The 72,089-nt window shown below is 44.5% G+C and overlaps 2 protein-coding genes across 2 annotated transcripts in view; one reads left to right on the top strand and one right to left on the bottom strand.

Annotated features, from left to right (window-relative positions):
* The first annotated feature begins 23,724 nt into the window (after positions 1-23,724).
* Positions 23,725-52,978, top strand: LOC137531662 (WAP four-disulfide core domain protein 18-like). The gene is made up of 4 exons (XM_068251606.1): positions 23,725-23,915; positions 41,044-41,184; positions 45,640-45,782; positions 51,920-52,978. The coding sequence occupies exons 1-4, from the start codon at positions 23,816-23,818 to the stop codon at positions 51,923-51,925; spliced, it is 390 nt and encodes a 129-aa protein (XP_068107707.1). The 5' UTR covers positions 23,725-23,815; the 3' UTR covers positions 51,926-52,978.
* Positions 52,979-66,611: 13,633 nt separating this feature from the next.
* JOSD2 (Josephin domain containing 2) overlaps positions 66,612-72,089 on the bottom strand; it is a 16,128-nt gene continuing 10,650 nt past the window's right edge. Inside the window, exon 4 of the mRNA XM_068251604.1 lies at positions 66,612-67,060. Within this exon, the coding sequence (XP_068107705.1) occupies positions 66,952-67,060 (109 nt within the window). The 3' untranslated portion in view covers positions 66,612-66,951. The remainder of the gene's footprint in view (positions 67,061-72,089) is intronic.

The following is a 72,089-nucleotide window of genomic DNA, read 5'->3' as shown; positions in this document are numbered from 1 at the left end:
GTAATCTCCTTGGCAGATTGATGGCCGGGCAGCCATTGGGTGCTGCTGTACATTATGTACACACACTAGATTAAAATTGGCTGAGGCAGCTAATGTTGTTATTAGCCGCCTCAGCCAATTTTAATCTAGTGTGTGTACAGGCCTTTATTCTTGTATTAATGTCTTATACCTGCCTGTTGCTTTGAAGTCAAATCAGCAGGAAAAGTCACCCCAGAACCGATCCATGGAATCCATTCTGTGCACTATGTAATAATTCTTCCAAACATTTGCAACCTCTATTTCCTTCCCTTGTATCATTTTAAATACAGATTATGTAGTATTGAAATTAGATTTACCGTAAATATATATAAAACTGTATTTGTGGCCCAAGATTGCTTTCATGTTACGCTGGGAAAACTTACCTGGGTTCCTACATTACCTTCCCATTAATTGTTGCCTTTTTTTGATCTGTCCAATCCATTAGTTAGGGCCGGCTTCCACTAGGGTCAGATCTGCAGCTTTTTCCCGCAGGCGATTCACACAGGGAAACTACCCAATCCCACAATGGCCTGCAGTCCAGATTGCAATTCTGGACGGGATGTTACAGTTTCTCGCAGTGTGCACCCGAATCCTTATAGCCGTGCATGGCATGGCTAAGCGATTCTGATGCATGCTTGCATTGCTAAGTATTGGCATGCATCCTGCAGGACGAACGCTGGCTCAGTGGAAACCGGCCCTTAACATTCAAACAAACTCAGAGACGATAACACACTTACAGGATATAACACTCTTGAAAGTGAGCTGCTCCTCATACTTGTTCCATTAAAGGAACATTATCAATACCCAAGTGTTCTAAAATGACAGTGTACAATTAATGTCTAAGAAGTAGTGTAAACATTTTCCTACTTTTCATGTTGAATATCAGAGGCAAAAGCTTTAATTTATTGAGTGTAAGTTTTAGCTATATTGGGACAAATCAATTGCAGAAGGGGTGTCTGCTTCAATGCACAGCCAGTGTTGCATATCACTACAGAGTATTTTTCCCTGAAAGCAAAAAAAAAGTATGAAAAGCTGTGGTGTCACAGACAATTACAAATGTTTATAACAAGTTACATTTCTTCTGCTCTCTTCAGACACTTCAGTCAGAGGACACAGCAGCTGCAGTTGTTGAGAGCTTTCTCTGACACACAGAGTTACACACAGGGTTAACAGATGAAGAGTGGGGGGAATTTCCCCTCCCCTTATGGTTCATTCAGCCATCAGTTTTGGCGTCAGTTAAGTGTGAAAGTATTTTGATAACAGTAACCAAAGAGGTTGCCAGTGAAATGTATACACCAGTACTTAGCAGCACTTCCCAAACAATTCCTATCAATTGAATTCAATGGTAATCGATAGTGTTCCTTTAAGAAGCAAGAATTAAAAAAAGAGGGCTGATGCAAATTTGTGGATTTAAATTTCAGAATGAAATAAAATGAAAAAAAAATATTGTACAAAAGGCTTTTGAAGTTCAGAATGGCTACAATATAGCCAAGACCAGATTTCCCCTTCCATGTGCAGCAGCACCCCTCTCATTGCTCTCCCATGTATAACACCCATGTACTGCAGCCCCTTTCTTTCATGTACAGCTCCCTTGGGCATCACTATCCATTTTCATGTGTTGCTCCCCATTTGCAGCCTACTCTTATGTAACAAACGCCATTTCAGGTAGCCCCTTAGGCTGCAGCCACCCAAGGCATGGGCCTTTGGGGCCTTTCCAAAAATCTGGCCCTGATTATTGCCAATAATGTCTCCTTTTTATAACTGGAGTTACACTTTAGAGAAAACTCACTACATGTTTGATACTGACTGAGGCATTGGTTAGTATAGAGCCTTTCCCGTACCTCCTTCCAGTCTGTCCTTCCAGCGTTCTGAAGGCTATTCCACTTGCTTGGTTGGACAGCTCTTTGAAACTAGTCACTCCCCTGAGTAGTTCCAAGGATGAGTGCAATTCAACTGCGCATGCGTGGGTCCGGTATTCCTGCACATGCAGTAGCGCAATGCACTCCTCCTCAGAACTACTCGGGACGCAGGTAGTTGCAAAGAGCTCTTTGGTTAAATAGCTATACCAGTGGACAGTGTTGGAACGACAGGGTGGGCGGAGGAATGGGAGAGCTCTACGTGTACCCAGAACCTTCCCTCTCCTCCGGTAAATATTCAACCTGAAGTGAACTTCAGGTTTGCTTTAAAGGGAACCTTAAAGTGAGAGGGTTATGGAGGCTGCCATATTTATGTCCATTTAAGCAATGCCGGTGCCTGGCTATCCTGTCTATCCTCTGCCTCTAATATTTTTAGCCATAGACCCTGAACAAGCATGCAGCAGATCGGGTGTTTCTGACAGTGCTGTCAGATCTGACAAGATTAGCTGCATGCTTGTTTCTGGTGTGATTCGTACACTGCAGCCAAATAGACAGCAGGTCTGCCAGGCAACTGGTATTGTTTAAAAGGAAATAAATATGGCAGCCTCCATGTTCTTTTCACTTCAGGTTCCCTTTAAAGCAGCGGTGTCAAACCCAAATACAAAGTGGGTCGAAATTGAGTTCTGGTACCAAGTCATGAGCCGACCTCAATGTCTATTGGCCACCTCTCTCCCTTATAAAGTTCCCTGGTGTCTAATAGCCCCCCTCTATCCCCTTTACAGTTCCCTGGTGTTTAGTGATCCTCCCTTCCCTATACAGTTTTCTGGTGTTTTAGTGGCACCCTCCTTCCCCTATAAAGTTCCCTGGTGCCCAGTGGTCCCCTTCCCTCTTTATACAGTAAATATCTAGTGCTGTCCCCCTCCCCATGTGGCTTCCCTGGTGATCTAGGGCTTACCCTCCAATATAGCTTCTCTGGTGGTCTAAAGTGAGCCAAACATAATGCAAAGTGGGGAAACCACCTGAGGACCAAATCTGATGGCTCACGGGCCGGAGTTTGACATGTATGCTTTAAAGTTAAATGCCCATTGTTTTAAAGTGTACCAGAGATCTTGTAAAGTAAAGATTTGATACATTCCTGGAGCTTCCTCCTGACCCATAAACATGCCTGAGTCCCTCTCCATCCTCCCGCGGCCTTCCGTTCAGCCGCAGTCAGCCCCAGTAACTGGCTCAGTTGGGTCCAGTCTGGGTCTTCTGTGCATGTCCGGACCTCCCGCACATCGCGGGAGGACAGCGAGGGACTCAGACGTGTTTATGGGGCAGGAGGAAGCTCCGGGTCAGAATTTACATACTTTACAAGATTTCTGATTTACTTTAAGCAGCTGGTTGTTGTGCTGTACAGAAAGGATCAGCATTTGAAAAATAACAGTATTTCCAAATATAAGGCTTCACATGAACTTAAAGTTATTCCTATAATGTATCATTTCTGCTTAGTGCATGCATCCAGGACTGTTTATTGTGTGTCTATAGCCTATTAATTTTACATAGTAATATAATCCATGTTGCAATTAGATTATATTGCTTGTAAATTTGACACACTATATATGCATGCCATAAACCAGCAGGTTTGGATGTATAGCTTGCTTTTTAGGGGCACAAAGCAATGATTTGCCTATTTATGGGAGCAAGGGAGTAACTACAGGGGAGGAGCATCTGTAACCGCAAGGGGGCCCTGAGGCGAACATTACGGAAAGTCGTGCGCAATCGCCAACGATTTTCGTATGGTCCTGCACAATTACTGTAAGTCCTGTGTAGAATAACACAAATACCTTTCCCTTTTTTCTCTCTTCCACTGAAAGCCAAAAGTCCCCTCACCCCATATCCAGTGTCCTGATAACATGGAAAGGAATTTCACGCCTGGCTGACCTCCTACAGGACCATTTCCTGCTTCAGCCCTCTCCCAAAAGAAAGCCAGCTTGAACCAGTAAGATAAGAGATTCCCTCCAAACTCATAGACTCAAACAAAGGAAACTATAATTTATCAATAATTCAAAATAGGTTTGGCACAGCAAGACAAAAATTACATTTTCTGATACCTAGAAATCAGTTCTATCATTCACCTGAATTATAATTTTCTAGCTATCAGGAATCAGTAGAGAAACGGCTTTATCCGGCCTGCGTAGAGCGAATTCAATAGAATAGGCATGTGTAGCCTCGTTTCATACAGGGTCGCAGGCCGCTTATGAATATAGTCTCGGATTTGTGATGCGCCAATCTGGGGAGGAGTCACAGAGATTATAAATAATTGGTACATTTCTTGCTCTGAGTCTGGGGGTGGCAACCTTGCTGCCTGGAGATAACCCTGCCTTAAACACACCTACTTTCCAGGTAGTGACAGCCCAAAACTCAGGTCCTATAAAAGTGGGGCGGGACCAATCCCGCCCAGTTCTCCAAATTCCATCGACCAGGAACGTCCATGCAGGCGTTTAAGGAGAGCCGACGCCTGCTGTGTTCAAGGACTATTAACATTAATGCCTACTTTTAAACTGGACTCTTTTTCTTCATTCTTCAAATGGACTGCAGCCATAACTAAGCAAGAATTTTCTGATTTTATTCCTTTTTATTTTTAAGCTCTGTGTGTATATGTTAATTGGTGTATATAACTGTATGTAATGCAATTTTGTTATTAAACGTTTTAAAAATCGTTTAGCAGTTATGACCTGTTGCTGAACATACGCAATCGTACCTATTCTCCTGAAATAGCTACCCTGTGTTTAGGTGTGCCCTTATAACCCGTATGCGAGAACCCGGCCCAGATATAACGATCTGACCCAGGTTCCTGCATACTGCTAAGGGTTAATAGAGCATTCTCGAAGTCCTAGCATAATTACAGTAGCGGGCTGTGTAACTCGCTTGGTGGCAGATCTTTGAATTGTATGTGTGAGGTGAATCCGTTGGCATCGGAACGCTCCCTCCGCGAGTCAGTTCATCAAATTGCGAAGTCGGGTTACCCTTCGTGATGAACAAAATGACCGTGTGAGAGGATTTCTGACGCTGATCGATAGTATGATAGTGGATAGGAAGTATATGTATGCAGTTACAGTCACTTACCATCTAACACTTGATTCCATCTACGTGTGTGTCGCCCACACGCTGGAGTTGTTTACACCTTGTGGCAGCTCCTCCCCCTCAGTGTTTGATTGGTCGTGATGTTCCTATGGGTGGATGACTCATGCTAGTGCTGGTTTGGATGGCTGCGCATGAGTATATAGACAGGGCAGGAACAGGATGTGCTACCACGCCTCCCTTTGAGAAAGCCGGAAGTCCCGGCGAAACATGTCAGGGCGTCTGACGTGCGTTGCAGACCGCACATGGTGCTAGCCGGACCCGCTCTCCGCAGCTCTCCGCCCTCCGCAGCTCTCTGCCTTACCCTCCGCTGTTCGCTGGGGTCCGTTGACTGCCTTGGACACCACTGGGTCTGCTATAGACGCTGACTTGAGGATGAACTGACCTCACTTTGTAGCAGCTGGATTGTCCTGGACTGCACTGTCTCTCTCCTGGCTGTGAGCTCCGCCAGTGGATCGAGGGACTAGAAGTACCAAGCGTGCTTTGTGGATACTGCCGCCCGGAGTGGGTAGAGTATATGGCCTTCATTTTGTATACATCATTGCATGAACTGTCTATGTGCATGCTGCCAACTGCTGCTATATAGTCTCTGTATGCTATGCAACATTTTGCTACTGGACCACACTTTCCCCTTTACTGCTGCAGCTTGCTTTACTGCTTGAATCCAGCTGGATATTCCATCTTTGCTACATATATTTAGCACATGCAAATAAATTAACTGTCTATCTCACCCTTCTGCTTCAAATTCCCACACTATCACATTCGATAGGGGTGGTCACAATAACGTTAATGACTTGTATCAATTTTAATAATTTGTGTCCACCCTGGGGATACTGATTTATAAATAAGCCTTTATTCAGCACAAATACAAAAGATATGCAATTCCGCCCTAAAAACAATTAAAACGAGGGACCTGTGGAGCGCTCCTCACTCATACAACCTAGCACGCCACACTCATCCCATCCACACTGGTACCGGTACCAATCCGACGTAACTCAGAGCGGGGAGACAGAGGCAGCCAGGCTGTAGCAGAAGCCCATCCGTCCAGCTTTACAAAGGTTCTCGGGCACAAGTACAGTCACTTTCACCTTGCTGTATCAATCCGGCCAGTATCTCACCAGTCCTGAACGATTCCGGTCCCGTTTCCCGGATTACCGTACTAGCAGGGTATTCACCTGTCCACCTCTCTACCCAGCCGCGCGTCCGCAGCGGGGAGTGGTGGCGTGCTGGTCCACTAGAGAGAGTCCTTCCAGCTGGGAGCTTCAAACTTCGGAGCGCACAGATCACATCACGGGTTATGCCCCGCCCACTGACGCGTTGCGTCCGCCCACCGCGGACTTCATCAGAGTGTATGACGTACATATATTTAGCAACAACAATCGTGGGATCCCTGACCACATTAGGTGGTCTTAGTTAGGAGTGGTTGGATGTGTAGCTGTGAGCTGTGGTTGTTGCTGGGTGTCTGGCTGCATTATATATGTGTGTTCTAATTAATAAAGATTTTTTTGTACTTTTATTATAATAGGATTTTTGCTGTACTTATTGCACATACCTCCCAACCCCCCCTTCCCTTGACTTTTACATTGCTGATCGATTGACCCCATCCGCAGACTGGCCTTGCGGTCTGTGACAGGCCCCAACTACTATTTCACTCCCTCTGATAAAGGGGTCCCCCCCCTTTAGATCAGGTGTTTTTGTGTCTTCACTTGAAACGTGTGAAGATTACAAGGTCCAGACTTGTTTTATGACCCTTGCAAGATGCCATCCCCCCAGACTGTGAGGGTCACCAGGAGTAGGCGAGGGAATGGGTGTGAACGTTGGGGGCCCCATCAAAGTTTTGCTGGGGGGCCCTATGATTTATAGATAGATACAATTCATGGGCGTCCCTACGTCGGGCAAAATGGGACATCTGCCCTCCCCTGGCAAGCTGCTGCCCTGGAAGTCGCCCTGGGGTGGCAGCGGAGAGAGAAGAGGGAGTGGCGGGCACAGCGTTGGGGAAAGGGGGACGTCTCCCCCCCTTACCTCACCTTGGGGCTCCCCCTCTATCTCGCGCTCCCACACCAGAATTCAGTGGTGCGGGCGGCAGCGGGCGGCAGCGGCAGCGAATGTTACTCTATTCTACCGGCGTAAGTGAGCTCTCTCTTTCTCTGTGTGCCGCTGCTCTGGTCTGGACTAGACCAGCGTAGCAGCGCACAGAGAGAGAGAGAGAGAGCGCCAGAGAATAGATGAGTGTCCCACCGCTGCCCACATTACTGAATTCTGGAGGGGGGAGCGAGAGAGAGGGGGAGTCGTGAGGGAAGGGGGGGACGTCCCCCCTTCCCCAATGCTGTGCCCTGCCGCTCCCTCTTCTCTCTATTCTGCCACCCGAGGGCGACTTACGGGTTCAGGTGGCTAGGTGAGGGGCAGCAGCTGGCCAGGGCAGGGCAGATGTCCCATTTTGCCCGACGTAGGGACGCCCATGAATTGGATCTCTCTTACTTCTCCTAAAAGTGACTGTTTTAGATATCCCACTGTCTTATTTGATATTGAAATCTAGTTTTTAGGTCTTTATTGTTTCATTGTCTCTGCTCAATTGCACATTCATTGATGTATGCCAGAGCTAAAATCTATGAATTATTGACCCTCTTTATCTCTTTTTTGCTCTGAGGAGCAATTTACTAACAGGAAAGTGTTTTATGGTTGTAATTACTGGTCACTGAGAGTAATGCTATAGTCTGACCCAGTCCGACCCGGACAGAAACTATCACTTGCACAGCTGAAGTTTAACTCTTTCAGGCAGAGAAAGAAAAAAAGGAACACAGCCTAGTTATTTGTGTGCTTGGCACTGTACATACACATGTCTATCTCATTATGTCACATGTCACCTCAGGTATCCTTTAACCACCTTAGCGGTATGGACGAGCTCAGCTCGTCCATTACCGCCAGAGGGTGCCGCTCAGGCCCTGCTGGGCCGATTCTCTCCAAATAAAAAGCAGCACACGCAGCCGGCACTTTGCCAGCCGCGTGTGCTACCTGATCGCCGCTGCAGCGCGGCGATCTGCCGTGTGCAGTGGCGAAAGAGGGTCCCCCCAGCCGCCCGAGCCCTGCGCAGCCGGAACAAATAGTTCCGGCCAGCGCTAAGGGCTGGATCGGAGGCGGCAGACGTCAGGACGTCGGCTGACGTCCATGACGTCACTCCGCTCGTCGCCATGGCGACGAGGAAAGCCAAACAAGGAAGGCTGCTCATTGCAGCCTTCCTTGTTAATTCTGATCGCCGGAGGTGATCGGAATTATGCTTCAGGAGCGCCCTCTCTGAAATTGTTTTTTTCTAATTTAAAAAAAAGCCTCCGGCAGCCGCCCTGGCGATCTCAATAGAACGCCAGGGTGGTTAAGAGTAACTACCTTACTTGCTCCGGTGAAGCTGAATACTGTACTTTCTAGTACCTTCAGGCTAGGTTCACATGCGTTATAATTAGCGTGAACTGCAATGGAGACTGGACATAGACTTTAATACAAAGCCTGCATGCAGCGAGTTTGAATAATGCAACCAGTTACAACGCAGTACTGTGAACAGGCCCATAGAATTGTATAGGCAGTGAGTTGACACGCAGAATTATTCTGCAACGCAAATGAGCATTGTTAACAGGGCCTCAGTTTTATGAAGGAAAAGTTAGCTTTTTCAACTGCTTTTGTTTTTTTCTTAAGTCACTTGTGATATTTTTATGCACTTAGCCGCATACCCTGTAACACTGGTGACTTAAAAAGTACCTTCAGGCTTAGTTCATTCTGCAAAAGGCAATGCGATTTCCAGAGTGTAACACTGCTGTGAGAATACCTTCATAGGCTGACACTGCACTTGTGCTTTGCCGATCACTGGCGAATCTTGGCAAGCACAGCACAATTGCCCCCAGTGTGAACCAACCCTTACCACTTTCCCCATGTTACCAGATAACACAGCAGTCATGTAGATTGACCGGGCCGCTTTTAGCACTAGGCACCTTAGGTCAAGTTTATGACACCAGAACTCTTCTGCCTAAAGGCTGTCAAGATGTAAATCCAGCCCTGCAGATTGGGGTTCCTGGAAGTTGGGTATAAAAAATGGCCTTGCAACACAAATGAATAAGCCAGAACACAGAAAAGTAATGGAAATCTACCGAGATACAGGGAAGGGTTCTGAGGTTGAGGTAAACAAACCGTGACTCTGGTATAAAAGGCATTTTCAGAGATTGATTGTCCTACAAAAAGTCATAGTAGGAATGACGCGTGAACCAATATGATCTCAGCACTATTCCTGGCCACCCCTGGGAACGCCATCTTATAAATGCCAGAGGATTGTCATAGAACCAGTTCTGTCAGGTTTTAACAGGTCTGTCTCCCGTACAGTAGATAAACAGCACAGCCTGTAGGAATGCTTAATCACAAAGAGGTTTGTGGGTGCTACCAACTCTTAACCTGACCTTAGAAACCAAATTTCCTGTCAGCCCGGCTCAGATAGGCAAACAACGGTATCCCCTTTCAGCAGTTCTCAATAATGGGGTGACCAATAGATTCCCCTTGGGATGGGTCCTATTGTCCACATGAAGATCAACAAGCACTGTAGTGATTTCAGATGTGCCAGGCACCGTTACGTGAAACATGAGACTCTTTGTGGAGCCCTCAGAGTACAGACTTAATTAAATATTATTTGTTCCAGGAAACTCTGCCACGCTTCGCTGGACCTTTTTGTGTTTTTGGTTACCTGTGTTACAAGTGAAAGAGATCCAGCCGATAACTTCTTAACCCTTTAATGGGTCACAAAAGCCTCAGAGGCAGTAAAACTTTCCAACATAGGGATGGGCGGAAAAAAGATGCAAGGGCTTAAAAACTAGCAGGTTTTTTTTGGTGAGCGTGTTGAATAAATGTTGTTTAAAATTAATAACTATACAATATGAATTATAGTGCACGTTTCTCTAGGGGGGGGGGGGGGGGGAAGGGTCAAATAAGACGTAAGACTGAAAATACGCAAAGAATGGCATTAGTCGAGGTCCTTTTCAGCAGTAAATAGCTTATCAGGATTCATGACCACTTCCTGTTTAAACTGACCAATGACTCTCTACAGTTTATACTGGCAATTATAAACAATAGTGAACATAATTGGTGTTTGTACTTATTTGACATAGATAAAAGTATTGGAGGCTGTGCAACGGCACAGGTGTAAGGCAAATGGCATTGTGTGAGAAAACGCGGAAAAGCCGCCGCGTGTGTCAAGAGCAAGGTGGCTGACTCCGCGTCCAACGCGGCGGTTTGCATGCAGCAGCGTGCGCTTGGTGTGGCTGGGTCTGTTAGTGCACATAGGCAGATGGAGAGCTATGCGCGCGCGGGCCTGAACTCAGGACCTTTATACCAGCAGGGGAAGTGTCAGCTGATCAGGAAGATCAGCTGATTCCTGCAGGACTCATGATTGGCTGAGTGGCTCGGGCGGGGCGGCAGAGTCCAGCTACTATATATTCTGCTGCTTGTCAGTTGCTGGTTGTCTGTCATTGCTAACACTTTGTGGAAGCATTCAGACCATAGTCAGATCCTTACAGTGTGTTTGAACCAAGAGGACTTGGGAATTCACACTGAGCTAGATTACCTTGTACTGTTTATTTGTTAGACCAGTTCCAGGGTGTTGAGATCAAGGCCCTCACACCCCAGACTGGGAATGCTGTGCATCTTCTGTGTATTCTCTAGCATAGTCCCAGGGTGTTGAGATCAAGGCCCTCACACCCAAGACTAGGGAACTGTATTATCATTTATGTTATATTCCAGACTAGTTCCAGGGTGTTGACGATCACGGACCTCACACCCAAGACTAGGGAATTATATTACCATTTATGTTATGCTCCAGACTAGTTCCAGGGTGTTGTGACTACGGACCTCACACCCAGACTAAGATTGTGCTATTTCCGTACTACGTTAGCCCAGTCCAGGGCAATACCTTTCTTATTAGCTGCAGGGCTTCCTGCAACCCAGCCTCGGTCCCTCGCCCAGGGGTCCACAGGCTACAGAAATATCACCCACAGTCAGGGGTGAATTCCTCAGGAGTCTTAGGCCGCCAGCTCCTCTGGTGGTCTCCACTCAGAGTTGTTACTGTTGCACCAATCACTTACACTCTCTCAGGTGTCTAGAGGTTAGACATATCTGATTATTGACGATTCCGCAGATCCTCAATAATCGGGTATATCTGTTTTCTTGGGGATACTGCGGATCGCCAAGGATCAGATTCTCTCTCTGGTTGCTGACACCGATCGTTACACATTGTTTAATAGAGAATGAAGATGGCAGCCTCTGTATTCCTCTCACAGTTTCCCTTTAAAGAAGGTCTGAGGTAAAACAAAAATCCCCTCCAGGGTCCTATTGTCAGTTTCAGAAGGCTGACAATCCAGGCCCGGGGCATGAGCTCCTGCGCATGTGCAGAATAAACTACTGCGCAAGCACAGAGCAGAGGCGGCCTTTGGGGGTGGCAAGTGGGGCGATCGCCCCAGGCCCCGCACATGAAGAGGGCCCCGCATTTCATGCCTGCCATGCTCATTTTGGTGGTGGTGAAGGAAAGGTCTACAGAAGTCTAGCTGTTTGTGTTCTGAGCAGTGTGCCATTTACAAATACTCAGATTTTCCTATTTAGTTTTACACACCTTGTATTTTGCACCGCAACCCCCCCCCCCCCCCCCCCCTTTTATTGCTTAGGTTTTCGTCTTCAGCATGCTTTACTGTACTATGCCGTTTGCATTTTTGTAATGAATTTCTGCACTGACATGAAGCTTGGCAAATGTCATATTAAGGTAATGTGCAAGAGCCTCAGCCTGAGGGCCCCAGGGGCATTTAGGTCAGTCAAGCATGGACTGGAGCTAGAGGGGGCTCAGGCTGGAGTTTCCAGACTGGCTGGGAATTGGTGCTAGGTTTCATGGGGAGCTAGGGATAGGTAGAGGCTGGCTGGGGAGCTAGGGATAGGTACAGTTTGATTACATTACGTATTGTAATTGTTCCTGTATTGGTTGGCTTAGGGGCCTTTAACAAGTTTTTAAACCATAATAAGGCATACTGCTTTAGAGGTGGACAAGCCCATGACTGTGGTGGTACGGTACATGGCCTTCACTTATGCCTCTAGGCCCCACACATGACACTCGCCCCAGGCCCCGCATACTCTAAGGCCGGCTCTGCACAGAGCGATGGTGTGAGACTATTACACGTGCACAGAAGCTCATGACTCGGGCCTGGATCAGCGGCCTTTTGAAAGTGACAGTGGGACCCTGGAGGGGATCAAGAGGACAGTGAGGAACCGCACAGGCTTCTATTGGCTAGAAGAAGCCCCAGGTGAGTAAAGATTTTTTTTTTTACCTTGGGACTCCCAAAAGCCAGATCTCTATATGTGGAAATTCTAGGTGTTGTGGAACTAGTATAGTTGTTAAAAAAGCTAATAAGATAACTGTAGGACGTTGGATATTACAGGCTCTTGTAAACACAGAGGTGGTGGATCTTTGAAGTCAAAGGTTGCCAGAAGATCCTATTCCACAAAGGTGCATATAGATATCTGACAAGACCTCAGCGCTGTCTTTTTTATTGTATGGTGTGTGGCCATCTTAAAAGCATGAAGGCATGTATAACGATTTACATGCAAGTTCAAGGGGGAGGATTACAATGGGGTATATGTGTAATTGCTACCATGTCCAATCATATCCCCAGATTAGTCCATAATTAATCAAAGGTTAAATGGGGGTGTCCATTAGTCATAGCAGAATGGCAGGCAGCCCGAGTCTGTAACCTCCTTCCAACCAGTTTGACCGCATAGCTGATGCAAGATGTTTTGTTGTTTTTCCTGTTGACCATCACTTCTTCTTTTATGTCTGCCAGTAATTCAGGGTCATGGCTTTGTTGGCTGCCTTTAAAACAGCATCTTTAGCATTCATGAGTAATGGAAAATAGCTGCCCTCTCCATGCCTAGCTCTAACCCCCTCACTTAAAGCTAATGTAACCCCGTTTTTTTTTTTTTTAAAGGCAGATACTCACCTAAGGAGAGGGAAGGCTCGGTCCTAATGAGCCATCCCTCTCATCTCCCACTGCGCTGGCTCCTCCGTTCGTAGCCCCCACCGAGGGGACTTCGGAAGTCTTCAGGAGCCGAGTCCTCCCGAAGACAGGCGGCGCACATGCGAGTGCGTCATAGAGGGCGCGTGCACGTGCGCAGTGTAGAGCGGCCCGTTTTCGGGAGCACTCGGGCTCTCGGCCGAAGCATTTCCGAAGCCTCCCTTCGGCTGGGAGACAGCGGTATTTGACCAAAACGGTTGAATACTGCTACGGGGGTGGGGGGGGGGGGGGGGCAGGACAGCAGCGGGCACCGGGAGAGGAGAGGGAATGCTCTATGGGACCCAGAGCCTCCCTCTCCTTAGGTGAGTATCTGACTTTAAAAAAAAAAAACGGTTCCCATTAGCTTTAACCACTTGATGACCCACCCTTTACCCCCCCTTAAGGACCAGCGTGGTTTTTAGTGATCTGTGCTGGGTGGGCTCTGCAGCCCCCAGCACAGATCAGGGTGCAGGCAGAGAGATCAGATTGCCCCCCTTTTTTCCCCCCTATGGGGATGATGTGCAGGGGGGGTCTGATCTCTTCTGCCTGCGTGTGGCTGGCAGGGGGGCACCTCAAAGCCCCCCCTCCGCGGCGAAATTCCCCCCTCCCTCTCCTACCTGTTCCCCCCCCGGTGATCGAGGCTGCACAGGACGCTATCCGTCCTGTGCAGCCAGTGACAGGACGTCCCCTGTCACATGGCGGCGATCCCCGGCCGCTGATTGGCCGGGGATTGCCGATCTGCCTTACGGCGCTGCTGCGCAGCAGCGCCGTACAAATGTAAACAAAGCGGATTATTTCCGCTTGTGTTTACATTTAGCCTGCGAGCCGCCATCGGCGGCCCGCAGGCTATTCACGGAGCCCCCCGCCATGATTTGACAGGAAGCAGCCGCTCGCGCGAGCGGCTGCTTCCTGATTAATCAGCCTGCAGCTGGCGACGCAGTACTGCGTCGCTGGTCCTGCAGCTGACACTTTGCCGACGCACGGTATAAGCGTGCGGTCGGCAAGTGGTTAAAGAGGAACTTCAGCGAAAAGGGTAAAAAATAAATCAATACATTGCAAGTCAGAAGTTATAAAGTAGAAAAGAAATCAAGAAATGATTAATTTTTCCCATGTAATTTGTTCATGTTGTTTGATCCACAATCAGCCTGCACGTCATCATCTTTACTGCTGGCAGACAAGAAAAAAACTAGACAGCACCAACTGTCATTATCTATAACCACACCCACTAACATTGCAATAGGTTAAAGGGTTGTTTTTTATTGATATACAAATGCACAGAGGGAGATACTGGTTGATTGGCAGTTGAAAACATCTGTTATTTCCCACAATGCAAGAAGGTTCATAGTCAGGAAACTGTCAGAACCTAGGTCCTGACATCACACTGTGGGAGGGGGGGTGGGGGGGTTCACCACAGTATCAATCATACAGACCCTCCTGATGATCTATTCGAGAAAAGGTAAAGATTTATCATGGGGGAGGGGGTATCAGCTACTGACTGGAATGAAGTTCAATCCTTGGTTACAGTTCCTTTTTAACATTAACTTCTTCCTGACACCTAATCTCCCCCCTTATAATGTATCACTTCCTGAAACCTAAGCTCCTCCATAATGAGAGTGTTCTTATATTCCTGACACCTAATCTTTCCCTTTATGTTAACTCCTTCATCATGTCTAACCTTCCCCCTAAAGTTAATCCTGTCCTGGTGCCTAACCCGAACATTATAGCCCTAAAAGGTAAAGTTAACCTACCCAAACCCAGCTAATCTGTGCATATACCTAACTACTACTCACTTTTTGTCATCTACACTTTTGGGCATTTCAGGTGAGTAAGTACATTTGATTTGAACATTGCCAAAATGACTCCACCTCCCCAAAGTGTGCAGGAGGATTGGATTATTAGATAGTCAGATGCATGGCAACAAAATAACCCTGTCAGGATTGAATATAGCATTTATGTAGAAGCTGAACGTGGCTTGTGTGCTAATATGCCAGCACCAAAGCACCAAGACCAGCCTGTTTACTATCGGCTGCTTATAATCAAAAGGAAATAATTGGAGGTGACTGGGGAACTAAGGTGAAATCTTTTGGCAATTGCATTTTTTTATATTATCTGAAATAAAAAAAGTGATTTTCTGAAGAGGATCATTTTACCATTCCCAGAAATGTACTTTAGTAATTAGCTGGCGTGCAGAAAGTGTGGCTCCTGTTTGTTTATTTTCAGGATACATACATTTGCATCCTCCTGCATGAATAATTTGCATCTAATTGACCATCCCTACTCATAGGCCCAAATTTACCTCACAGACGCCTATGGGCACAGATGTCCTGGCACCCAAGACTTCGCCCTCCATGAGCCTACAAACCCCCACCGAACCGCACCACAAGTGTGTTGGCTGGCCTGGTCACCTCTCCCCCTTACTTCCCTTGCCCGTCATAGTGAGCTACAGGTCCCCCTTATTATTAGGTAGCCAGACGTACCCTCAGTATTAAGTAGCTATAGGCGCCTCCGACTGAAGGGAGATCTCAACAGTGGAATGTCGAGACCCCGATGTATAAACTCTCATTTACACTCTGCTCAGGACTCTGCATAGGGAAGGAGGGAGGTACTCGGGAGGGAGTGAGCTGCCTTTCCCTTATCAGGCACCTGTAGGCGCGTGCCTACAGTGCCTTATGGTAAATCTGGCCCTTCTCATCACGTGTAATTCTGAGTGGTCCAGAGGAAAGTGTTTCCTTCATCTTTTTCTCTACAGGTACCGAAGTTATGAAATCATTCCCTTCACCTTGTATGATCTACAGTTTTCATTCTATGATCAAAGGTGACGTGATGTAAAGATAATCAACAAGAAGATGAGTCAGCCAAAGAATAATAATATAAAGTTAATTGGGTTGACATTTAGTTAGTTTAGTCACCAGGCTGTGGTTTGTTAGTGATGGACAGGAGGTCTATGTAACCCGCAATACGAATGTTACATTAGCATACAACAGAGTGACTCACTCTGAAAACGTTTCCTATTCGCATCATCAGGTCTGGTGAGTAGTGAAGGCACCAAAATCAATGCTAAGGGCCCATTCACACTTGCAAAGGCAAAACGTTTTGAGAGGCTGAGAAATAATGTGTAGTGTTCTGCTGCACTTCCCAGACAAACTCACTCTGACCTTCGATCTGCTGACCTTACATACTGCACATTAGTATGTGAACTAGACTCTGAGGCAGAGATACAGTGACCCCACAGAAAATTTTACATAGGGTTTTCCCCAGCGCTGTATGCACAATAATCAAATATGATGATTTTGGACCACCAAAACCTGCTTTCCAATGACATCCGTATTTTGAATGAGGGGTAACAGTCCATTAATGATCACCACTAACAGAAGCGCATATACAATACAATACAATAACATTTCTATAGCGCTTTTCTCCCATAGGACTCAAATCGCTTTATACGGTGCTGCCCATAATTATTCATACCCCTGGCAAATTTTGACTTTGTTATTTTTTTTCAACCAGCAAGTCATTTTTTGACGGGAAATGACATAATGTCTCCCAAAAGATAATAAGATGATGTACAAGAGGTATTATTGTGGGTATAATACATTTCTCAGCTTTTATTTACATTTGAGCAAAAAGTGTCCAGTTGAAATTTATTCATACTCTTCACAAACTGTAACAGTGTGTGAGAAAATCCAAATTTCTATACCATTCCAAATAATCCAAGCTGTTCTAAAGCATCCTAAGTACCCGGAGTAATTGGGAACAGAAGTTTTATTCAACTCAACAGGTGAAAAACAGCAGCTCTCTGCACTTGGTTTGTGGATAGTCATTGCTAAGACAAAGGAGCTCAGTGAGGACTTGTGGCTGCGCATTGTGGCTGCTCACAAGTCAGGAAAGGGCTACAAGGCCATTTCTAAATGTTTTCAAGTTCCAGTGGCTACAATGCAAAGTATTATTAAAAAATACAAGATGTTCCGCACTGTGGAAAATCTCAGAGGACGTGGTCGGAAGCCAAAACCGATACCTGTGCTGGCCATGAGGATAGTGAGAGAGGTGAAAAAGAATCCGAGGATCACCACCAAGGCCATCCTGGTGAATCTGAGCTCTCATATATAAAAGTAGCACAGAATTGGCCATAGACACCTAATACATCTCAGTACATAAATATTCCTTTATTAAACAAAACACCACTGCGGGTATACACCTTTACCGACACAAGTCACAGACAAAAGTTAAAACCTATTTCTGCGCAGAAACTGGAACAATTAAAACCGAGGAACCAACCCACACTTTCCCTAGATCAATACTCTAGGCTTGTGTGCATGGAGTCTGTCAATGACTATATGCTCCATGCGCCCAAGCCCAGTCCGCCCGCACATACATACCACCTCACACCATGCATCCGGCAGCTGCCTCCCCCTATTAGGGATGAGTCCTATGAATTTTGGCAACAGTTAATAAGCAAGCGTTAGTGAAGCGACAGGGGTGCAAGCAATAGTGCTATTTGATGGAGTAGTGTCATCCAGACATCATTCTCCCAGTAATTTATCTTATACATGCATTGTAATTCTATACTTGCAATGAATCCAGAATGTAGTACATCTCAGGTCGGCTTTGCTGTATTGTCTCCCCTCCTCAGTTGTCTGCAATCACATCAGCTTCGGCAGCGCTTTTAAACTCATGTCTTCCCTTAGGAGGATTTTACTCCAGCTTGTCATAGCGTCCATGGAGTGCATGGGGGGATAGAGTGCCATTTGTACCCATCCACACGCTCAGGCAGGTTAGATAGGCAGGGCATACACTTCCACCAACCTTGGTATAGAGTGGTTACTGAGCGCTGACTCTCTGTATCGATATTCATGCCAGTAAGTCCATTTCCGCATGCTGTGCGCTTGGACCTGCCATGTAGTAACCTTGCCTGGCCAGATTAGGATGCGGCTAGTACACGCCGTCTATCTTGTAGCAGTGCGGGTGGTGCGGGCAGCGGGGACGCGGATTCCGCGTGGTGCGGCGATAGGCTCCTCCCACCGACGTTTCGCGTCACATGACGCTTCCTCAGGGCGTGAATCTGAGCTCTGCTGGTTGCAATGTCTCAAGGCAGGCAAACCACACTGCTGTGTTCCACAGATGCAGACCAAGGAAGACGCAACTTCTCCAGATAAGGCACACAAAGGTTTGCTTGGCCTTTGCAAATGCTCATCTGGACAAAGAAGAAGACTTCTGGTCTTCTGTGTTATGGTCAGATGAAACAAAAATTCAATTGTTTGGTCACAATGATGTTTCCATCATTTGGAATTTAGTTTCTACCCCCTAGCAATTTGCCCCCCCCCCCTCCTCATCTGAGCACAGAGGGGCTCAGAGCTGTAAGGAGGCCCCAACTTCTACTTCACTCCCTCCAATAAAGAGGTCCATCCTCCAGATCAGATATTTTTGTGGCTACACGTTATGGGTGTGGAGACCTGTTTTATGACCCCTGCAAGGTGGCCCCCAGGCTGTGAGGGTCATCAGGGGTATGCAAGGGAATGGGTGTGAGCATCGAGGGGCCCCAAAGTTATTAAAATAGGTAGAACAACATCTTACAAAACCCTGTTGGTTGTTTATCAAGGGAAGGATACTATTCATTTTCACAGTTAACTATCTGTTAGTGGCTTTTTTACAAGAAATGCTGGAACCCTTTCAAGTTTACAAATCTACACCTTGGTAGCTATCACGTTGTAAGGTAAAGTAAGTGACTTTGGGGCAGGGAAAAAAGGGCACACAGCTCTAGTGGACTAAAAGGGCGCCGCCATAGACTGCAATACAAAATATCGGCTATTGGGCGCCCGACAGGAAAAAAGGGCACCCGAGAAATAGCGGTTACAAAGAACGTTTTATCAAAAGTTTTCATTTATACAAAAAGGGTTATAACAAACATCGTTTACAAGATCGTTTTGACTGTGTGTTATACTTCTTTTTTTCATTTTTAAATCTCGCTTATAGGAGCTATAACTTATTTTTCCGTTTTAAATTTCGCTTACAGGACTGTTACTAGTAAATGTTCGTTTACAGTACTATTAACAGATTACGGTTTATAAGAAATATAGTTTACAAATTTGTTTACAAGTTTGTTTTGATGTTGTGTTATACTTATTTTTTCGTTTTTAAATTTCGTTTATAGGAGCGCTTACAGGACTGTAACAAGTAAATGTTCGTTTACACTACTTTTAACATTTAAAAGTCGTTTACATACGTATAATGCTTAAATACCAATGTATAAATACCGTTTTGAACCTTATTGTATTAGAAATACATCATACTTGGTATTAACTTTGTTTCTTACACTTATAATGCCTTGATTATAGCTAGTAAAATATCGTTTTTAATATTACTGTTATTTTAAGATTTTTTTTTATGCTTACGTGATATATAATTTTATGTATTTATAATATTAATTTTGTATACGTCATTTTAAGACTATTTAATGTATTACAAATATACAAATTATTGGTTAGGGTTAGGTACTACCAGGGGGGTCTAGGGGTTAGGGATAGGTATAGGGAGGGTTATGTAAAGTTACAGTGCAATATACAGCACTATGGGGAGATTAGGGTTAGGCGCCACCAGGGGGAGTCTTAGGTTTAGGCACCACCAGGGGGGTCTTAGGTTTAGGCACCAGCAGGGGGGTCTTAGGTTTAGGCACCACCAAGGGGGTCTTAGGTTTAGGCACCAGCAGGGGGGTCTTAGGCTTAGGCACCACCAGGGGGGTCTTAGGTTTAGGCACCACCAGAGGGGTCTTAAGTTTAGGCACCACCAGGAGGTTAGTTGGTTTAGGCACTAGCAGGGGGGGGTTAGGTTTAGGCACCACCAGGGGGTTGGTTAGGGTTAGGCACCACCAGGGGGGTGGTTAGAGTTAGGCACCACCTGGGGGGTCTAGGGGTTAGGGATAGGTACAGGGAGGGCTGTGTATGAGAGTAAGGTTAGATATAGTTACAGCACAATATGTGTAATATATACAATTTATTACATTGTGTATTAATACAAAGGGGGGGGGGGGTCTAGGTGTTAGGGATAGGGAGAAGGAGAGATCTGTGTGAGCTTAAAGTTAGGTATAATTGCTGTGAAATACCTTTAAAATCTACTATTCTATTACTATGCTTAATAGCAGTGCAAATATCGTTTTTATTACAGACGCTATTTGACGTTTTAATACACTATCCGTTTGTTGTTACACACGCCATTTCACGTTTCATTCAACAATACCTTTATTTTATACACGCGATTTGACGTTTTACTACAGAATACAGTTGTTGTTATAGATGGTATTTTGCCATTTAATATACGTTCATTACAGCGATACAGCACTATATTTTCGTTTACAACGCAACTAAGGGAAAACATTGTTTTACATGATAACTTATAAATTCGGCTACATCCCACGCCCTTTTTTCCATGCGCCCTTTTTCAATATACGCAAGTGACTTTAGTCAATATAGGCATCCATTAGCCATCACCAGAGCACCTGAACATTCAAGGCTTACACTACATTAGCAACGGTTCATCTATAAACACCTAGCAGGCTCCATCTGGGCCTTGGGCGAGCTCTCTGCAGTTACAGTGGTTGGGGCATCTTTCCCTTCTGGCCAGGTCCCTCAGCTCCCTATTTTTGTTATGAATAGCCTCTGTCTTACCTCCGGTTGTAAAGAGTTGCCAAGATAATTCTTTTGAGAGAGGGCAATATGAAACCATAAATCTTGTTTCAAGAATCTCCCACCAAAACAAGTGCAGTTAGTTTAGATGTAGGGTCTGCTTGGCTTTGGAGCCAGCACTCGCCAATACAAAGCTGAAGGCAGCATCCACTGAAGATGATGGAGGGTAAGTATTGGATAGAGGTAGATATGAGTTGAAAGTGCTAGGGTGTAGAAACCGGTTAGATGTAGTTGTTAAGGGTTATGAGGTTAGGGCTAGGTATCAAGAACAAGGCAGTGTTGGAGAGGGTTAGGCCTCAGGAGGCAGTTTAGGTTAGTGAAGGAGTTTAGAGATAGGCATCAGGAAGACGTTTTTGTTGGTGGCGTTAAAGGGACACTTAAGTCAAACAAAAAAAAATGAGTTTTACTCACCTGGGGCTTCCAATAGCCCCCTGCAGCTGTCCGGTGCCCTCGCCGTCTCCCTCCGATCCTCCTGGCCCCGCCGGCAGCCACTTCCTGTTTCGGTGACAGGAGCTGACAGGCTGGGGACGCGAGTGATTCTTCGCGTTCCTGGCCACAATAGCGCCATCTATGCTGCTATAGCATATATCATATACCATATAGCAGCATAGAGGGTGCTAATGTGTCTGGGAACGCGAAGAATCACTCGCGTCCCCAGCCTGTCAGCTCCTGTCACCGAAACAGGAAGTAGCTGCCGGCGGGGCCAGGAGGATCGGAGGGAGACAGTGAGGGTACCGGACAGCTGCAGGGGGCTATTGGAAGCCCTAGGTGAGTAAAACTTATTTTTTTTGTTTGACTTAAGTGTCCCTTTAAGTCAGGGTTCAGTGAACGATGACCTAATGTATTGTATTGCTAAAACTGCATAGTATGTGGAATGTTACAACTGATACTCTGCATCCATTCAACCAACCAACCAACTAACCACTGCCAAATGTACCGCCAAATGGGTGGTGTTTACAAAAATGTTTGGGGTGGAGCACAGTAGGGGTATCTTGTAGCCAAGTTTGTAATTGCAGTCTGCAATTTTAGCAAAAGTTTCCCCTTTGTGGGACTAGATCAGACAAGTCGGTATTTGCTTCTTGCATGCATCAATCAGCCATGGGCGCCTCGTTGCCATCTCACCACCTGTCTTTCCTTGGACCACTTTTGGAAGGTACCAATCACTGTATGCTGGGAACAACCCGCTAGGTCCACTGTTTGAAGATCCAGCTGTCTAGGAATCATGAATTTGCCTTTGCCAAAGTCAATTAGATCGTGATGATCTAAGTGACTTTGGCAACGGCAAAATCATGTTCTTGAAGGTGATTTGTTGGCAGCAGGAAAAATAGTCCAGTGTGATACTGGGCTATTTTTCCTGCTGCCAACAAATCACCTTCAAGAACTGACTGATCATTCGCTGTCTAATGCTGGGCATACACGGTGAGTTTCTGCGCCGGATTCGAGCCGCTGGCTCGATTTCCGGCACATCCCCGTGGGCACCCGGATCGATTCCCGGGGATCGAGCGCGGAACCGATCCGGCGCGGTGATCGGACACGTCTGAAATTATCAATCGAGCCATCAGCGGCTCGATTGATAAGAAAAAACTCACTGTGTATGCTCAGAATAATGCTGGGAATACACGGCACAATTCTGAGCCATTTAGATTGCTCGATAGATAATTTCCGACACGTCCAATCTCCCGCCCGATTGTTTAGCTGCTCGATTCTGCATTGAGGATAATGCAAAAAGATAAGAAAAACGAGCGGAAGATAAGAGAATTGCCTGCGGAATCGAGCGGGAATCAATCGAGCGGGAGAATCGAGCAGCAAAATCGAGCCATGTATACCCAGCATAATACAGGTGGCATTTCAACAAGATAAACAATGTAACAATATAATAATGATGTTTGCTTCACCTGTAAGGGGTTTAATGTTGTGGCTTGTGTGTGTTTGTGTTTGTGTGTGTATATCTGGTCAATTTGGGGGTGACCAATTAATTTTTCAGTATGTTTTGATATGTGGGGGACACCTACACAAATATGGAAATAGCATACAAAGTCCAAGCAGATAGTGCATTAGTCCAGAACTGAACCTGGAATTCCGACACTGTTAGGCCTCATTCACACTATATGCATTTCTGTGCGTATTTCACCAACACGTGTAGTGTGAGACATGCAGGAACATCAGAAGTGCATAGACTGCTCTGTCTAAAACATGCGCTGTGTCATGCGCTATTGCACTGCTGCATGCATTTTTTTGGTCAAAGTGCAGCACTGACCCATTCACTGTAGTGAATGGGATCAGCAGGTCAATGTACAACAGCGCAGGTGGCGCGTGATCGCGGGTGTTGTGTTCCGACTGCATGGCCATCTGCGTTTCCTATTGTGAAAAAGGCCTAAGGCCACCTTCAAAGTGGTGTGTTGCGATGAGGCATAATGGTCACTCTGTAATGCAGCTCATACTGCAATGCATCACCTATAACGACGTTCACAGTGCAGAAGTTGCGTTGCACTTCTCCAGGTTGCAAGCAGTGCGTTACTGCTAAACCTGTACAATACCGGTGAGAGTAAAGCATATTGACTGTATGCTGCACTGTACCCGACGCAATGCGCGATTAACATGTGGCGCTGCGGTTCTGAACTGGTCTGTTCCAGCTGTTGCAGGGAACACAACGTCCTGCTGTGAACCTAGCCTTAGGCAACAGCGCTATCCACAACATCACTATGCCACTCATAATTTTGTTATTGAATATGATAGCACAAGTGACACAATATTTCTCCAGGAAAGTGTGAGAAATACCTGAGGCTTTGCAATGTTGTTGTAATATGTGATTTCTTTATACGCTTACTCAAGGAAGAAAACAAGATGATGTTACAACATCCCTCATTCTAAGGAACTTGTTCTTCCTTCACTAGGTTTCCTGTGGCAGTAGTGGTGGTGACAGGTTCTCAGTCACCTGACCCCTGGGCATGGTGGCATTCCTGAGCTGGGGGTTCAGGTGACAAGGGAGGGGGCGGAGAGATGGCTCTCCTGGGGCTGCTCCTCCCATCCCTGCTCTTACTTTTAAGTGCAATTTGGATGACTAGCAGGGACTGACGGCAACATGAAGTCTCTGCTGAGCCTCCTGGTGCTTCTCTCCCCTGCTGTCACCTTCATCTGCCAAGCAAATGTCACCCAGAGGATTACACCTGTAGAAGACACAAGTAAGTAAGCCACTCAAAGTCTTTTTTTTTAATGAAAACGTTTAAACTTCTTTTATTTTTACAGTTAGTAATATCAATACAATTTAACATTGCAGGAGCCTGAAAGATCATTAGTGAGCTTCTCCCTTTTTAAAATATATTTTGCGGCAGTTGTATTATTTCTTCTCATATTTCCCTTATGCAAAAAAAGTCATTACAAATAGTTTTCCTTCCAGTGGTAAAACCTGCTTCTGTAAGATTGTATGGTATTTGGAAAGATCTGCTGGTAAAACACTAACTGCTCAGATCTGGTGGAAGTTCTGCAATGACTCCAAAAAGAGATGTTTTTATGAATATTTTGAAGTTAAGCCTGGTACACACTTTCAATTATGATTGACCAATCACTGACCAATTTTACCACCTCCATGTAGTATAAGGGGCTACAGATATTGAATACTATGAGCAGATTGTGTTGGCAAGTGCTCATACTACATACTACTATGGTAAAATTGGTCAGTGATTGATCTTAATTGAACGTGTGTAGCAGGCTTTACTCTGCAAGTTTGTCTGAACACATTTATTTTTTAATCTGTCAACATTCGCTTTGGTTTCATAAAGGTCAAAGTTGGGATGTGGATCTACTACAGGGTCTTTATTGGTATAAACGTAATCCCCAAAAGTGTTTTATTGCATTACTTTGAGATTTAAAACTGTGTATTTATTATTATTCTTATGTTGCTGGAGATCTGTGAAGGAATAGTGTCTGTCAATGTTGTTCAGTGAATATTAAATCAGTAGATAAATAATATCTGTAAGTATTTCCACTTCCCAATGTACCAAGCCAGCCACCATTAATGTGTCACTCTGTCCTTAAAGAGTACCTTAAAGGACATCTGTCGCAAAAATCTTAAAATTTTAAATACATGTAAACATATACAAATAAGAAGTACGTTTCTTCCAGAGTAAAATGAGCCATAAATTACTTTTCTCCTATGTTGCTGTCACTTTGCAGTAAGTAGAAGAAATCTGACATTACCGACAGATTTTGGACTAGCCCATCTTCTCATGGGGTGTTCTCAGGGTTTTCTTTATTTTTAAAAGAACTTAGTGAATGACAGTTGCTCCGTCCAACTGCCAAAAAAGTGTGCAGCAAGCAGGGAGGCTGTCCAGCATCTTTGTTTACATTTTTTTCAGGGAATGTCTTTATAAAGAATAAAAGCCAAGCTGAGAATCCCCTATGAAGAGATGGACTAGCCCAAAACCTGTCGGTAATGTCAGATTTCTACTACCGACTGTAAGTGATAGCAACATAGGAGAAAAGTAATTTATGGTTCATTTTACTCTGGAAGAAATATACTTCTTATTTGTATGCGTTTTAAATTTTAAGATTTTCGTGACAGTTCCTCTTTAAGTGTTGTTATCTATGGAAATTAGCTTGTATGAGCTTGACCACTTGTGGAATGCAATCTGGTTTAAATAGAAGTTAACCGGCTGATATCTGTCAGGGGGAGGGGAGATAATAAGGTTTTGCTGCAGAAAAGTTCAAAGGGTCATTACTTCTGCTTCTTTCTTTAACTTAGGCAAAGTGAGGATCCTAAACTGCAACTGTGACAGTCTGATACAATCTTAACCACTTCCCGACCGCCGTATTGACAATTGGCGGCTGGGAAGTGGACGCCGCAAGGACCGCCGTATTGACAAAATGCGGCGGTCCTTGTTTGGGCATGGGCGGAGCGATCGCGTCATCCGTGACGCGATCCTCCGCCTCCGCCTGTCGCCGCTCACCCGCCGCAACATCCCGCCGGCCATACGGAAGCGCCGGCGGGATGTTAACCCGACGATCGCCGCATACAAAGTGTATAATACACTTTGTAATGTTTACAAAGTGTATTATACAGGCTGCCTCCTGCCCTGGTGGTCCCAGTGTCCGAGGGACCACCAGGGCAGGCTGCAGCCACCCTAGTCTGCACCAAGCACACTGATTTCTCCCCCCTCCCCGCCCCAGATCGCCCACAGCACCCATCAGACCCCCCCCCTGCCCACCCCCCAGGCCCCTGTTTGCACCCAATCACCCCCCTAATCACCCATCAATCACTCCCTGTCACTATCTGTCAACGCTGTTTTTTTTTTATCCCCCCCCCCCCTGCCCCCTGCTCCCTCCTGATCACCCCCCCACCCCTCAGATTTTTCCCAGACCCCCCCCAGACCCCCCCCCCCCCATGTACTGTATGCATCTATCCCCCCCGATCACCTGTCAATCACCTGTCAATCACCTGTCAATCACCCGTCAATCACCCGTCAATCACCCCCTGTCACTGCCACCCATCAATCAGCCCCTAACCTGCCCCTTGCGGGCAATCTGATCACCCCCCCACACCAATAGATCGCCCGCAGATCCGACATCAGATCACCTCCCAAATCCATTGTTTACATCTACTGTCTCCTCTAAACACCCACTAATTACCCATCAATCACCCCCTATCACCACCTGTCACTGTTACCCATCAGATTAGACCCTAATCTGCCCCTTGCGGGCACCCAATCACCCGCCCACACGCTCAGATTGCCCTCAGACCCCCCCCTTATCAATTCGCCAGTGCAATATTTACATCTGTGCTTCCCTGTAATAACCCACTGATCACCTGTCAATCACCTGTCAATCACCCATCAATCACCCCCTGTCACTGCCACCCATCAATCACCCCCTGGCACTGTCACCCATCAATCAGCCCCTAACCTGCCCCTTGCGGGCAATCTGATCACCCCCCCACACCAATAGATCGCCCGCAGATCCGACATCAGATCACCTCCCAAATCCATTGTTTACATCTATTGTCTCCTCTAAACACCCACTAATTACCCATCAATCACCCCCTATCACCACCTGTCACTGTTACCCATCAGATTAGACCCTAATCTGCCCCTTGCGGGCACCCAATCACCCGCCCACACGCTCAGATTGCCCTCAGACCCCCCCTTATCAATTCGCCAGTGCAATATTTACATCTGTGCTTCCCTGTAATAACCCACTGATCACCTGTCAATCACCTGTCAATCACCCATCAATCACCCCCTGTCACTGCCACCCATCAATTACCCCCTGGCACTGTCACCCATCAATCAGCCCCTAACCTGCCCCTTGCGGGCAATCTGATCACCCCCCCACACCAATAGATCGCCCGCAGATCCGACATCAGATCACCTCCCAAATCCATTGTTTACATCTATTGTCTCCTCTAAACACCCACTAATTACCCATCAATCACCCCCTATCACCACCTGTCACTGTTACCCATTAGATCAGACCCTAATCTGCCCCTTGCGGGCACCCAATCACCCGCCTACACGCTCAGATTGCCCTTAGACCCCCCCCCTTATCAATTCGCCAGTGCAATATACATCTGTTCTCCCCTGTAATAACCCACTGATCACCTGTCAATCACCTATCAATCACCCATCAATCACCCCCTGTCACTGCCACCCATCAATCACCCCCTGTCACTGCCACCCATCAATCAGCCCCTAACCTGCCCCTTGCGGGCAATCTGATCACCCACCCACACCAACAGATCGCCCGCAGATCCGACGTCAGATCACCACCCAAGCGCAGTGTTTACATCTATTCTCTCCTCTAAACACCCACTAATTACCCATCAATCACCCCCTATCACCACCTGTCACTGTTACCCATCAGACCAGACCCTAATCTGCCCCTTGCGGGCACCCAATCACCCGCCCACACGCTCAGATTGCCCTCAGACCCCCCCCTTATCAATTCGCCAGTGCAATATTTACATCTGTGCTTCCCTGTAATAACCCACTGATTACCTGTCAATCACCTGTCAATCACCCATCAATCACCCATCAATCACCCCCTGTCACTGCCACCCATCAATCACCCCCTGTCACTGCCACCCATCAATCAGCCCCTAACCTGCCCCTAGCGGGCAATCTGATCACCCACCCACACCAATAGATCGCCCGCAGATCCGACGTCCGATCACCTCCCAAGTGCAGTGTTTACATCTGTTCTCTACCCTAAACACCCACTAATTACCCATCAATCACCCCCTGTCACTGCTACCTATCAGCTTAGACCCCTATCTGCCCCTAGGGCACTCACCCGCCCACACCCTTAGAACGCCCTCAGACCCCAGCCCTGATCACCTCGCCAGTGCATTGCTTGCATCTATTCCCCCCTCTAATCACACCTTGAGACACCCATCAATCACCTCCTGTCACCCCCTAGCACACCTACCCATCAGATCAGGCCCTAATTTGCCCCGTGTGGGCTCCTGATCACTCGGCCAAACCCTCAGATCCCCCTCAGACCCCCTTCCGATCACCTCCCCAGTGCATTGATTGCATCTATTTTCCCCTCTAACCACCCCCTGAGACACCCTCAATCACCTCCTGTCACCCCCCTAGCACTCCTATCCATCAGATCAGGCCCAATACAACCTGTCATCTAAAAGGCCACCCTTCTTATGACCGGTTCCACAAAATTCGCCCCCTCATAGACCACCTGTCATCAAAATTTGCAGATGCTTATACCCCTGAACAGTCATTTTGAGACATTTGGTTTCCAGACTACTCACGGTTTTAGGCCCGTAAAATGCCAGGGCGGTATAGGAACCCCACAAGTGACCCCATTTTAGAAAAAAAGACACCCCAAGGTATTCTGTTAGGTGTATGACGAGTTCATAGAAGATTTTATTTTTTGTCAAAAGTTAGCGAAAATTGATTTTTATTGTTTTTTTTTCACAAAGTGTCATTTTTCACTAACTTGTGACAAAAAATAAAATCTTCTATGAACTCGCCATACACCTAACGGAATACCTTGGGGTGTCTTCTTTCTAAAATGGGGTCACTTGTGGGGTTCCTATACTGCCCTGGCATTTTAGGGGCCCTAAACCGTGAGGAGTAGTCTAGAAAACAAATGCCTCAAAATGACCTGTGAATAGGACGTTGGGCCCCTTAGCGCTCCTAGGCTGCAAAAAAGTGTCACACATGTGGTACCGCCGTACTCAGGAGAAGTAGTATAATGTGTTTTGGGGTGTATTTTTACACATACCCATGCTGGGTGGGAGAAATCTCTCTGTAAATGGACAATTGTGTGTAAAAAAAATCAAACAATTGTCATTTACAGAGATATTTCTCCCACCCAGCATGGGTATGTGTAAAAATACACCCCAAAACACATTATACTACTTCTCCTGAGTACGGCGGTACCACATGTGTGGCACTTTTTTACACCCTAAGTACGCTAAGGGGCCCAAAGTCCAATGAGTACCTTTAGGATTTCACAGGTCATTTTGCGGAATTTGATTTCCAGACTACTCCTCACGGTTTAGGGCCCCTAAAATGCCAGGGCAGTATAGGAACCCCACAAATGACCCCATTTTAGAAAGAAGACACCCCAATGTATTCCGTTAGGAGTATGGTAAGTTCATAGAAGATTTTATTTTTTGTCAAAAGTTAGCGGAAAATTGATTTTTATAGTTTTTTTCACAAAGTGTCATTTTCCACTAACTTGTGACAAAAAATAAAATCTTCTATGAACTCACCATACTCCTAACGGAATACCTTGGGGTGTCTTCTTTCTAAAATGGGGTCATTTGTTGGGTTCCTATACTGCCCTGGCATTTTAGGGGCCCTAAACCGTGAGGAGTAGTCTGGAAATCAAATTCCGCAAAATGACCTGTGAAATCCTAAAGGTACTCATTGGACTTTGGGCCCTTTAGCGCAGTTAGGGTGCAAAAAAGTGCCACACATGTGGTATTGCCGTACTCGGGAGAAGTAGTACAATGCGTTTTGGGGTGTATTTTTACACATACCCATGCTGGGTGGGAGAAATACCTCTGTAAATGACAATCTTTTGATTTTTTTACACACAATTGTCCATTTACAGAGGTATTTCTCCCACCCAGCATGGGTATGTGTAAAAATACACCCCAAAACACATTGTACTACTTCTCCCGAGTACGGTGATACCACATGTGTGGCACTTTTTTGCACTCAAACTGCGCTAAAGGGCCCAAAGTCCAATGAGTACCTTTAGGATTTCACAGGTCATTTTGCGGAATTTGATTTCCAGACTACTCCTCACGGTTTAGGGCCCCTAAAATGCCAGGGCAGTATAGGAACCCCACAAATGACCCCATTTTAGAAAGAAGACACCCCAAGGTATTCCGTTAGGAGTATGGTGAGTTCATAGAAGATTTTATTTTTTGTCACAAGTTAGTGGAAAATGACACTTTGTGGAAAAAACTATAAAAATCAATTTTCCGCTAACTTTTGACAAAAAATAAAATCTTCTATGAACTCACCATACTCCTAACGGAATACCTTGGGGTGTCTTCTTTCTAAAATGGGGTCATTTGTGGGGTTCCTATACTGCCCTGGCATTTTAGGGGCCCTAAACCGTGAGGAGTAGTCTGGAAATCAAATTCCGCAAAATGACCTGTGAAATCCTAAAGGTACTCATTGGACTTTGGGCCCTTTAGCGCAGTTAGGGTGCAAAAAAGTGCCACACATGTGGTATCGCCGTACTCGGGAGAAGTAGTACAATGTGTTTTGGGGTGTATTTTTACACATACCCATGCTGGGTGGGAGAAATAACTCTGTAAATGGACAATTGTGTGTAAAAAAAATTAAAAAATTGTCATTTACAGAGATATTTCTCCCACCCAGCATGGGTATGTGTAAAAATACACCCCAAAACACATTATACTACTTCTCCCGAGTACGGCGATACCACATGTGTGGCACTTTTTTGCACCCTAACTGCGCTAAAGGGCCCAAAGTCCAATGAGTACCTTTAGGCTTTACAGGGGTGCTTACAATTTAGCACCCCCCAAAATGTCAGGACAGTAAACACACCCCACAAATGACCCCATTTTGGAAAGTAGACCCTTCAAGGTATTCAGAGAGGGGCATGGTGAGTCCGTGGCAGATTTCATTTTTTTTTGTCGCAAGTTAGAAGAAATGGAAACTTTTTTTTTTTTTTTTTTTGGTCACAAAGTGTCATTTTCCGCTTACTTGTGACAAAAAATAATATCTTCTATGAACTCACTATGCCTCTCAGTGAATACTTTGGGATGTCTTCTTTCCAAAATGGGGTCATTTGGGGGGTATTTATACTATCCTGGAATTCTAGCCCCTCATGAAACATGACAGGTGGTCAGAAAAGGCAGAGATGCTGGAAAATGGGAAAATTCACTTTTTGCACCATAGTTTGTAAACGCTATAACTTTTACCCAAACCAATAAATATAGGCTGAATGGTTTTTTTTTTATCAAAAACATGTTTGTCCACATTTTTCGCGCTGCATGTATACAGAAATTTTACTTTATTTGAAAAATGTCAGCACAGAAAGTTAAAAAAATCATTTTTTTGCCAAAATTCATGTCTTTTTTGATGAATATAATAAAAAGTAAAAATCGCAGCAGCAATCAAATCACACCAAAAGAAAGCTTTATTAGTGAGAAGAAAAGGAGCCAAAATTCATTTAGGTGGTAGGTTGTATGAGCGAGCAATAAACCGTGAAAGCTGCAGTGGTCTGAATGGAAAAAAAGTGGCCGGTCCTTAAGGGGGGGTAAAGCCCTAGGTCCTCAAGTGGTTAAAAACACACAAGCAATAGAACACAGCAATACATGCATCCAGCTACATTTGAAATTGGTCAGCAGGTGCTCGTCAGCCAATCAGGATGCACTGCACTACAGTGCATCCTGATTGGCTGACGAGCACCTGGTGACTAATTTCAAATGTAGCTGGATGCATGTATTGCTGTGTTCTATTGCTTGTGTGTGTTGAATTTAGCATTCAGTATGGAGGCAGTGTTGGTGGGTTTTCTGGATGTGAGAGGTCCAGAGCCTGGGCAGTGCATCCTGATTGGCTGATGAGCACCTGCTGACTAATTTCAAATGTAGCTGGATGCATGTATTGCTGTGTTCTATTGCTTGTGTGTGTTGAATTTAGCATTCAGTATGGAGGCAGTGTTGGTGGGTTTTCTGGATGTGAGAGGTCCAGAGCCTGGGTGTGAGAGGTCCAGGCCCACCTACACTCCCCTCCAGGTATCACGTGTTGGCCTTGGGGCCCCGGCCAGTGAGAGAGGTCCGGGGCCCCTGGCCATCGTGTGAACCAATCGTGTGTTTTTAAACAATCTTAAAAATTAAGTTATAAAAATGAGACTCTTTTCTATACTACAGATGTTCTACTTATTATCCATACTACACATACTGGTGGTCGGCAATGCTTGCCAAGTACATACAGACACTAGATTTACATTTTTAGAGCTGATCGTTCAAGATTTTCGCATGCGAAAAGCTAAAGTCTATACAGCTCTAAGGTTAGTGTTGGGCACAGGAGAGGTGGAGGAAGAGGTAGGTAGAGAAGACAGAGGGTTTATGTTAGCAGTGGGGAGGGAAGGTTAGTGTTAGGCAAAGGAGAGGGGGAGGTTAGTGTTAGGCAGAGAAGACAGGGTGTTAATGTTAGGCAGTGGTGAGGGAAGGTTAGTGTTAGGAACTGAAGGAGTGGAGGTTAGAGTTAGTCAGAGGAGAGGACGGGTTAGTGTTAGGTAGAAGTGAGGAGAGGTAAGTATTAGGTACAGGAGAAGTGGAGGTTAGCTTTAGGTAGAGAAGACAAAGTGTTAATGTTAGGCAGAGGTGAGGGAAGATTAGTGTTAGGCAGAGGAGAGGTATAGGTTATAGTCAGGGAGAGAAGACAGAGGGTTAATGTTGGGCAGAGGTGAGGGAAGGTTAGGGCCCATTCACACTGGGGAAATTAGCGGCCATTTACCGCTAATTGCCGAATCGCCGGTGATCGCTAGCACTTTTAAAAGCGCTAGTGTAATGTAAAGTATATGGCAGTGATCTCAATGTCGCTATCGCCGACGATTCCCGGTAAACACAAACATGGTGCATGCAGCGATTTTTGAGCGATTGCGATGTTAAAAAAGCACTAACCGCAACGCTCACAAATCGTGAAAATGTACAGCAAAAAATATGCGTTTTACTGCGAAAATCGCGCCCACAAAATGCTGGTGCTAATTGCTAGCTTTTTGCGATCCCCAGTGTGAATGGGCCCTTCCTTAGGCCTCATTCACACCTAAAATCAAAAACGCAAACACAAGCATTTCTAAGCGCTTTTCCAGAGTGGTTCTGTAATTCACTCTCTGACGTAAGTTAGAAAGTGAACTCTTTGACCTGGAAAAGAATAAATACAATGTATTTATCCTTAAAAACGCGAACGCAATCGCTGCACAAAGCGATTCTGTGAGCATTTTGTGTTTTTCCTATTCCTTCCATTGAGGCAAAAAGGCCTCAAAAATGGTACAGGCATCGCTTTGCTGAGCGGATCGGAAATGAACCATTTAGATGTTATACTCGCTCATAGGGAATCATTGCACAAGCGTTTTGTGGGCGATTTTGAAAATAGCCTGCGCTTGAAAAAAGGCGGAAAACGTCCATAGTGTGAACGAGCCCTTAGTGTTTGACACAGGAGAGGTGGAGGTTAGAGTTAGGCAGAGAAGATAGAGAGTTATTGTTAGGCAGAGATGAGGGAAGGTTAGTGTTAAGCACAGGAGAGGTGGAGGTTAAAGTTAGGCAGGGAAGACATGGTTAATGTAAGGCAGAGGTGAGGGAAGGTTAGTGTTATGCAGAGAAGAGGTGGAGATTAGAGTTAGGCAGAGAAGACATAGGGTTAAGTTGGGGAGAGATGAAGGTGGGTTAGTGTTAGGCACAAGAGAGGTGGAGGTTAGAGTTAGGCAGAGGAGACACAGGGTTATTGTTAGGCAGAGGTGAGGGAAGGTTGGTGTTAGGCACAGGAGAGGTGGTGGTTAGAGGTAGGCAGAGAAGACAGAGGATTGATATTAGGCAGAAATGATGGAAGGTTAGTGTTAGGCACAGGAGAGGTGGAGGTTAGAGTTAGGCAGAGGAGACACAGGGTTATTGTTAGGCAGAGGTGAGGGAAGGTTGGTGTTAGGCACAGGAGAGGTGGAGGTTAGAGTCAGGCAGAGAAGATAGAGAGTTAATATTAGGCAGAGGTGAGGGAAGGTAAGTGTTAGGCACAGGAGAGGTGGAGGTTAGAGTTAGGCACAGAAGACAAAGGGTTACTGTTGGGCAGAGGTGAGGGAAGGTTAGTGTTAGGCACAGGAGAGGTGGAGGTTAGAGTTAGGCAGAGAAGATAGAGAGTTATTGTTAGGCAGAGATGAGGGAAGGTTAGTGTTAGGCACATGAGATGTGGAGGTTAGAGTTATGCAGAGAAGACAGAGGGATAATGTAGGGCAAAGGTGAGGGAAGGCTAATGTTAGGCAATGGAGGAGTGGAGGTTAGAGTTAGGCAGAGGAGAGGAGATGTTAGTGTAAGGTAGAGCTGAGGGAAGGCTAGGGTAAGCCAGGCGAGAGGTAGAGGTTAGAGTTAGGCAGAGAAGACAGGGGGTTAATGTTAGCAGATGTGAGGGAAGGTTAGTGCTAGGCACTGGGGAGGTGAAGATGATTGTTATGCATAGGCAAGCCGGTCACACATTTGGAAGAAAGGGAGATTGTGTTTCTTTTGCCACTAAAACGGCAAAGGTACAATCTACACTCCTACATTTGATCTTGGCCACTTACCACTTTGGCCAGCCAATGTGGGAAGTGGCCTAGGGGATAATTGGCTGGCCAAAGTGAGAACTGGCCACACTTCTGACTTTGACCATAACATATATTATCACTGTCATATGTAACTAAATAGGGGGAACAGCCTGTCTACCAGCTGTGCCAAGCACTAGCAAGTGCCCATCAGGTACACAGGAGCAGCTGACAGATGGTACATTCACTGCCGTCAGCATTTCCTGTGAAAGAGGCCTAATTGTCTATAAATGCTTTTCAAACAGTCTATTATGCTTTTGTTTTTATTGATCAAAACTTACTATTATTGATTGACTGTTACTTGTTGAGTCTTAAGGAATCTATTGGTGAGCTTTCCTGACCATAGTTTTTGGTCCAGTCCGATATTCCTGTTATATTCTTTATACACAGTCAAGTCACATTCTTATGACCACCTGCTAAATTCTAGAATTAGAGACTCTGGCAACATGGATGGAAGCCAGACACTGTGAAAGTGACTTAATAAGATGCAAGATGGTTGCTAGAGTTATCTGGAGCAGTGCAGTATGACAGTTGCTGATAGGTGAGTGATGGTGGATCCAGTCACCAAAAGTTATAATATAGGTGATCCCAAACGTGATTGATTGGATTAGACTAGGTGTACACAAGAGACCAAATTGGACCGTTTTACATAACAGAGACCACTGGGTAAATAGACATGTTGACGGCTCTTATGATATCAGTGTTTAACCTATCCCTCTCCACAGTATTTTCTGTCCTTACTCAAAAAGGCCATTGTAACACCACTACATAAAAAAAAACATCTCTAGATCCCACTGTGCTCGTCAACTACCGCCCAGTGTCACTTCTACCATTTTCATTAAATTATTTAAACGCCATATTCATGCTGAACTAAGCCAGTATGTATCTGCTAATTCCCTGCTTGATCAATTCCAGTCTGGCTTTCTGGCAAACCACTCCACAGAATCAGCCCTTACTAAAGTGGCCAATGATCTTCTTACGGCTAAATCTAAAGGTCATTATTCAATGCTCATCCTTCTTGATGGTTCATCAGCATTTGATACTGTCGACCATACTTTATGCCTAAAGATGAAAGGATCTGTAGGAGTAAAGGGCCTCACTCTCTTGGATATCGTCCTATCTCTCTGAAAGGTCTTTCGCCGTCTCCTATTTAGATTAGACCTCCTCTCCACATACTTTATTTGTGGGGGTACCTCAAGGGTCTGTCCTCAGTCCTCTCCTCTTTTCCATTTACATGCATAGCCTTGGTAACTTAATCTACTCATTTGGCTTTCAATACCACTTATATGCAGATGATACACAACTGTACCTCTTGGCCCCAGACCTTAACTCCCTCCTCACACTTGTTCCCGACTGCCTGTCTGCTATACCTTCTTTCATGACCTCTCGCTTCTTAAAAGTCAATATGAATAAAACAAAACTAATCATCTTTCCACCGTCTCTGTCCACCTCTCTGCCTGATATAACAATAAATGTTGATAAAACCCCTATAACTTCAGTTCCCAAAGCACGGTGCTTAGGGGTAATATTTGATTCTTCTCATTAATTTATTCCTCACATTCACTCCCTAACAAGCTTCTGTCAACTCCAACTTAAAAACATATCCCGCATCTGACGTTTTCTCACTCAGGACACTACTAAAATCGTAGTACTTGCTCTTATTATATCTCGCTTGGACTATTATAATATATTGCTTTGTGGACTACCAACAAACCAACTGGCACCCCTCAAATCTTTATTGAACTCGGCTGCTCGCCTCATTCATCTCTCTTCTCGGTCTTCCTCTGCTGCTTCTCTCTGTCAAGCTCTTCATTGGATGCCTATTACTGAAAGGATCCATTTTAAACTCTTAACCCTAACCTACAAAGCTCTCCACAATCTCTCTTCCCCATACATCTCCTCAATAGTTCCCAGATACCGACCCCACTGCAATCTCAGATCTGCACAGGAGCTTGTTTTGTTCTCCTCTAGAATTACCTCCTCGCATTCACGTATACAAGACTTCTCACGTGCCTTACCCTCCTCTGGAATGCCCTTCCACTGCACATCTGTCACTCTCCAACCTCTAAGATCTTTAAACGCTCCCTCAAACTTACTTTTTCAGACAAGCATGTGCTCTAACTTTGACCATTCCCCTTCAACCTCTCAAGTTTTGCTCCTTACTAGATAACCTAAACAGGCACTGTGCCTGTATGTATACCGCATCTCACCCTTTTGTGTCTGGGATTTTGTTGTTCATTTCATAGCTTGCACTTGGTTTATTCATCATGATACATCTGTCATTGTAACCACCAGTTCTGTATTTTATGCCAGTGTCCATATTTGATGTATATCATTGTCTGTATCATTATGTGCCCCTTGTTTGTTTTCCTACTTTGTACAGCACCATGGAGTACGTTGGCGCTTTATAAATCAATAATACCGGTAATCATATCTACAGGATTCGTTCAGGCATGCCCATTTTGAACGTACCCATTGTGTCTATTGTGGTAGTAGAATGCAAAGTCATGTTCTGCAGGACTTTTCTGGACACCACATGGAAAACAAAAATGTCTGTTATTGTTCTCCTTTAGCTGTCCAACAGACACTAAGGGAGACCAGAGCAGAGGGGATGCGCTGTGACCGTCCACATTAGCAATCTGGCATAATGTGGATCAAGCCTTCAGGTCTTATGCCAGGGAACTGAGATCAAAACATGACGGAATTAACCACTTTTTCCACCACTACAGTATATCTACCTCCTCTGTGACTTCATTTAAGCCATTGGGACGTAGATATACTGTAAGTCGTGTAGCTGAAGCACAGCTGTGCATGACTGGGCTTGCTCCTGTGCAAAACCTCTGGCACTATCTGCTGCAGCACTAATTGGTGAAAGGGAGTATATGTTCCCCAAGCCAATAAACTTGATTTTTACCATTAAAAATACTTGTAATTTCTCAGTTCATAGTGAAAAATACACACTGTACCATTATTTCAGAATAAAATATCTTCACCATAAATTGTGACAGGAACATAATTTAAGTTTTGCGATAAACAGTAGAAATAGCCTAACAAAATTTGTGTTTGTTAACTACAATAGCGCTTTTTATTTTTAAATTGGAATTGGTAAAACGGAGAAATAATGTGTTTTTTTTTTCAAATTTTTTTCCCTCGTTCTCCTATTAAAATGCATAGAAAACAAAATAGTTTGAGGGGAAAAATGCCATACAATGAAAGCCCAGTTAGTCTTGAAATAAAAAAAACTATATATATATATATATATATATATATATATATGTATATATATATATATATATATATATAGATAGATAGATAGATAGATAGATAGATAGATAGATAGATAGATAGATAGATATAGAGAGAGAGAGATTGATTTTTGTATACTTTTTGCTGCTATGGGTATGTTTAAATAAATATTTTTGTTTTAATGTAATGTTTCTTTAAGACCAGCATGCTAATGTGCAGATGAACCTTGTAGTCCGCCAGGCTCCAGTGAGTCATAGCTTGTGAAATGAGCTGGTCCGTGCTCAGAGACCGTCTATTACTGTCTGCAGCTCTGTTAAGATTACCCAAGCTATTTACTGCTTTATAGTAGGCAGGTGAGGAAATGATGGGTGTAGATTGCATGTTTGGACTTTTCCATCAGTGAGACTTACATGTCGGACAACACGTCTCTTGTTATTCTATTAATAGTGACTAATAATGTCCCAATAAACATCAGTATTCACAATAATAAAGAGATCTCTGACAGTTCATATCTGAGTACTGTGGAAGTCACTTACTTACCAATACACCAAGATTTCAAAAATAAGTCAGGAGATGAAAAGAAAAACAACTTAAGGCTTTATTCAAAAATGGCACATGTATACATGAGGGAAACCCAGTTAAGCCTAGCAAAAGGGTCAAGGCAGTTTAAGGTTTCTGGCTTCACTTCCGCTGTGCATCAGTTCTTATACCCCAAAGTACGTGGTCATGATGTAATTTACTTGTCCAATAATTATAATGTATGTCTCTAAGAGTCTTTCTTCTTTACCCAAGGAGGGTGGAGAATTCTCACAGCATTGCACCTGGTCTGGACTCCAGCACACAATCTATTCAGCATCTTGCTCACATAGTTACTTCCAAGGTCTTGGCTTGTGGGACTCAAATCATCCCCCGATGGGAGGTTTGCAGTGCCAGGCACAGCATATCTGTTTAGACATTCCTGCGAAGAAAAAACTCACACAGTACTAGGTCTTAGCTAAAGCATGTCAGCAATAAAAGAATCTGAGTCTAACGTTAAAGGGTAACTCTATTCATCTGAATCATCTGTGTTACATTGGCCTTATTAAACATTGGTGTCACCTTATATCTATTAAGTGCATATATATATATATATATAACTTGGATTAACATACAGCTATGACATTAACAGTACACACAATGACGTCTGGCAATGAAAAGGTGTAAAGACTTCATTTCTGTACACATTGGTTAGTAGTTTGGAGGAAAGTGACATTTGAGTTTGTTTAAAGATATACATACACTGTGCAATGTATGCCTGATGTTAGGTCATGATCAATTGGGAAATATTGATCATTTTACCACCTTATACCACTCTTTATGGATTGCATTACCTCTGTAGGTAGCATTGTATAGCTAATGTCCAATTCAATGTTCAGTCGATAAAGTGTCCAAATGTTGATCCACATGCTTATTTTTATGGATTTTTGTTGGATTCTGATCTAACAAGCTTAAAGGGGACCTGAACTTGGAACTTCCTCTCTGCTCTAAAAAATACGCAACAGCATATAGCCTTTAAAGAAAAACATTTCAGCTGATACAAATCCTGCAATAAATCTGCAGTGTGTTGACTTCCTGCTTTCATAAAAGCAGACATATTGTTACCATCCTGTGTTTACAAATTAGCAGCTCTGCTGTGGCAGATGAGATTCCTGAGCTTTTTAGACAGGCTAAACTCTCTAAAAACATACAGGGTGCATTTCTATATGTTTTCCTTCTGTCCAGTGCAAGAGGTCAGGTCCACTTTAACTACTTTAGCTGCAGGGACGCGAGACTCACGTCTGTGCAGTTAGGGAGCTGCATGCGCGATCGTGTGGGCGGAAGCCAGCGATCACGATGGTCCCGGAGACCATAAGCCCCCTGAGCCAATCCGTGCTTGTTCAACGAGAATGATCACTATTTTTGTTCAAAAACAGTGATCATTCTCAAATGGTGCCACCGCGCTCCCTCCCGCTGTCGATCCTTAGATTAATGAATGGGAACTTCATTCCCATTCATTCCTCTCCCCTCTAGGCACCCGTGATCGCCGGCATGAATGAGATGCATGCGTCACTTCCGAAGTAACACAGCCACGCATTACTTTCTACCACGTTTCCCTGAAAATAAGACAGCATTTTTGCTCCAAAAGATGTTCTAGGGCTTATTTTCAGGGTATGTCTTATATTTCTCTCAGCAGAACATTTCTTGTTCCTTTATACTGTGCTGTTCCTGGATTTGAAGGTATGCTACTGTACGGATCAGGCACCTGCCCTGTCATCCCAGCACACAGCTGATAACCTTGATGTGTGTTGGGATGACAGGACCAATACCTGATCGGCACTGCACCACCGTGTCTCCGCTGGCTGGCCGCCTCTTCCTCCTCTTTAACCTCTGCTAGGGCTTATTTTTGGGGCAGAGTGTAAATTTCAAGCATTCTTAAAATTCCAGCTAGGGCTTATTTTCAGGATAGGGCTTATTTTCAGGGAAAGAGGGTATTTAGCATACTTATTGTTCGATAATAGGAAATAATGTGCGAGGACATCTTGTGGCCTAATATTAAAATGACACCAACATACATTAGGGAATATATATTTTTTTAATATGTATGCCAAGAGGGTATATTATTATTAAATTATGGGCTTATGATTAGTAATGGATGTAAAACTGAAAAAAATGCACCTTTATTTCCAAATAAAATATTGACATTATACTTTCTACTAGGGATATAATTTAAACGTTGCAATAACCGGGGCAAATGGGCAAATAAAATGTGTGGCTTTTATCCACATTTTTACATTTTATTTAAAAACTATAATGGCCAAAAACTGAGAAATAATGAATTTATTTTTTTTTTTCTTATTATTCCCGTTAAAATGCATTTAGAATAAAATACTTAGCATAATGTACCACCAAAGGAAAACCTAATTGGTATAGATCATTTTGTTGTGATAAGTAGTGATAAAGTTATTGGGGAATGAATGGGAGGAGCGCTGACAGGTGAAAATTCCTCTCGTCCATAAGATGAAAACAAGTAGTCGAGACTTTATTCATTGTATACGTTTACCATTGAGGTTTATACAGTATTTGTTGTAAATATGTTTTCCCCTTTTCACTGCTATCTTTGCACAATACTGCTGATGATGATAGTGTTAAATAAAAACATGCAGTTAAACAAAACTGAAGGCTATTGCTGTAAAAATGTTGAACCCAGTCCAAGCTGTAACGTTCACATTTGTAACAAACAAATTTCTGTTTCAGGCAAGGCAGGAACATGCCCACCCCAGCAGGATCTCTCTCTCTCCCCATGTACTCGCATCTGCACCTCTGATAAAGAGTGTCCAAGTGTCTATAAATGCTGTACGACTTTCTGTGATGGAGCCTACTGCCAAATCCCCAATGGTGAGTGTTTAAGGATAATTTTACCTACAGTAATAATTCAGCAAAGATGGGTGCTTCCCAGGAGCATTACTAGAAATGATGGCCCCCCATAAAACTTTTTAAACAGCCCGTCCGGCACTAGTCTACTTTAGGGGACCCAGCAGGAAACCGGATAGGGAACAGTTCTTCAATCACAGCACCCTCTACAACACAAAGTGTTGTGATTGGCCAGTGGCGTAGCTTAGGGCCCCGATGCAAGTTTTACATTGGGGCCCCCCAAGCACTCTATACACAACAATTGACACGGCGCACTAAAACCTGCCAATGGCAACTATAGTGTCAGAGGTGCAAAAAGGGGGTGGGAAACAGCTTGTTAATGATTACCACTCTTCAAAGTATCTATACAAGTGATTATTATGAGCACAGGACCAATAGAGAGCTACCAGTAATACTCATAGGGCCCCTCTGGCCCAAGGGCCCCGATGCGGTCGCAACCTCTGCAACCCCTATTGCTACGCCCCCTGTGATTGGCCAATTAGTGTGGGTGTAGTTTCCTACAACCTATCTGAAACCTAGCAGTTTGAGAGGGTGGCGTCTACCAATCACATTAGTGGAATTTCCGAGGTTTACTGCTGAAGTAAACTAGTGCCACCCGTCCCCCTCACCACTTTTTGATATTTAAAGCCAGGGACTTAAAGAGGAACTACAATGAAAATAATGTAATAAAAAGTGCTTCATTTTTACAATAATTTTGTATTTATGAATTTTTATTTATTGTATTTATAAAGCGGCAACATATTACGCAGTATAAATGATTTAGTCAGTGTTTGCCCATAGTAAAATCTTTCCTCTCCCTGATTTACATTCTGACAATTATCACATGGTGACATTTTTACTGCTGGCAGGTAATGTCAGTGGAAGGAGATGCTGGTTGCTTTTTTTGGCAGTTGGAAACAGCTGTAAAAAGCTGTTATTTCCCACAGTGCAACAAGGATCCCACAGTGATGTTCAGAACCATGGTCCTGACATCACACTGTTGGAGGGGTTTCACCACAATATCAGCCAAACACAGCCCCCTGATGATCAGTTTGAGAAAAGGAAAATATTTCTTATGGGAAAGGGGGCATCAGCTACTGATTGGTATGAAGTTCAATTCTTGGCTACAGTTTCTCCTTAGATGACTACACAAAGTTATATGAACCCAGGCAATTGATTCCCCCACACATAAAAATCCCTGATCTAGAGGATGCACCAGAGCAGGAATAACTTGAAAAGGGCAAGATGCCAAATTTGGGCCCCGCTGTTGGTCATCTGACGTCTTTGGTAAGGTACGATGAGGGAGGTTAGTCAGTCGGCGCCCCTCAGGTCTCAGGCACCTGCCTAAGCTGCCTGGTAGATGACCCGGCTCTGGGATGCACCCCTGTATCAAAGGGGGGGGGGAAGATAAGCAGTTGGTAGTTCTCAAAGTCCTGGACCACCCTTGCGGTTGGTGATAGTTATGCCTCTGGATTGCCCTCTCCTTTTAGATGTGTACTCCTCCCCTGCAGAGTTTTCAGACCCTTTTCTCAATGTACACTATTATTCCCCAGTAGCTGTTTACTAATTATACTGAATTTTTCAAACATACAGTTTACTCCCCCTCTCTTCTGTTTCTCATGGAACACTTTTGTCCTGAGCATCAGCTGAGCAATGCTCTGTGACTGGAAGCCTCTCACCTCTATAACAGAAAGGAGTGATCAGACCTGATGTGAGGATCACAGATATGTGGGTCTTTAAGATGCATGTACAGTGGGTTGCATAAGTATTCGGCCCCCTTGAAGTTTTCCACATTTTGTCATATTACTGCCACAAACATGACTCAATTTTATTGGAATTCCACATGAAAGACCAACACAAAGTGGTGTACACATGAGAAGTGGACCGAAAATCATACATCATTCCAAACATTTTTTACAAAGAAATAACTGTGAAAAGTGGTGTGTGCATAATTATTCGGCCTCCTTTGATCTGAGTGCAGTCAGTTGCCTATAGACATTGCCTGATGAGTGCTAATAACTAAATAGAGTGCACCTGTGTGTAATCTAATGTCAGTACAAATACAGCTGCTCTGTGAGGGCCTCAGAGGTTGTCTAAGATAATATTGGGAGCAACAACACCGTGAAGTCCAAAGAACCCACAAAACAGGTCAGGGATCAAGTTATTGAGAAATTTAAAACAGGCTTAGACTGCAAAAATTTTTCCAAAGCCTTGAACATCCCACGGAGCACTGTTCAAGCGATCATTCAGAAATGGAAGGAGTATGGCACAACTGTACACCTACCAAGACAAGGCCATCCACCTAAACTCACAGGCCGAACAAGGAGAGCGCTGATCAGAAATGCAGTCAAGAGGCCCATGGTGACTCTGGACGAGCTGCAGAGATCTACAGCTCAGGTGGGAGACTCTGTCCATAGGACAACTATTAGTCATGCACTGTACAAAGTTGGCCTTTATGGAAGAGTGGGAAGAAGAAAGGCATTGTTAACAGAAAGCATAAGAAGTCCTGTTTGCAGTTTGCCACAAGCCATGTGGGGGACACAGCAACCATGTGGAAGAAGGTGCTCTGGTCAGATGAGACCAAAATGGAACTTTTTGGCCAAAATGCAAAAACGCACTGTCAAATATGGTGGTGGCAGCATTATGCTCTGGGGGTGCATCTCTTCAGCAGGGACAGGGAAGCTGGTCAGAGTTGATGGGAAGATGGATGGAGCCAAATACAGGGCAAACTTGGAAGAAAACCTCTTGGAGTCTGCAAAAGACTTGACTGGGGCAGATGTTCACCTTCCAGCAGGACAACAACCCTAAACATAAAGCCAGGGTGACAATTGAATGGTTTAAAACAAAACATATGCATGTGTTAGAATGGCCCAGTCAAAGTCCAGATCTAAATCCAACCGAGAATCTGTGGCAAGATAGGAAAACTGCTGTTCACAAACGCTGTCCATCTAATCTGACTGAGCTGGAGCTGTTTAGTAAAGAAGAATGGGAAAGGATTTCAGTCTCTAGATGTGCAAAGCTGGTAGAGACATACCCTAAAAGACTGGCAGCTGTAATTGCAGCAAAAGGTAGTTCTACAAAGTATTGACTCAGGGGGCCAAATAATTACGCACACCCCACTTTGCAGTTATTGATTTGTAAAATATGTTTGGAATGATGTATGATTTTTGATCCACTTCTCACATGTACAACACTTTGTATTGGTCTTTCACGTGGAATTCCAATAAAATTGATGCATGTTTGTGGCAGTAATATGACAAAATGTGGAAAACTTCAAGGGGGACGAATACTTTTGCAACCCACTGTAATGCTGTGCTGGGAGGACAGTAACTGCAGCTCAATTTAGGGCTAAACCTTTTTCAGTAAGGCCCCGTTCACACTGCACGCGTTTCCAGCCGCGTTTTGGAAACGAATGCGGGAGGCCGAGACGCACAACATCAGACAGTGCATAGAGTGCACTGTCTGATGTTCACACTGCATGCGTTCTGGACCTGTGCGGTGCGGGAACGCATGCTGCATGCATTTTTTGCAAAAACGCGTGGCTGTCCCATTTACTTGTCAGTGATGGGATCAGCCACGCAACGCACACAATCACGGATGGCATGCGTTCGCATGCGTTGCGTTCCGCACGCATGGCCATCCGCGTTTGTAATGTGAACGGGGCCTTAAGCTAACCTGCTTGTTGTTTATAAACATTTCACCTAGCATTCTTGGGTATGCCTAACCCAACCATGACATCTAATATATCCCTGATGCTTTCCTTACTCCCTTGCTAACCTTCCTATCTTGCTGAAAAAAACGGGTTTGAGAGCCGCCCAAAGTGATCTGGTGGCGATGTGTATGTCACAATAAAAAATACAAAGAATGGGAGGTATTATTACCTCAGTTAAGTCTTCTAGACTGGGATAAACAAGAATTTATTGCACAATTAGACAACGCGTTTCGTGAGACCAAAATGCTCACTTCCTCAGGTCAATGATGTGCCTACAAGGATAAGTATATATTGCTCAAAGCTCCATAGCATTGAGCAACCCTGGCTTGTGAGTATCCTGTTTTATGTGAAATCTAGACCCACAATTCGACAACATACTACACCATATTGGGCTCCTGTTCTTTTGCGTTTCCTTCTTCATCCAAGGTTATTGGACACACCCCCTATCTTGCTGATACCACTCTTAACACTACTGGAAAATCAGATTGGGGGGCAACAAATAATGGTACACAAATTATTGTACCAAAAAGGTACCACTCATACCTGCAGGGACCCACAAGGCATTCAAGATTGGGAACTCTGCTTGCTCTCCTCCCAACCCAAGGAAGGCATTTTGGGTGGCATTTCATTTAAAAATATACATATATTTGAAGTGTTTAATTGTCTTGCATCATCCATGCAAAGCAAAGGGCTGCACAGATGTTTTATTGCAATCTGTCTTCTTCCAGATAAGCCGGGACAGTGTCCACCAGTTGTTGCTTCAGATCAAACGACCTGCGCCAAGGTTACCTCATGCCAGTCTGACACAAAGTGTGATGAAGACTTGAAGTGCTGCCCAACTGCATGTAACAAGTCATCCTGCCAAAAGCCAGTGAGTACATGTGATATGTATTTATTATTATATTGTCAGCATGTTAAGACATAGACAAACTATACATAAAATTCTGATACGAGGACTGGGACAAGGCTCTCCAGTGACAGAGATTCCAAAGTGCGCCCCGCCCTGAATTGTGCCCACCTTTGCGTAGGTAGCAAATGTGCTCCCAATATTAAGTAGGTTGCCCCCAGCTCCCAACGTACAGGTAGCCAGATGCACCCACAGTATTAGGTAGCAGCCCTCCCCAGTTTGGATAGCCAACTGTGCCCCCAGTAGTAGATATGTCCCCTCTGTATTGGTAGCCAGACATACCTCCAGCATTAGGGAGAGCCCCCCCCCCCCCCCCCCGCCCGAATTTAGGTAGCCAAATGTGTCCCCAGTATTGGCTAACTCCTCACCCCCTTTACCCAGGTTAGATATCCAGATGTGCGCCTAGTATTAGGCACCCCCACCACAGTATAAGTAGCTGGATGTGCTCCCGGTATTAGGTATCCCTCCCCAGTATAGATAGCCAGATGTGCCTACAGTATAAAGCCTCGTCTACACGAGGAGATGTGGAGGCGATGTTCCTTATCAATCGAGCCGCTGATGCGGCTCGATTGATAAGATCTGTCAGGTCCGATTTTGCCGCCGCCAATTCCCTGCTCGTTCCCCACGAGGGGACAATGGCAGGGAATCGAGCGGAAGATAAGCGGCACGGGGACGAGGGCGGATCAAATCCGACGCACATGCGGGCGAGCGGGGACGCGGCGTGTACGCGCGGGGATGCGGAAGAGGTGATCCGCTGGATCGCCTCGTGTAGATCCAGCTTTAGACAGACGTACTCCCAATATTAGGTAGTGCCCCAAACATGCAGATTTATGAGTGGAGCACTGTGTATTTTTCCAATTGCACAGTGCAACCAAAGAGATCAGCAGGACAGTCAGGCAACTGGCATTGTTTAACAGGAAATAAATATGATAGCCATCTCAGTTCAGTTGTACTTTAAGGGGATTATGGGAGAGATTTCCACAGGATAGGAGAAACTTGTGAGAAGTCCTGAATGTAGGTATGGGAGAATGTGACCCGAGTATACAAGATGAGAAGTTAATTTGTAGAGCAAACATTACATTGTGAGTGGTGTCTAGCGATGACTTCACTAGTGTATGAAGGGGCTGTATTATAGGACATTATAGGTTGAAGAGAAATCGAGAGCCCAATATGGTGTAGTATGTCAAAATTGATTGGATAAATGAAACAGTGAGATGGTAATACTCACAAACACAGGTTACCACCTAGGTAACCACTCATTAGGCAGGTGAGGAGATTAGACCTGTCCTCACTCAGGATTAAGAAGTCGCTCTCTGTAGATAGGAAGAAAGGGGGTAGATCACCCCTCCACCTGGGGTGGACTCAAATATATTGGTAGGTGAACAGAGGCGCCAGAAGGATAAAAGTACATAACATTTTTAAAAAATTGCTGGGAGGAAGTGGTGGACTCGCCTCCGTTAAAGCAGACACCAAGGACTGTAAATATATAGATATACACATTTATTGAAAATACCCCGAAGATGCAACGCGTTTCGCGGGCACAGCCCACTTCTTCAGGCAATGAGCAGGGGATAAACAACAGCAATTCAGTTATAGCAAGCAGAGCACATATAAATGTGTATATCTATATATTTACAGTCCTTGGTGTCTGCTTTAACGGAGGCGAGTCCACCACTTCCTCCCAGCAATTTCTTAAACATTTTTTGTACTTTTATCCTTCTGGCGCCTCCAGGGGCGTAGCAATAGGGGTTGCAGAGGTTGCGACCGCATCGGGGCCCTTGGGCCAGAGGGGCCCCAAAGGGCCTTACCTCAACTACAGTTTTAGCTCACTATTGGTCCTGTGCTCATAATAATCACTTCTATAGATACTTTGAATAGTGGTAATCATTAGCAAACTGTTTCCCATCCCCTTCTTGCACCTCTGACACTGTGGTTGCCATTGGCAGATTGTGGTGCGCCGTATCAATTGTTATGTATAGAGTGCTTTGGGGGCCCCATTGCAAAACTTGCATCGGGGCCCACAGCTCCTTAGCTACGCCACTGGGCGCCTCTGTTCACCTACCAATATAGGACATTATAGGTTAGTGTTAGAAATCTAAACTGGATTCTTTTTGCGTAAGGCAACCAGTGGTTATAATAGAAAGAGGAGCCGTGTTTGAGGTGTGAGAAGAAAGGTGAATGATTGGTGCAGCTGAGTTTAGAGTGGATTGGTGGCGTGGTAGACGGCTCTCTGATAGGCTGCAAGGGAGGGTGATGCAGTATAAGGTAGGTCATTTGGGCACGTGCTCATTGCCACATTGCGTCAGACCTGGGCTCTGCCATAGATGTAATGTTATTATGTCTATAGCGGTGCAGGGGGTTTTCAGTGTAATTCGGGTGCTGACTGCTGAGGAGAGTCAGACCCTGAATTACTTCTCCCTCAAAGTTGCTATGACTTGGAGGGGGAATCGTATTTAACACAATTTCAGCAGCAGCAGGGTGAGCAGGGCTGAATTCCTGAAAAGGCCACAAAGGCCTGAGCTTTGGGCGGCTGCAGCCCAAGCAGGCCCCTGAAAATGAAAGAGGCTGAAAATAGGGAGCAATACATGAAAAAGGGGAATGGATGCCCAAGGGAGCTGTTAATGAAACACTGGGGCTACAGTACATGGATGAAATGCATGGAAGATGGGGCTGCACATGGAATGGGAGGGGCACTGCTGCACATGAAAGCAGAGCCACAGAATACTTGGCCTAGGGGCACAGAAAGTATAAATCCAGCTTTGAGGATAAGCCTTCATTCGGCTCACTCTTCACCAAACTGGCTGGGTGGCTGTTACGAATCATGTTATGTCATCTCCTGCCTGCTGGTGGTGGTATTTAGTTGGACGTCCACTATCCACCAGCAGGTGGCTAGTCGTTGCATACAAGGACTTGCAGTTTTTTGTCTGGCCTGCAGAGGCTTCTAATGGAACTCTGATCATTCACCACCAACTGCTTCCTGTTACATGGACTATACAAGACTGCCTCTTCCTCCAAATCATTGCCAGAACTTCATTCATTATAGGTCTGAGTCTCTGGACACCTCTGATTACCTGATTCCTTGTACCCTGTTCTTTAATCTGATTACCAGTTGCTGAACCTTTGCTTGTCAGGACTCTGCTTCTGTTCATTTCTCTGTACCATGTTTGTATTTGATTTACCGCTGCTGACTCTTATATTCCGTCTTGACCTGTCATTGCCTGCTCCTTGTGTTTCCTGCACTATTGTATGTATTATTCTGTGTATATTTGGTTGTAAATAGGTAGATAGATGGCCAGGGTTTGTTTGTATGTGTGCACATTGTTTTGTTTGGTTTGTGGATGATTCACTGTATATATTGTTTGCATATATGGTTGCATCTTATTTGAATGATGGTTTATAATAAACACTTTTTTTGCACACTTCAATTCCTGTTTCAGGGTCAGTGTTCTGCAAACTGTGGTCTTTCCGTACAAGATCCGTTTGTTGAATAACAGCAGCAAAACAATATGTACTCGTTGCAGTAATCTATACGTGATAGAATGAGGGCATGCATTAGCATTTGTGTTGTGTCCTGTGCAAGGAAAGGGCAAACAAACTATTGGCCTCAGCTGACTCTCCAACAAGTTTCGTCCCTCCTCCCCTCTCTCTCTGTAGCAACAGAACTTGGTCCTGAACTGTGTCCCGAGAGATTGAGTCCCAGTACCTGCGGATGGTGTGTGAGTAAGCACCTTTAGTACGATGACTGCCACTCTACTTAATAATAGAGACAAAAAAATTGATCTAAATGTTACTTTGACCCAAAATGACAATGACATGATCTCATCTCAGCAGAGTGCAGAAAACCTTTACGAAGGAACACTCATCTGTCTTCTTCTCCCGGCTGACCAAAGCTTTTTTTTTCTCTGCAAGCTGAAATGACTTGTTAGAGGCACAGCAGACATGTGCGGCCTCCTCCCCTCCCATGTGCCTGTCACTTGTGTCTGAGCTAGGACCACGCTCTTCTCCTGCTTCTACTGCTCTCATCTCCCCATAGATTAACACCCATGGCACACCGCCTAGCGGAAGTAAAGAATAGGAGAGATCTCCACACAGCAGAAGTAAACAGAAACTATTACTAAATCCCTTTCACTGATAGTCTGAGCCACTTCCAGAGAATCTCTTGCTGTGATCCGAGCACTTCACCTGTAGAGGTTTCGTGTTATGTAGATGTCACATCAAGGCAAAATATCTAGGAACAAGTCCAGGCACAGATGTCTTCCTAGTTCTGTGCAGGCACTTGCATTTTTTCTACGTAGAAACTCCTTAAAGGGAACCTTAACCGGCGGGGAAAAATAAATTCACTTACCTGGGGGCTTTCCCAAGCCTCCTGCAGCCGTCCTGTGCCCGCGCCGGTCCTTCGGTGCCCTCCGGTCTCCCTCCGCCGCTAAGTTTCGTTTTCGGCCGACCGCCAGTCGTCCTCCGGCAAAGCGTCCTCTTTTTCCGTATTCCTCGTCGTAAAGAGCCGTAAAGCGCGTCCGCATGACGCGTTTGGCAGGAGGCTTGGGAAAGCCCCCAGGTAAGTGAATTTATTTTTCCCCGCCGGTTAAGGTTCCCTTTAAATTGGAGCTGTAAGCCATACTATCTCAGAAAAACAAACAAACAAACAAATATATAAGATGAATACTTGCTCTTCTTACACATGTATTGCACTGTCCACATTTTGATTTTTCTATAATAGCGCACAGTATTTAAATGTGTTGGTCATTTGCAATGTTGGCTTGCAGACAACATTGTTGGAAAGACTCGTTGTTTGTATTTGTCACTGGTTAAGTAGTTTTTGTTATGTTGGTATATTATGGCGACTTTTGCATAGAGTGTTTACGAACCTTAAAGAAGTACTGTAGGGGGGGGGGGGGGGGGGGAGGGGAGGGGGAGGGAGTTGAAATTACCTGGGGCTTCTAATGGTCCCCCAGAGACGTCCTGTGCCCACGCAGCCACTCACTGATTCTCCGGTCCCCGCCTCTGGTTCACTTCTGGAATTTGGGACTTAAAAGATGGAAAACAACTGCATCTGCGCGGTCGCATCGGGAGCAAGGACACGGTCACGTAGGTGCAATGGTTTTCTGACTTTAAAGTCGCAAATTACGGAAGTGAACAGAGGCGGGGACAGGAGCATCGATGAGTGACTGCGAGGGCATAGAGAGTCTGCGGGGGACCATTAGAAGCCCAGGTAAGTTCAACTCTTTTTCCCCCAACAGTATTCCTTTAACCATTATTCAGAGTTATGTTTTCAGTAGTCAAATATCTTCTGAAGGCAATATCACCCACTCCTTGCACAGGACATGACAAAAATGCAGTTATACTCTTTTATCCCATATAGACTACTGTGACACACTCCTGCTGTGAAGTCTACCAGGGTCAATTCTAAATTCTGCTTTGCTAATTATATACTTTTCCTCTGTCTTCTTTACAACTACCTATTGCACAAAAAATTAAATTCAAGCTTCTAAATAACATATACATGTCTCTCTCCATCACAGCCCTCCATATACAGTAGCACTTACCTCCAGACACCATCCCGAGAATAGAATAATCGGTGTTTTGGTAAATTTTCCTCCCATTTCCTCTGCTCATCCACACCTAAAGTCAGGACTTCTCACGAAGCTTTCTTATCCACTTAATCTTCTTTCCACAATCAATATAGTTATCGCGATCCTTCAAGATTTTACACCACAACCTTAAAACCCTTCTCATCAGGCAAGCATAGCACAGGTGATACCATTTATTGGCCAACGCATCCTCATTTACAACTTTCTGTTTTAACTAATGGCTAATATACTGTAGTAGATTACTTCAGTCAAGCACACAACTGTACCTAGGCCGTGTTCTCCAGCTGCTGAGCCATACTGGCCACATTCCCTTCTATCCAGTCAGGGCACCACTAGCAACTTATGAGTAGGTCCAGCTCTTTGGATAAATCATGGTATTGCTTATTTGCTTTTTCTGTTATTTAACTCCTTCTTCATTGTGTATGGTCTGTTTGTTTTTTAACCGTTTCTGGAGTTGGTCTGTAGTAACTCGAGGTCCAGCTGTCAACTAAGCTCTTTCCACCTCTCTTCCAGGTATGATGCTAAGTGACTGAAGATGCTTCTACAGTTGTGCTGAATAAAGGAAGGATTGTGGCAGTCCACCATGGGATGGAACCTCCTCTTTTTGGTCCAAATGGACATTTCTTCTTGTAAATGTTAAATATATATGTATTGGTTGAGTGCTGCATAATGAGCTAAGCAGGGCCGCTAATCCTATCAGAGATCCATTGCGTAGCCTAACTTATGTAAAACCATTTATTACAGTGGAATATTTTTTCTTTTGCCTTTAAACTTCTTTTTTCATCTGTTTTAATATGCAAAAACAAACAAGTACTACAAACTTCCAACTAAAAATATTACCTAACTAATGTAAAGTTTATAATTACCCCTTCCAGTGATGGAATTTATAACCATGCTAGATTCTACCAAAACATTGCTCTATCCTTCATAACAAGGACAGGAAGAGCATTCAGGCTACTTTCACACACTGCGCATCTAGAAAAATAGAATAGCAATGCAACAATGATTAAAAGTCAAAGTGAAGCTTTTCGATGCAACATGAAACATACAGTACAGCACAGTCCATATACTTTTGCTTGCACTGCACCCAGAGCCTCCCGCATTGCCCAGTAATGCACAGAATGTGTTGCACCACACAGCAAATATCCCTGTGTGAAAGTACCATTGAAATATAATTAAAACACTTTTCAGTGCGATTATATTGTTTGTTGCGCCCGGATGCAATGGCCATAGTGTAAATTGAGCCTTAAAGGATACCTTAGCACTAATTCTATTTAAAAAGGGACACCTTCTCTGTGTGTAGGGAGAGTTGTGCAGAGGCTTACCGTTACCGCACCTCCCATACCCTGGCATCACCCTCCATTCTCCTCCAATTTGCCCCATTCTGATATTGCTGGTCGGCGAGGTCGGTGACCTCCGACCTGAACATACTATGCTGCACATGTGCAGTATGTCTGCTTGGGCGCCTTGAGACAGTGCTACCTGTCAACTCCATAGGACATGAGCGTAGGTGCAAGGCACCCAAGCAGATATGCTGCACAGTGTAGTATGTCCGGGTGGGAAGTCAACGACCTTACCAACCAGCAATATCAGATTGGGGCAAATTGGAGGAGACATCGAGGTACAGGTGGTGTGGCAAGCCTCTGCACAACTCCCCATACACACACAGAAGGCGTCCTTCTTTAAATAGAATTAGCGCTAAGGTATCCTTTAAAAGGCCCATCCTCAACATGATTTTTCAGTGAATTACTTTTTCCTACTTACTATCAGAACTTGCCAATCTGGTGGGGTTAGTGTTCCTGTCAAGGACAACTCGTGGAGATCCCATCAATCGTAAAAATAGTACTGAGTTTCTATTTTATCCTCCATGACCGGGTCTATTGAGACTCAACCAATTATCCTCTGAGTTTGGGACCACGGCCAATGAAACATTTCATGCAGGAGCTATGTCCTGCTTTGCTGAGATGCCCAGTTCATAATGCTTTATGAAAGTAGCAAGTAGCTACCTCACACTGGTCGAAGCCCCTTTTTGCCCAGGAGGATGGCTTTAATGGTATGACTTTTACATATTTCTGAAGAAGTCTTGATTGCACTCTGATGTATAAAAACTATAGCATGTTAATCCATCTGGATAAAATAGCTTTTGAAAAAAAATCTCATGTTCCATCCTCTTTAAAGAGAACCCGAGGTGTGTTTAAAGAATGTTATCTGCATACAGAGGCTGGATCTGCCTATACAGCCCAGCCTCTGTTGCTATCCCAAACCCCACTAAGGTCCCCCTGCACTCTCTCATAAATCACAGCTGTGCTGTGAGGCTGTGTTTACATCTGTAGTGTCAGTCTCAGCTGCTCCCCCGCCTCCTGCATAGCTCCAGTCCCTGCCCCGTCCCTTCCCTCCAATCAGCAGGGAGGGAAGTGATGCAGGCGGGGACTGGAGTTCTGCAGGAGGCGGGGAGAGCAGCAGACTGACACTATAGAGATAAACACAGCCAGCTCTGACAAGCTGTTTGTCAGCAGCGTGGCTGTGATTTATGAGGGATTGCAGAGTGCAGGGGGACCTTAGGGGGGTTTGGGATAGCAACAGAGGCTGGGCTGTATAGGCAAATCCAGCCTCTGTATGCAGATAACATTCTTCAAACCCACCTCGGGTTCTCTTTAAAGGCTCAAGAAAAGCACTGGGGGACCATGTTGAGGAGGGGCCTTTTAAATTCCCTGTGCTTCCTGATTGGGTCAGAGTACAAAGTGTATCAGTAGTCCCTGCCGTGGAAAATGCCGTGATATTCTCCATTTTCCTCCACCAGAAATCATGCAATGTGATGAATAAGGCTATAAATCCAGCATATTTGTGCTGGACTTTGGTTATTGTCAATCTGTGGTGAAAATATGAAAAACATATAGAAAAAAAATGTAGAAACTGAGTTGTGTCATTATTGATCTGTGATGTAAATATGCAATATAAATGAGAAATGGAGATTTTGCAATTGCTAATCTGTGATAGAAATATGGGATATGAGAACTGGAGATGTTACCACTGCTAATCTGTGATATGAGATATAAATGAGCAATGGAGATTTTATCATTGTGAATCTGTGCTGGAAATAAGAGACCAAAATAGGAGAAATTTATATTTTATAATGGCTAATCTGCGATGTAAATATAAGACTTATATAAAACAAATGTACAGTAGCTATCCATCCAAATCCGTTACCAATCAAAATCATCTATTGCCCTCAAAAATAGTTCACAGGCCTACAAGATGCACCTGCAATAGCACAGGATCAGCCACAAGGAGGAGCTGTGTAGGCTGGTGTGTCAGCAGCATTGTAGCATGTAGCCCTGGAGTTTATCAGGTATCCACTTTTGTGGGTAAGATCATCTTAAGTGACCCAAATAGAATTGTTTGGAATACTCTTAAATTATCAATGAATGCTGCTCAGATACTAGTTTATGCTTTTAATTATAAATAAACCATAATAAATTATTTTTGGCAGAGGATAGACCTTTTATGCTATTTTAAAACATTAAAATTGACTGTAGCAAGATCACATTACCCCAAGCCCAGTATAATTACTCCTAGGGTAGGTGTACTATGCATTAAAAACCCAGAATGTACACTCGTCGCTGTCACGGATGGCACATGTCTCCCTAAACCCACCCTTTTGTTATAGAGCTTTTAAGTATTCTTTGGATGATGCTCAAAATACAAGAAAACTCAGAAAAATAAATCTGATCTGTAAACCTCTCCAAGTCTGGGTCTGGTTACTGTTGTGCACTTTTTAGTATAATGTTTTTATTATTTATCATCATTCAGAACTAGAAATATGCACACTGGGCCAAATTTGGGAGCAAAATTCATGTTGCTGGTGCTTTGATAATATAAGGACCCATTCACACTGGCAATCACAAAACTGTATCTCTTAGCACAAGTGATTTTACCATGATTCGCGCAGTAAAAATCACTGAACACTCACAATTCCCTGGTGATCAGCGCTTTTTAAGCATTGTATTGCGATCGCTCCAGAATCATGGAAAAGGGCTACATGCAATGTGTTTTGCAATTGCCACTAACCGTGAATCGCCCGCAATTGAGGCAGTGAGACCACTGCCACTAGGTTTGTATTAAAGCTTCGGCAATTAGCGGGAGACACTCACCAATCAATCGCCCAAGTGAGACTGGGCCCTTAATGTACTCCAGTATAATGGTCTATAGTAAACTCTGCTCAGTAGACCATTGGATATAATAAACTAAATGTCCAGGTCCCAGCTGAGCGCCATTAAAGCGGTATAAAACCCTGACATAATATTTAATAAAAACATGGTTTTCCTACTTTTTATATACCATACGGTTATCATATCTGCATTTGTGCATAATTATTATTCATTTAGAAATTACAAGTTCCCAAAAGTACAGTTTTTGCTTTGAGAGCTGACTTTGCATTTTATTCATAACTGGTTTCATTCATTAAGAAATACTTATGTATTTTAGAAATGCTTTGAGTGTCTGTCTGTGTCCAGGAGCTTCTGCACAGTCAGAGAATGTGTCACATTCCTCACTTTATACAATTAAGTAAACACAAGATAACATTATCTCCACTTGGATCCAGATTTCTCTGCACTGAACTTTCAAGTCCTGTGTGTAACCTTTTAACCACCCTGGCGTTCTATTAAGATCGCCAGGGCGGCTGCGGGAGGGTTTTTTTTAAATAAAAAAAAAACTATTTTATGCAGCCAACTCAAAGTTGGCTGCATGAAAGCCCACTAGATGGCGCTCCGGAGGCGTTCTTCCGATCGCCTCCGGCAGCCAGAAGTAACACGGAAGGCCGCAATAAGCAGCCTTCCGTGTTTGGCTTCTCCTGTCGCCATGGCGACGAGCGGAGTGACGTCATGGACGTCAGCCGACGTCCTGACGTCAGCCGCCTCCGATCCAGCCCTTAGCGCTGTCCGGAACTATTTGTTCCGGCTGCGCAGGGCTCAGGCGGCTGGGGGGACCCTCTTTCGCCGCTGCTCGCGGCGGATCGCCGCAGAGCGGCGGCGATCGGGCAGCACACGCGGCTGGCAAAGTGCCGGCTGCGTGTGCTGCTCTTTATTTGAGCAAAATCGGCCCAGCAGGGCCTGAGCGGCAGCCATCGGCGGTGATGGACGAGCTGAGCTCGTCCATACCGCTAAGATGGTTAAATGCTGGTCTAGAAAGAAAATGCTGGTTGTATAGAATATGCTGTAAATTATTTTTTAGAGCAAAGAAGAAATGCTGGGTTTCATTCCACTTTAAAAGTATAGATGAGTAGCACCTGATATAGTAAACTAGAACTTCAGTTAGGCCTCTTTTCCATGGACTGTTGATAAGCAGTGAAATGCCTCATCTCTCACAGCTGCCTGGTATCTGCTTGTTGCTGCCTGGTAACTGCTTGCTGAGCACACAGCTCATCAGTCTATGGAAAAGAGGCCTTATAGTGAACCTGTTTTTTTTTGTTTTCTTTTGCCCTAGCAGTATTCTGTATCAGGCTGTAGTGTAAAGTAGGTGGACGCATGCAGAATGACAGTTGGAGATTAGAGATGTAGCGAACGGTTCGCCAGCAAACGGTTCCAGGCAAACTTCGGTGGTTCGCGTTGGCATGCAAAGGCGAACTTTTGCGGAACTTCGATTTGCCCCATAATGCTCTATGGAGCAGAGCTTTGACCCTCTACATTACAGTCAGCAGGCATATTGTCGCCAATCAGACCGCACTCATGCCTGGAGCCCCACCCCCCCCTTATAAAAGGCAAGGTCCTTGTGCAGTTTTACTCACTTGTCTGCCTACACTAATTACTTAAGGGACAGCTGCTACACACACTCTGCTAGGGAGAGTTTAATTAGGCTCTTGTATATTACTCACTACCTCCACCCTCCTACCTATTCTCTCCTACCGGAAGAACCCAAGATAGCCATGTAGATTCATCTCTCTCTCTCTCTCTTGTATTTTTGAGCATAAATGGATTGAGCATAAATGGTACATGCTAGGCTGGCTTCAGCATGTAGTGTTGGTGGTACAGTGCCTGGCTATCTGGGGTTCTCTTTGGACAACTGTTGAACACAAAAGGCAAGGCCATGCCTAGCTACAAATCCTTAAGCAGTGGCTGGATGGTTTAATGGTTAAGGGCTCTGCCTCTGACACAGGAGACCAGGGTTGGAATCTCGGCTCTGTTCAGTAAGCCAGCACCTATTCAGTAGGAGACCTTAGGCAAGTCTTCCTAACACTGCTTCTGCCTATAGAGTGTGCCCTAATGGCTGCAGCTATGGTGCTTTGAGTCCGCCAGGAGAAAAGTGTGATATAAATGTTATTTGTCTTGTCTAATTTTTCTCTTGGATTAAACAGAAATGGTACATGCTAGGCTAGCTTCAGTTAGTAGTGTTGGTGGTACAGCGGTTAAGGTACTTGCCCACCACACAGTGAGACCTGGGTTCAATTCCCAGCCACGGTATGTAAGCTGGCTTTTGAAATACTATAATTCTCTGGCAGATGAGACCCTCCGGCAGGAGGGAGAGCAGGCCTGTAATTGAAAATTGACCTTAAAATAGGGGTTTATGTGAAATCTAGATTTTTGCCTGGGACTTTTGATGTGTATTTCACTCAGTCATGTCTGCCTCCAGGTATTAGATCCCTCGAAACATGTTTTCTATCGTTTTTCCAGCCGGTCGAATTTTTTCTTTTTTTCAAAGTTCGCCTCCCCATTTAAGTCTATTGCAGTTCGCAAACTTTTTCACCACCCGAACCTTTCGCGGATGTTCGCAAACCAAAAATCGGAGATTCGTGACATCACTTTTGGAGATCCTTGGGTGGGTGGGTGTGCTGGCAGCCACTTGTAGCCTGCTCAGTATGGGCTTGCTGCTCTGACCCCACATGAATTACCTCAAAAACACCAGCAGGTGCATGGGCTAAAGACAGCAAGCTGCATCTACTGGTGAGATCTATGCTTCCTGTGTAAGCTGCTGACTGATCACTGAGGGAATTGCCTATCATCTGTAATTTGTGTGTTGCTGCAATGCCTCCAAACTACACAGAAATGTGGACAGAGGAGCACACTATCAGTACAGTACCTGCATTAACTGGTGGAACCTATTCTTTCTGTGCAAGCTATTGCATGATTATTTAAAAAAATCCCTGCATATTAAGCACTGTGCATTTTGATCTAGCATAACAGCTGCCTGTGCTTAATTGCTGAAGCACTGAGATAAAAAAAAGGGGGTGGGGGGAGAGAACATTTTAAATTATTGACCGATTTAAGTAGTAAAAATGTTTCTGTACCATGTTGGCCAAACAAATTGTGTAGGTAGAAAAAAAGCAAAACAAAACAGTCTTGTAAAAGTAATACCTTTTAATAGCTAACTGATAAAGTTAAATTATTCAAGCTTTCTGAGAAAAAAAACTATACTTTTCCTTGTGCACTCATGGCACAGTAGCATCTTATGGACCTTTTCCCCAAAATTATTATGTTTCTTTTGTACCTTTTGTGTCCCACCTTGTACTCAGTCCTTCCTTTGTCCATCCTGTGCCCCCCTATGTCCTTCCTGCGTTCATCTTTTGTCCCCCTCTCTGTCCTGTGGCCTGTTACCGAATCTCCTACATGGCCCCCTTCAGATGCCAGCCAATCAGATTGCCACCCACTGCACCAATGCCCCAGTGGATCACTCACTTTAATGGCAATTTCCATGTGGTCTCCACTTCCATATTCTTGCTTCAGATGCCGGTTAAGCATGTGGGGGTGCTGTCAATCATGCACATTGTGGGACTTGTAGTTCCTTAACAGCTGGAGGGCCAAGTTTGCCCATGCCTGGTTTAGCCAGTCCATTTCCCCCTCATCTGTGACTACGTTTTAATTTGATCCCTTAGCTGTATCAGCTGACTGCCACAGCAGAGAGCTCATTGGTAAATACAGGATATTAATCTGCTCCCATGAAAGCAGGAAGTAGACAGACTGCAGCTTTATTGCAGGATTTGTATCAGCTGTAATAAAGAAAAAAGTTTTTCTTTAAAGTTTATTATGCTGTATGCTGTATGCTGTATGCTGTTGCACATCTTTAAGAACAGAGAGGAAATTCTGAGTCGAGGTCCGCTTTGAAGGAAAAGACCACTGCCATCAAGGTAAACACAGGCAGAAAGTTGTTGCTGGGCTGTTCATGAACAGTGGAAGGCTTGCTTCTGGATTTGCTAATAAAAAGTGAGTACTAGACAAAGGAAACTGATAATAAGCAGAAAACCTGGCTGCATTTCACCTGTAGTGCAGGCAGAAGGCCTTACAACAGTATTAGTGTAAATAAAGGAACATAGAGTTGATTTGCTAAGGGTGGAGACGTTACACACCAGTCCAGGCATAGATATTTTGCCAGTCCTGTGTAATCATGCACTGTATCTGTATAAACTCCTGGATTACCTAATACCAAATTACTTGTAAGAAGATCAGCCACTGGCCACATTCTGTATAGTAAACTGCAGGCTGCAATCTTTTCTGAGAGATTCAGTCAGTGTCTTCTCACTTGCGTCCTGAGCTGTGGGATTGATGTATTCTGGGCAGCTTTAGCCTCAGATTCTTCAAACCAACTCTCCAACATCAGCATTTATGTTCATGTCATTCCAAGACAGATTTTTTTTTTTAGCTGCAGCAGTTTAACCATTTAGTAGCATCCTAACGTATTAAAACGTCATGCTTTACCCTATTAACGGCAACATGACGTTTTAATACGTCGCGCATTCCTGCTGCTGCTACCGCCGTGTGCGCGCCGCTACCACCGCCATTCCCGTCGGGATCCCATGCTGAGTGATTGGGGGAAGAGGACCGAACGGTCCTCTACCCAATCGCAGTGCCTGGAGTGAATGGACGTGACCGCGAACAGCGGCTACGTCCATTTACAAAAACAGGAAATGTAACAATTCAATAAAGTGTAAAAAAAAAAGTGAACACTTCCTATAACGAGTGTTCACTAGAGCCATCTTGTGGCCAAAAAGTATATTACACGTACAAAATACATACATTTACAAGTGCATACACATGATTAATAAAATTACACTTAAAAAAAAAAATCAGCTTAAAATGAATAAATAGTTGTCTTAGGGACTCAGCTTTTTTTATCTATATTTTATGGGGAAAAATTAATTTATTACATAGGGGCTTGTAATTATGGCCAGAACAAAAAAAAAACCAGAACAGAAAAATAACACCTATATTTCAAAATAATATACTGTCGCCATACATTGTGATAGGGACATAATTTAAATGGTTTAATAATCGGGACAACTGGGCAAATAAAATGTGTTTTATCCACAGGAGAATGTTTAATTTTAAAACTAGAATGGCTGAAAACTGAGAAAATGATTTTTTTTTGTTTTTTTCTCATTAAAACGCATTTAGAATAAAAAAAATTCTTAGCAAAATGTACTACCCACAGAAAGCCTAATTGGTGGCGAAAAAAAACAAGGTATAGATCATTTTCTTGTGATTAGTAATAAAGTTATTAGGGAATAAAAGGGAGGAGCACTGACAAGTGAAAATTGCTCTGGTCCGTTAGAGTAAAAACCCTTGGGGGTGAACCGGTTAATTTATACAAATGCTAGGAACACACATTGCAGAAACGCTAGCATTGCGGAAAACACGTTTTTGCTGCTAAAGGAAATCAATGGGCACATCAAAAATGTGTTTTTAAACATGCATTTTTAAAACGCTGGTTTTGTCGCATCATTTTCAAAACCGCACATAATGAAAGTCAATGATAACGCAATGATAATGCAATGATATGCGTTTTTCATGTATTTTTTTAAAATGGTTTTCTGTTGTATTTCTGCTTCCTATTGTCTTCCTAGTGATTTGCATAAAATGCAATTGGAAACACAAAACGCCCGCAAAATGCTAAGAAAAAAAAAGCAAATGCGGTAAAGAACCGCAAACACGCAAAAACTGCACAAAAAACCCCACACGATAGAAAAAAAAAACTTGACCTTTCACACACAGCCATGTGTGCACCCAGCCAAAACAAGGCCTGCACATAAGCACTATAGGGTGACAATGCTCCTAAGCCAGGCCACATATGAAAGGACTACCAACAAAGGCGTGCAGAGCCCCCTAGAGGTAAAGACACAACTTGCATTCAAAAGAGATGCTAAACTATGCAGTAAATCCCTTAACTCAGAATAAAAATGGGATGCAAACTTGAAATAGCAAATGGTAAGAAGAAAATGCATCTAGCCAGAAAGTAAACTTACATTTTTTTTTATTTTATACAACAAGGAGAGGTGGTAGCATTTCCCTAAGACAGGCTGCATCTGAGTGAAAGTTGTGTACCCTGCCTATAATTAGGCTCTGCACATCTTTGCATTCAGAGGCCAAAATTAAAATAATGGAGGATGTTCGCTTCTAAAACCAGTTTGCATGCAGAATGTTCCATACTAAATCCTTCCACAATGATGTCATCTTTCATGGAAGGGACCCTAACCTCTAATTACCAAACAGTGTGAATCTAGGGGCAGCTGGCTGTAAAAAAAATATTACATTTTTTTTTGAACAGGGAAGAATTAGCAGCACTCCTAAGCCAGGCTGCATCTGAAATGACTACCACAGCAGAGGCATACAGAGCTCCCTATAAGCAAACACACACCTTGTATTCAAAACAGATGCTAACCTATGCAGTAAATCCCTAAACTCAGAATAGGGACAATGCCAATTCTTCCCTGTTGGCCAAAAAAAAATGTGTAAACCATTTTAATGTTGGAAGCCAACATCCTTAATGTTAATTTTGGTGCATCTTAATTTTATAGCGGTGGGAAGCACTGCCACCTCTCCATGCTCTATGTACATATGTACTCTACTAGCACTATGATTAATCAGACACATTTCTAAATATTTCATTTAACAGCTTGAGATGGGCTTCCAAAAGTAATTTAATAATTTTTTTCTTAATACTCCAAATCATTACAATTCTAATAGTAATGATTTGGAGTAATCATTTTATCAGCATAAAGTGGAAGTGACGTGTGATGTGGCATCCAAGTAGCAACATTTAAAGTAAACCTGAGATGCAAGGGAGAAATTTTTGTTTTACTTACCCGGGGCTTCCTCTAGTCTCCTGTAGTCCATCTGCTCCCTCAATGTCCTTTCAGTCTGATCCACTGTAATGTGAAGTCCACGATCCAGCTGGGTTACCGGCCATGCGCCTCCCTCTCGTCGTATAGTGTTCTGTGCAAGCGCAGTTCCAGTCTTAATGAACTGTACATGCGCAGAACTCTCCCAGCCACAGGACTGAGCCAAATTGCGAACTTAACGGGGCTGCGGCACAACAGTGAAGTAACCAAGACTACAGGGAGCTGGATAAAGCCCCAGGTAAGTAAAAAAAAATAAAAAAAAAATCCCTTTCATCTATTCTCTCAGGTACACTTTAAAGAGAGTTAGGTCCTCTGTGCCTATAGGCTCTTGAGATGTACAGTATATTAATCGGTTTGGCCATGCATGGAATTTATTACCTGCATTTTATTTTCCGTTTTATGAAAATACTGTACTTGTATGCTTTCAGCACACTACAAAAAAAGGTTGCCAATTTCCCACAATGCTACTGGAAACCCAGTACCACAATGCTCACAAGCCATACACCGTCATCTAGTGCCATACTTTGTACTGATGAAGGGGATATACCCTGAACAGCCACCTGCTCATTTACCTCTGCTGGTCTGTAGTACTTCTGTAATTTTATGAAATAGTAGCACCGTGGCGCAGCAGCTAGCACACTCACCTTGCAGCGATATTGGACAATATCTCGAGTCTAATGATGTTGCGAGCCTAGCTCTTCATCTGATTATCCAGGTTAGACCATATGGATGTAGGAGTATGCACCTGCATTTTGAAAGAGTCATGACGGATCAAATTGGATCAGTTCGTTCAACATCCCTCATGTAAACAGAGCTTTAACCAATCTTTCCGCTGAAGTCTATGGACTTTGCCCCTGCATCCTTCATTTAATGATCCTGTCATTGGTAATCTTCTTGCGGGTCTACATCCCATCGCTAAAAATCTTTAGTAGATCTGTGGAGTCTGAGTTGGAGCAATTTTGGGTACCTGGAGTCTGAATCGGATGATTTTTGTATTGACTCCAAAGCCCTGTTGGAACCTTTGTTCATCAGTAGGGGGTGCCAGCTACATATACTAGCTAGCCTAGTGCTAGCTAAAGCTTTTACAACCAGGCAAACTGTTAAATTGGTCCTGGGGGACCCCTGAGGAGAGTGAGTGGTATGTCCGACAGTGTCAGGCATACCCCTAAGGAGGTTAATGGTGCATACACAAAATTTAAATTTTTATTGGCCAATCACTGGCCAATTTAACCATGAACAAATTGTATAGGCAAGGTCTGGTCTCATACTACATGGAAGTGGTAATATTGGCCAATCAAAATTGGATGTGTATACCAGGCTTAACCTCCCTGACTGTATGATTATTTCCAGACTTTAGGGTCTTTTTAAAAAAATGTAAGACCCTAAAATCAGGAAAACAATCATGCTGCCGGAGTCTCTGCAGCAGCCCCTGCTCTCGGTCACCTTCCTAGGTTCCAGTGCTGCAATTTTACCTCTGTCCTCTGGGTGGCGCTGCAACTCTGTAGTGAGATTGATGACTGCAATCTCACCAGTGATTCAGAGCCTCGGAGGGCAGGAAGGAGAACAGTTACAGAAGTCTGGATTTCCTCGGGGGGGGGGGGGGGGGGGGGGGGGGTGTGTGTGTGTGGGGGGGGGGGGGGGGGTGTGAGAAAAAGCGCCAGCTGCTTTTCCCGGATCTCCGGGCGGCCAGTCTTGAGAACCGTGCATGCGCAGGAGGCTTATGGTGACTCACATGATCGAGCAGTGTGCGCAGTTGCACACCACTTTGTCCAAAGTCGCCGCACTAATGGGGCCACCAGTGGGACCGCACGGGCTACTGGAAGAAGCCCCAGGTAAGTGCAGATTTTTATTTTAGGATAAGTTCACAGTGGGAGGTTGCAGAACTGTGTTATAACATTTTATAATGCCGCTTACTGCACTGCCATAAAAAGTCTGATTTTACAGTGCAATGTTTGCGTTGCATTGTAACGTTATGGTAACGCACTGCTGCAGTGCGTTACCTCTAAACGCACACATTACCAGGTTCAGGAAAGCATACTGCTCATCGACTGTATGCTTCACGGGACCTACTTAAAGCGGAATATAACCCTGCATTTCAACTTTGCTCTAAAACATTATTTACAGCATATTATATGCAAAAAGCATTTTTTTTTTTAACTAGACCAGCTGGAAGGGTTAAACACGTTTTAAGTTCCGTGCAGACGTTCAGATAGTTACATTCTATTTAGTTATGTATATATTTAGAAATGTTACACACTCTTTGGCTGTCCTCCAACTCCTTCGCAGTGAGAGAGAGGAGTCACAATAAACACTTAGATACTTTTTGTTTACATAAATGTATCTAACTCAAGTTCGGATGCCTCTGCAGAAATCTCCAGGGACTTTAAAGCCCTGTGTAACCCTTCCAATGCTGGTCTAGTAAAAAAAAAAAATGCTGGTTGCATATAATATACTGTAAATAATGTTTTAGAGCAAAGTTGAAATGCAGGGTTATATTCCGCTTTAATGCAACGATAACACGGCATTAATCAGCATTACCACTTTTTAGTGGTGTTGTAATGTTGCTTTGTAACTATACAACGCAACGTCCCACTGTGAACCTAGCCTTTCCTCTGAAGCATGGTACACACCTTCAGGGCTCGTTCACATCACGTTCCACTCGCGTTGGACACTGACGCAATTTTTCTTTCCAATTCCCGGCAATTACCTGTGCGCTTTGTAAAAATGCTTTTTAAAGAGAACCCGAGGTGGCTTTGTATTACGTAAGTGGGGCACAGAGGCTGGTTGGGCACACTAACACCAGCCTCTGTTGCCCCATCGTGTGTGTCAAAGACCCCCCTGCTCGCCGCTATACCCCCGCAGAGCTGGCGACACGCAGCGTGTCGCCAGCACAATGTTTACTCTAGCGCTGTCTGTCAGCGCCGCTCCGCCGCCTCCTCCGCATCGCCGCTACCCGCCCTCGTCCCTTCCCTCCCGCTGATTGGAGGGAAGGGACGAGGGCGGGTAGCGGCGATGCGGAGGATGCGTGGGAGCGGCGCTGACAGACAGCGATAGAGTAAACATTGTGCTGGCGACGCGCTGCGTGTCGCCAGCACTGCGGGGAGTTTAGCGGCGAGCAGGGGGGTCTTTGACACACACGATGGGGCAACAGAGGCTGGTGTTAGTGTGCCCAACCAGCCTCTGTGCCCCACTTACGTAATACAAGGCCACCTCGGGTTCTCTTTAAGCGCTTTTGCAGAGCAATTGCATTTTTTCACTTCCAACTCCACGCCTCCCTCCACCTGGATGCATCGCTGCTCTACCTTACAACGCTGACCCGGTGTAGTATTTCAGCCCATTGTGGATTTTTTCCTTTTCCCTTTGTTATGCCTGCCATATCCTTTAAATCTGACCTGGTTATAAGCATATACTCTGGCATCTTAGCACTTTATATTGGTGGCACCCTTATATTTTCACATGCATTTGCACTTCTTATATTTGGTTAGCACACCAGACCCGGGTCTTTATCATATATCTGGGGCTCAACATCTGAACCCCAGGTCATGTGGCGCAGTGCAGGTATTTATCATATGTGAGGTGAGGCGTGTTATTTATTGTTTGACATTATCAGGTGTCTGACGAGGTTTCCCTTGATGGGTTTTTAAGTGTTTTTAATCATGTTTTTTTCTGTGGATCAAAGATGGATTTATACATTTTCCATGGTTGTGCAGCGTATATGTACAGGTTGCTTTCCTCTTCTATTCATTTCTGATTTGATTTTCCTGTACTTGCACGCCTTGACATCTTGGAGTGCAGATGTTGTTCCTTAAGTACACCAAAAATGCCTCTAGTGTAAACAAGCACTCAATGTTGATTGGACAGGCATTCAATGACCAACTTTAACACCTCCATGTAGTATGAGGGACTACAGATATTGAATACTATGAACAGATAAACTCTCCTACCACATGGAGTTGATAAAATTGGTCAGTGATTGGCCAATCATAATTGAAAGTGTGTACCAGGCTTTACAGAAGCAATGTGTCTTTCAGTGGTACTAGGATAAAGCTTTTATGCACTTTCTGCACCGCAAAAAATAAAGTTCCATATTCAGAGCAATGATTGTATAAAATAGCTTTAGTAGAATTTGCATAAAATTGGTCGATGTCATACATATATATTAATGGCATGTACCAGCTATAAAACAGGCAAGCATTAAGGCAGTCAGTAGTGCATATATCAGTAGCGGGTAGCGAGCCGTGGTGGAAGTAACGTTTGCCCTTATGTGACAGCGGCTCGTGTAAGTGGAGGGGGGTTGTAGCCCTGAATGGAAGAGGGGGAGGAGTTGTCCCTCCTCCTAATAAATAAATACTTAGTAATATAACTTAAGAGTCTTTGGATTATTGGCTCAGCCCAGCTGAGAGTGAAGGATTCTGGGGAAGGACCATGGACAACCGTCTCACGTGGCTTGGTCTTCGACGATCCAAAGTCTAGCTTCATCCACCTCCTTTGTCACAACCAGGAGGATCTCACAAGAGCCACGAGCTATACAGCATTGCAGGAAATCCCTGGAAGGGAGAGACAGTATTACAAGTAGAACCCTCATATTACCCCAAAGCAAAGTAGACTTCAACAATAATGCTAATTGAAATGTATGTCCTCAGTTTGATTGCCAACTAGGCTATAACATTTTCCAGGGTTCATTTAAATATCCTACCCAAACCACATACCTTTTTTCATTGATGATTAGCTTCCTCTAATGCTAGGTAACGAGTAGTGATGGTCATGTTTAGGAGATCACACGGAAAACTGTCATATCACCTGACCTAACTAATCACGCTTGTCCAATACATGTCCTAGACATGACCATCACTAATAGAGGCAGAGACGGTGGCCAATAGGATTCTCAGAGAGTATTTTCAAACCTCATCTACAAAAGGCAAGCTCCTACTAAAAGGACAACTGAAGCAAGAGGGATATGGAGGCTGCCGTATTTATCTCCTTTTAAACAATACCAGTTGCCTGGCAGCCCTGCTGATCTATTTGGCTGTAGTAATGTCTGAACCACACTAGCTAATCGACAGATCTGACAATGTCAGAAACACCTGATATGTTGCATGCTTGTTCAGGGTTTATGCCTAAAAGTATTAGAGGCAGAGGAAAAGCAGGATAGCCAGGCAACTGGTATTGTTTAACCTGCTGAGCGGTCTGGACGAGCTCAGCTCGTCCAACACCGCCAGAGGCTGCCGTTTAGGCCCTGCTGGGCCTATTTTGATGAAATAAAAAGCAGCACACGCAGCCGGCACTTTGCCAGCCGCGTGTGCTGCCTGATCGCCGCCGCTCTGCGGCGATCCGCCGCGAGCAGCGGCGAAGGAGGGTCCCCCCAGCCGCCTGAGCCCAGCGTAGCCGGAACAAAAAGTTCCGGCCAGCGCTAAGGGCTGGATCGGAGGCGGCTGACGTCAGGACGTCGGCTGACGTCGATGACGTCACTCCGCTCGTCGCTATGGCGACGATGTAAGCAAAACAAGGAAGGCCGCTCATTGCGGCCTTCCTTGTTTATTCTGGGCGCCGGAGGCGATCGGAAGATCGCCTCCGGAGCGCCCTCTAGTGGGCTTTCATGCAGCCAACTTTCAGTTGGCTGCATGAAATAGTTTTTTTTTATTTAAAAAAAACCCTCCCACAGCCACCCTGGCGATTTAATCAGAACGCCAGGGTGGTTAACTGCTTGAGGACCAAAGGCTTACACCACCCTAGTGACCAGGCCATTTCTTATAGTTCAGACCACTGCAGCTTTAAGTTTGCACGGCCATACAACTTTGCAAGAAAAGGAGGCAGTATTCTTTTGTGTGCTACCAACAGAGCTTTCTGTTGGTGGCATTTGACTGCTGCTGGAATTTTTTTTTTTTTTTTTTTTTTTTTAAACAAACATTGTTTTTCCATAACTCAGCAGGGATGCGCGTGCATCTGTGCACGCGATCACCACTAATCTCCGCCCCCCAGGACTTGACGCCGATCAGTGTTAGGTAGTCCTGGAGGAGCCACTCTGCCATTAGCGTTAGGCAGTCACAGAGTGGTTAAAAAGAATATGGCAGCCTCCAGATGCCTCGCACTTCAGTTGTCCTTTAAAAGTGACCATGTAGTGAGAACTATGGAGGCTTCCACATTTCCTTTTAAATAATGATTAAGTTGGAGCCTCATTTCAGCAATTCAGCTTTGACTGGGGCCTGCTGCTGGGAATTTTGGTGTGTGTGGGATGTTGTAAATATTATTCACTTCCTGACGAAGCCTTTTAGGGTGAAACATGTCAAAGTTTGTGTCACTAAATATTTGCACCTTATATGCGATTCCCACAGTTTAGTTTGAGCAACTGACTTTAGGCAGCACAATCCAGTGTCCGTGCGATAGTAGTTTACCATTCCTCGGCTACACCTGTCTTTCCAAGTTGCATTATAACCTTTTCAGTCCCACATACAGTGGCTTGCAAAAGTATTCGGCCCCCTTGACGTTTTCCACATTTTGTCATATTACTGCAACAAACTTGAATCAATTTTATTGGAATTTCACATGAAAGACCAATACAAAGTGGTGTACATGTGAGAAGTGGAATGAAAAATCATACGCGATTCCAAACATTTTTTACAAATAAATAACTGCAAAGTGGGGTGTGCGTAATTATTCAGCCCCCTTTGGTCTGAGTGCAGTCAGTTGCCCATAGATATTGCCTGATGAGTGCTAATGACTAAATAGAGTGCACCTGTGTGTAATCTAATGTCAGTACAAATACAGCTGCTCTGTGACTGCCTCAGAGTTTGTCTAAGAGAATATTGGGAGCAACAACACCATGAAGTCCAAAGAACACACCAGACAGGTCAAGGATAAAGTTATTGAGAAATTTAAAGCAGGCTTAGGCTACAAAAAGATTTCCAAAGCCTTGAACATCCCATGGAGCACTGTTCCAGCGATCATTCAGAAATGGAAGGAGTATGGCACAACTGTAAACCTACCAAGACAAAGCAGTCCACCTAAACTCACAGGCCGAACAAGGAGAGCGCTGATCAGAAATGCAGTCAAGAGGGCCATGGTGACTCTGGACGAGCTGCAGAGATCTACAGCTCAGGTGGGGGAATCTGTCCATAGGACAACTATTACTCATGCACTGCACAAAGTTGGCCTTTATGGAAGAGTGGCAAGAAGAAAGGCATTGTTAACAGAAAAGCATAAGAAGTCCCGTTTGCAGTTTGCCACAAGCCATGTGGGGGACACAGCAAACATGTGGAAGAAGGTGCTCTGGTCAGATGAGACCAAAATGGAACTTTTTGGCCAAAATGCAAAACGCTATGTGTGGCGGAAAACTAACACTGCACATCACTCTGAACACACCATCCCCACTGTCAAATCTGGTGGTGGCAGAATCATGCTCTGGGGGTGCCTCTCTTCAGCAGGGACAGGGAAGCTGGTCAGAGTTGATGGGAAGATGGATGGAGCCAAATACATGGTAATCTTGGAAGAAAACCTCTTGGAGTCTGCAAAAGACTTGAGACTGGGGCAGATGTTCACCTTCCAGCAGGACAACGACCCTAAACATAAAGCCAGGGCAACAATGGAATGGTTTAAAACAAAACATATCCATGTGTTAGAATGGCCCATTCAAAGTCCAGATCTAAATCCAATCGAGAATCTGTGGCAAGATCTGAAAACTGCTGTTCACAAATGCTGTCCATGGAATCTGACTGAGCTGGAGCTGTTTTGCAAAGAAGAATGGGCAAGGATTTCAGTCTCTAGATGTGCAAAGCTGGTAGAGACATACCCTAAAAAGACTGGCAGCTGTAATTGCAGCAAAAGGTGGTTCTACAAAGTATTGACTCGGGGCCGAATAATTACACACACCCCACTTTGCAGTTATTTGTAAAAAATGTTTGGAATCATGTATGATTTTCGTTCCACTGCTCACGTGTACACCACTTTGTATTAGTCTTTCATGTGGAATTCCAATAAAATGGATTCGTGTTTGTGGCAGTAATGTGACAAAATGTGTAAAACTTCAAGGGGCCGAATACTTTTGCAAGTCACTGTATGTGCAAGATGGCCACACCCCTCCCTGACTGAGCACCCACAGGGAGGACCCGAGCATGTGTGGGTTATTAGGACCCGAGCATGTGTGGGTTATTAGTACCTCCTGTATAACTGATACAGAGAGGTTTTGACGAATCCATTTCGGTTGCCAACAAAGCACACTTATTTTTGTACTATTCAAGGCTGTCCTTAGGACCTAGTTTTGCAAATCCTTTTTGCCTTAGTACACTATTTGGAATGGTTTGCATTGAAATGAGGATTTCCCTGGCTGTCCTGCTGAGCCTCTCCCTCAATTACTGCCACAGACTCCAAATGAGAATGCACATCAGATGGTTCTGAATAAAATGCTGACCGCACTAACTGCATGCCTGCTCCAAGTGTGCCATTCAGATACTAGTGAAGCAAAAATGATCAGCAGGGCCGCCAGGCAATAGGCAGTATATTTAATTAAATCTCCCTCAAATATATTAGGGAAAACCTACTCTGAGTACCTTTTGACTTGATTGGTGTTCTATTGATAAAGTGCAAAAACATTTCCTGGGTGAAAACTCAGCAGATTCATTAATTTAAGGCCTGAGTACAATACCATAGCTACCGGCACACATGTTAGGCATAGTGTCTCAGGGCCAGTGTACACCAAAAAGCGCGAGTGTAATCACAAACGCTCAGCGCTTTTTGAAGTGATTTTGATTGTAGGCATGTGCCTAGCGATTTTCAATTTATAACCAGCGTTGTGTAGATTTTATTTCAATGTACAGTACAGCTGTAGTGCACCACTTGGAAAATCCCACTGATCTTGCGCTTTTCAGAGAGATCCTCCCCCCCCCCCCCCCCCCCAGAAAAAACAAACAAAAAAAACAAAAAACAAAAACACATTGATCTGGTGTGATCCATCCCATTCCAATACTTCAGCCAAGTGTTTTTTAAAAGCGATCAGAAGCGCTCTTGTGCACCAGCCATAAGACATGATCAAAAGTGCAGCTCCTGAGGTGTAGTTTCTACCATAAGAAGAAAAGGAAGAGGACTGACTATAAGCTGGGTAACCAATGCTGCCACCTGCTGACGATAAATGCAAAGTTCAATCCCTGAGTAATGGTCTGACTTAAAAAAGGACAGATGTCAGGAAGGGTGTAGATTTACAAGAACCAGCCAGAACAACAAAGTTCACCTGGGTACATTAAGAGCAGCATTTTAAAGTGGGATAGAACGCCGAATCTGGAAAGTATATCACACTGCAAACGTGATCAACTTGATGAAGCACACCTTTCCTGATTCAGTTTAGCTGTGCCAAAAATGTGAGGTAGGGTTGCCATGGTATACCGCAGTTTGATTGTGCATGGTAATCATACCCTGCACACTCATATTACCGGTTTTTGGGTTGGTGGGGCAACGCAGCGGCGGGGATGCGACGTAGCGGCAGGCACTTGAACGGCGGGGATAAATGCTCACTTGCCAGCAGGTCCTGCACGCTGTACTGGCTTCATTCTACTTCCTGTTCTTGCATGCCATTTTCCTGAAACAGCG

Source organism: Hyperolius riggenbachi, chromosome 9 (genome assembly GCF_040937935.1).
Source record: "Hyperolius riggenbachi isolate aHypRig1 chromosome 9, aHypRig1.pri, whole genome shotgun sequence".
Lineage (NCBI taxonomy): Eukaryota > Metazoa > Chordata > Amphibia > Anura > Hyperoliidae > Hyperolius > Hyperolius riggenbachi.
The sequence above is the reverse complement of the archived record's forward strand: the minus strand, read 5'-3'. Positions and strand labels throughout refer to the sequence as shown.

What these genes read in the sequence shown, in the direction of transcription:
- LOC137531662 (XM_068251606.1), top strand. Translation starts at nt 23,816, where the DNA reads ATGAAGTCTCTGCTGAGCCTCCTGGTGCTTCTCTCCCCTGCTGTCACC. An exon ending in TACACCTGTAGAAGACACAA is followed by an intron (nt 23,916 to 41,043) that starts GTAAGTAAGCCA and finishes TTTCTGTTTCAG; the next exon opens with GCAAGGCAGGAACATGCCCA. An exon ending in CTACTGCCAAATCCCCAATG is followed by an intron (nt 41,185 to 45,639) that starts GTGAGTGTTTAA and finishes GTCTTCTTCCAG; the next exon opens with ATAAGCCGGGACAGTGTCCA.